The sequence below is a fragment of the Camelus bactrianus genome, chromosome 18, assembly GCF_048773025.1.
Source record: "Camelus bactrianus isolate YW-2024 breed Bactrian camel chromosome 18, ASM4877302v1, whole genome shotgun sequence".
In the NCBI taxonomy this organism is placed as follows: domain Eukaryota; kingdom Metazoa; phylum Chordata; class Mammalia; order Artiodactyla; family Camelidae; genus Camelus; species Camelus bactrianus.
In genome coordinates, this window is record NC_133556.1 from 41,098,955 (window position 1) to 41,171,043 (window position 72,089).

At 43.9% G+C, this 72,089-nt stretch overlaps 1 long non-coding RNA gene across 1 annotated transcript; it reads right to left on the minus strand.

Annotated features, from left to right (window-relative positions):
- Positions 1-15,620: 15,620 nt before the first annotated feature.
- Positions 15,621-23,611, minus strand: LOC141573857 (uncharacterized). The gene is made up of 3 exons (XR_012500185.1): positions 23,335-23,611; positions 20,663-20,777; positions 15,621-15,721 (listed from the first exon to the last, which is right to left on the minus strand). It is a non-coding gene; the product is annotated as an uncharacterized LOC141573857 (long non-coding RNA).
- Positions 23,612-72,089: the final 48,478 nt, after the last annotated feature.

Genomic DNA, 72,089 nt, shown 5'->3' on the forward strand with positions numbered 1-72,089 from the left:
ACCTATAAGCCAACTGTCCTCGGGCCGCCTAAGAAGCAACACAGTATACACAGTGAGCCACCCACTCACTACAGTATCCAAGGCTCACAGTTCCCTCATGTGACACCATGTACCCCCAGCAAAAAGAAGACCGTTACTTTGTAATTGACTTGAGAATTCTACTGCCAACACTGCCTTCCACCTTCCACTTATGAAGTTCTTTCCGCTGTGTCCCCTGCTCTGCAATTGTGCAATCAGTCCAGAGTTCCCTCATGAGAAAGGAAGGAAGGGGCCGGGCAAATCCAATAAAGGAATGGCACAGCCTTTAGCACCAAGATGGTGGAAAAGTCAACTCCCAGTAGATCTTGAGCTTCAATACACACTCACCGAAATACAGCAGGATGTTAAATGGCACTCCCACAGGTCCCAGGACAGGTTCAAGGCTGACCATAAAATGTCAAAGGGTGAGTGGTGGCCCAATTTCTGGGAATTCCAACACCTTTCCCAAAGCAGTTGGAATATTCCTCCCACTTATTAGCATATGAAGATACTGAGTGCATAAAATCTAACAATCCCACACCTCGTGGTTGCTCTCTCTGCTGAGATAGACAGCCCACACACTGTCTGTGGAGTGTGTATCTACTTTTACTTTAAACTGGAGCACCCAACCCCCATGCCTCATGGCCTTTCTGTTGCCTTCTGAAACAGCCCACTCTGTCTATGATGTATATATCTCTCTGAATAAATCTACTTTTACTGAACTGTGGCTCTCGAATTCGTTGCTGGGCAAACCAAGGACCCACACTTGGTGAGGTGCATCCCAGGGACCCAAATATGACCTGGGATATGGCCATCCTCTCCCCCACATTTTTGTGTATCATACATTCCCTCCCAAAGGATCTCACCTTGTGCACTCCAAAATAGACAGCACTCATGTGTCCTGACCAGGATCTGCTCCTGTGTGTATCATTTCTTATTTCCACTAGAACATCAACTTCAGGAGGACAGGGATTTGGTTCTGTTCACAAAGGAAGCACCAGCACATCACAGGTGCTGGAGAAGTATAAGCTGCATGAATGAGCTGTGGGAAGTCCTGGGATTTCCACCTGGAACTCCTAGCCTCTTGGGTCCCAGCTGACTACAGGTGCTCCCTGCTACTCATGGCTGACCTCTTGCCACCACTCTCTGCTCTGCCATCACCTGAGCCAGGATGAGCTGAGATGGGCACACACCCCGGAGAGCATGGCACATGGTTCATGCCGTTGCATCACACTCGCCCCTTGACTGTTAGAGGTTACTTAGGATGGTCAAACTGAAGGCAGCACCATGTGCACCGCCCTACCCCACAACTCACTTGAAGCACCAGGACTGCACACAGGGGAAACGCTGGCCCTTTGCAACCTAAGGAGAGGGACTATGGGTGAGAAGAGGGTCTCTGTCAACTAACAGTCTCTTTACAAGCCCAGTCTTAGGAAAGCTCTTTAAAGATACTTTTTGTATCTTCCTTGTGTTTCTGTAATCCCTCTAGATTTTGTCATTTTAATCTACACATCAGAAATACAGATATTCTTGAAATCTCTATTGATTTTCAATGAAGAAAATCCTCAATTTCCTACACTGCTAAGAAAATTACTGCACTTTATTTAAAAAAAGCAGCTTCCTTTCATGACTTCCTATCTTCAAACACCTAATTTCACAAGAATCAGTGAAGCAGGACATGAAAATCATGCTGTGCTTTATCACCTACAGGTGGGCAGGGATGAAATGAATGAGTACTGATCTCATGAGACAGGAAGGCTGGGGCTGTATTATTCCAGCTACAGATGGAAGGGTCCATATCTGTGAGGGTGAGGAAGGACCAAGGATGAGAAACCAACATTTTCTAACCCATTTCTCTTTTTCAGAGTCCCAGACAAAACAGTGTGATTGTATCAACTAAAACAAGAATATCTGCACCCTTCTAAATGCACGCTACAACTTTACTACTACACACCGCACTCTGTCACTGACCTAAAGGCTGATGACAGCCAAGAAATTTGCAGGGATCTTATTCTGTGCTCATCCCTTTTTGTCTTTGGAACCTCAGGATATTTGCCTCCTCTCCCTGAGTGTCATTTTCCTCATCCTTCAAATGGGAGTGTAACAGTCATTCATTTGCTCAGGGTCTATTCGACAACTGGAGACGGCTTATGAAAACAACAACAACAAAAAAAGCAAAACAGCAATTCTGATCTGTGCTGTCTTCCTCCTCCTCCCTGAACATGAATGGCATCTTTCACTGAATCCCAAACTTAAGGAGTAGTTCTGATGAGGAAGTCACAGGACTGCCGTGTAACCGAGAAATGACCTGGTGAAAAAGAATGAGTTGCCAGCAAATCCTCAAAACCCATAAGGGTGGAAACCCTGGGAGCTACAGGCATGGGTGGGAGTTCCTTAGTACCCCATTTCACAAATGGGGAGAACTTTGCAGGGTCCATGAAAGACACAGATAGCCCAGTAAAACCACACCATGTTTTGGAGTACACCAGAGCCACATTGATGCTGACCTGTACTTCTTAGTGTCCCAGAGCAAGAGCCCTGGGCAGGGGTGACTGTGCTTGAGGCTGGACAAGAACTTTCTGTTCTGTCTCTTTTGCTCTCTCTCTTCCTGCAATAAAACAACTGGTAGGACTCTGGTGGGGAGCAATATACCCACATTCTCTGGCAAGCCACACACCAGGCAGCTCTAGCTGATCTGAGAGAGGACTCTTCAATGAACATATATACACCAAAGTCAGGCAGAAGGCTGCCTGTGACCTTGGGAATCCAAACCAGCTTGTCCTCTTAATCAGGATATTAGACATCTAAAGAAAGTGTGCACCAGACGAAGTCGATGCATTAGACAGCGTTGGTGGCTATGGCCAGCAGTATCTAAGGACAAGTCATACTCTGGCAGATGGGAGCATTTTGGTTGCTTTAAGAATTTGCTACTGAAGGGCTGGGACATTTCATTGGGCCTTGAATCTCCAGACCTCTTTACTCACAAAGGCAGACTAGTTAGGTGAGCCAGCTCAGCCTTTATTCCAACTTCCTAACCAAAATGCTATGAGGTTGAAAATATATTTCTCAGACTCTTCTGCAACAAGGGTTCCAGATGTGGCTTTAAAAATGCCCATCAGAGATTGAGATTTGCAAATATTAACTACTATATATAAAAATAGCTAAAAAAATAAATTTCTTCTGTATAGCACAGGGAACTATATTTAATATCTTGTAATAACTTTTAATGAAAAATAATATGGAAAGGAATTCATACATATATATGTGTATATGAATGACTGGAACATCGTGCTGTACATCGGAAATTGACACATTGTAACTGACTATACTTCAAATAAAAAAAGTATATATATATATATAATGCCCATCAACAGCTTCTGAGTGTCACTTAAAGCAGAAACCCAGATGAATGGAGGCAAAGGTGGGTGGAGGAGCTACGTTATATTGCTGGGGTGGATGCAGCGGGCATGGCAGAGATCTAGAAGGAATGCTCACAACAGCCACTTACTGATCTGCAAGTGAGTTAGGGTAATAGATTCCTGAAATCCTCCCCACCCCTCCTGATGAGCCAGGTGTCTCGCGTTTCTCTGGAAATCACTAGGCACAGCCTGGGACTCAAAGGTAAAAATTATAAACTGCAGTAAGGTAGCGAAGAGGCTGGCAGGACGTGTTGGACAAAAGTAGGTCAGAATCAACAAAGAATGGGGAGGGGATACAACGTGGGCTGAGGACCCTGACTACAGTTGTGGATTGTCTGTGTTAAGGATTCTGAGTCAGCATCAGTAGATGGATTGGTGTGGACTAAAATGGTGGCCATTGTTCAGATAAATATGTGATTTGGACTTTATTTATTAGAGGAGGGATTTTTTTCCCCCTTCAACATTGATCATTTCTAGGGAGCAGAAAAATACTCTGCCACACAACATCTAAGTGCAAAAGAGATGCTACGGGATGGTGGTGGTGTGAAAAATTTCAGTCCCGCAGTTCCAAGGTTTCCTTAATGAGGTTCACAGCAGTTGGTACTTAAAATAAAATAAGGTACTTATAATAAAGACATCATCATATGTACATATCCTTAAAGATACACATATGGTGCTATAAGTGGTCCTGAAATGTGTTCTACATTCTAAAATCCAATGAAATAAAATCAGTAGCTCAATATGCCTCTCGGCTCTATAAACATGTTGCAGCTAATGATCACAGAAAACAAGATCAGCTAGTAAATTTGAAATTTGTCTTTTCCAGTGTCAAAGATAATATTTTTTGCTTTACTTAAAAAGCATTTTTTTAATTAGGACTGTCAGTGTCCATTGGTATATGGGGTTCAGTAGATATGTTCAGATGTTCTAGACAGTGAATCAGAGCAAAGACTGAGGTTTAGACAGTAGTTAAATGCCTCACCCGTGTAATCAGCATCCACATATTGCTATAATGAAAATCCTTAAAACTGAGAACTTCATTAAAACAACTAAAAGAAAGGGAAAAAAATAGCCACAGACTAGTGGAAGATTTGTAAGTGTAAAAATGACAAAGGGCTATTCATGAGCATATTCTTAAAAACCCCTACACTTTAATAAGTAAAACAACAAACGGACAACAGGTTGCACACTTCTCCCTGTAGGAGAAGCCATGCAGATGGACTCTTATGTGAATGGGGCTGGAGCTGTATAATTAGTTACTCTTGCAAGTAACTCAGTTAAAAACAAATGCAAATGGGATACACTTCTACAATATCTGAGTAAAAATCTTGGAAAACTTACTCCTCTGTTAAGCAATGACAATGGCAAAATTTGTCAAAATTAACCTCTGCAGAACTCTGGAAATTTAACCAAGGCTTCCAGCAATACGGGGAATGTTTATTTGAGAAAAAATAACAGCTAAATCTCCATAAAGATAGTCAGTTTTGTCATATCGTAACTTGATCTACCCCCATCCCCGTATCCTCACCTAAATGGTGGCCTTTAAAAGCAACAGTCTCACAATCAAGGAAGGGGCAGAAGTGATTTGAAGTTACCCAAAAAATCCGCCCCCAGAGAGCTGTCACTAATTCACCTATCTCAAACTCATGCTGTGCAAACAGCCTGTCCCCAGAGTGTTTGTGGAAAACAATCAGCAGTGAGTAACTTTACAACTGCCTGACGCAGTGGTACCAGTACAGGCTAATTAGATGCTGACTAGGAAACTTAGAAGGCAAAATTGAGTTTTGAGACTTTCTGGGGGTGGAGGTAGGGTTAAATAGCTCCAGAAAATTCTGAGAATTGTAGAAGGCCGTACACATGTGTGGCACATGGCAAGGAAAGATCTGAGAAAATCTTAAGCCTTCAACTCTGGCTGAACTTGAGGTTCTGCATAAGCAAGAACTAAAGGCTACAGAATAGCTGCAGACTGCCTGCCGGTGCTGAGGGCATCCCTCAGCACACAGGCACACAGCCACCTGGCAACAGCTCAAACGATTGGCTCCAGGCATTGAAAGAATTCACTGTCCAATCATTATTACAGTGATGACAACTAGGCTTTCTGCACACATACAGATCTCATGGCCATGCATGATAAAGAATACAGACTTTACAGAATTTGTTCAGGAAAGTAACTAAATAAATAGCTGCAGCAGCAATGACAATGGAAACAACGATAAACCCTGGAGACGAGGAAAATCTGGCTTTCAGATCTGCCATATTGTAATATTTTAAGTGTCCACTTTTCAACAGAAAATTACAAGATGTACAAAGAAACAGAAAAGTTTGGCCATAACACAGGGGAGAAAGTAGTCAATAGAAACTCCCTGAGGAAACCCAGACACTGGACTTACTAGACAAAGACATAAATAAGGAATTACACATATGATCAAAGAGCTAACCAAAACCATGCCTAAAGAATTTAAGTATGTGAACATCTCATTGTACAGAAAATATCAATAGATAAAATTTACATTAAAAACCAACTGGACATTCTAGACATACAAATATAATGACTAAAATGAAAAATTCAATAAGAGATTTCTCTGTAGATATGAACTTGTTGAAGAAAAAGTCAGTTAATTTAAAACTACTGAGATTATCCAGTCTGTGGAACAGAAAGAAAAAGGAATGAAAAAAAATGAACACTGTGTCAGAGATAGGTTGGACACCATCAACAATACCAATACACATATAATGTGAGCGCCAGAAGGAAGGAGAGAAAAAAAGGGGTAGAAAAAGTATATAAAGAAATAATGGCTGAAAACTTCCCAAATTTGATGAAAACATTAATTTGTACATCCCAGCAGCTCAACAAACTCCACGTGGTATAAACATAGAGACATCGAAAATAGGCATATCAGACTAAGAGTGTCAAAAGAGAAGAAGAAAGAATCTTGACAGCAGAAAGAGAAAAGAGGCTCAACATATTCAAAGGCTCCTCAGTAAGACAGTTGATTTCTCATCAAAAACCATGGAGACCAGAAGGCAGTGGGATGGTATCGTCAAAGTGATAAAAGGAAAATACTGTCACCAAGTATTTTATAGCCAGCAAAATGATTCTTCAAAAAAAAAAAGAAGAAATTAACACACTCCTACAAAATCTGAAAGGATCCATTGCTAGCAGGCCTGCCCTACAAGAAATACTAAGGATAGTCCAGCAGGTGTAAATGAAAAGACACTCACCTGAAAAATAAAGAGCACTACTACATGAGTAAGAAAATAAAACAGTATAAATACAGTATTACATGTACGTGTTTTCTTCTATTTGATGTAAAAGACAACTACATAAAACAATACTTATGAAACAGTGTAAATGCACTTATAAATGCATAAAGGTGTAACTTGTATGACAGTGACAGCATGAGGAGGGGGAGGGAAAAGATTGATACCAAAGCAAAGTTTTTGTGTACTATTGAAATTAAGTTGGCATTCATGTGAACTAGATTGCTTTAAAACAAGATGTTAATAATAATTTCCAGGGCAATGGAGGAGAAGGAGGTGGAGGAAGAGGAGGAGGAGAAGGAGAAGAAATAGATAAAATAAACAACAAATTAAAATGGCACACTTGAAAATGCCTACTTTGTACAAAAAAGTGTAGTAATAGAGCATTGGGGAAATAAAAAGACATATAGAAAGCAGATAGCAGATGTAACTTCAACCTGATTAGAAATTACATTAATGTAAATGAATTAAATATTCTAATCAAAATAGTAAAGGCAGAAATAAATGGAATAGAGAATAGATGAAGAACAGATAATAATCAACAAAAAGAAAAGTTGGTTCTTTGAAAAGATCAAGAAAATTGACAAATTTTTAGCTAGTACTGAACAAAAAAGAGAGAAGGTTCAAATTACTAAGATGAGAAATGAAAGGAAGGATGTCACTACTGCCCTTACAAAAATAACAAGGAATAAAAGGGAATACCATGAATACTTGTATAGCCAATAAATGAGATAATCTAGATGAAATGGATAAATTCCTAGAAGGATATGTGACTAAATCTAATTCAAGGAGAGATAGAAAACTCAAATAATCCTACAATAAGTAGTGACTGAAATAGTAATCCAAAACATTCCCACAAGGAAATGCTAGGCCCGTATGGCTTTGCTGGTGAATTCCATCAACTACTTAAAGAAAAAACAAAAACAAAAAACAAACAAACAAAAAAATGCTTCACAAACTCGTCTAAAAATAAAGAGGTGGGCACACTTCCCAATTAATTCAATGACACGAGTATCACACTGATACCAAAACCAGACAAAGGCATCACAAGAAATCTAAAGACTATCTCTTATGGATATAAATGCAAAAGTCCTCAACAGAATACAAGCAAGTCCAATCCAGTAACATATAAAATAGACCACAATTCAGTGGGATGTATCCAGGTATGCAAAGGCACTTCAACATACAAAAGTCAATTCATGTAATATGTCATATTAATAGAATAATAGATAAAAACTAGGAATAGAAGAGAAGTTCCTCAACTTGACAGAGAACATCTATGAAAAACCTGGAGCAAAGATCATACATAATGGTGAAAGACTGAATTATTTCCTCCCCAAATCAACATTGCACTAGAGGTTCTAGTCAAAGCAAATAGACAAAGAAAATAAAGCCTCTAGATTAGAAAGAAAGAAATAAAACTATTTCAATTCCAGATGACATGATATTATACATTGAAATCACAAGGAATCCACAAAGAAAAAAGAGAGAGAGAGAAAAAATAACTATTAGAATTAACAACATAGTTTGACCAAAATTGTAAGACACAAATCAATATATAAAAAAGTAATTATATTTCTATACAACAGCAGTGAATAATCTAAAAATAAAATGTAGGAAACATTTTCATTTACAATAACATCAAAAAGAATAAAATACTTAGGAATATTAAGAAAAATATGTGGAAAACTGAGGAAAATGTCTGAAACTTGTATATTGAAAACTAAAATACTAGTGATGGAAGTTAAAAATGACCTAAAATAAATGGAAAGCTCTTCTGTGTTCATGGATCAGAAGCCTTATTATTGTTAAGATGGCATTTGTCCTCAAAATGACCTATAGATTCAATGCAAATCTGGCTTTTTGGGAGAAATGAGCAAACTGTTCCTAAAACTATGGAAATGCAAGATACCCAGAATAGTCAAAACAATCTTGAAAAAGAACAAAGTTTTGAAGTTTCCAAATTCAAAACTCAGTAACAAAATGGTAATCTAATCCATACAGTGTGGTACTTGCATAAAGGACACACAAACAGATTGAGAGAAAATAACTGAGAGTCCATAAACAAACTCTTACATGTAGCCAGTTAATTTTTCATAAAGGTTCCATGACAATCCAATGGGGAAAAAGTAATTTTTACAAAAATGATGCTGGGACACCTGAACATACACCTGGAAAGAAAGAAAACTGAACTTTTATCTTAACACCATTTATGAAAATTAACTCAAAATAAATCACAGACCTGAAATTATAAAACTTTTAGAAAATGAACAATGAGAAAATCTTCAGGACATTGGATTACAAATACTTCTAAGATATGACACCAAAAGCACAAACAACAAAAGAAAAAAAATCAAGTAAACTGGACTTCCATAAAATTAAACACTTCTGTGCTTCAAAGGACTTCATCAAGAAAGTAAGAAGACAATCCACAGAATGGGTGAAAATATTTCCAATATGATAAGGGACATTTATCCAGAATAGACAAAGAAGACTTAAAACGTGACAATACAAAGACAAATACAATTAAAATGGGCAAAGAGTTTGAATAGATGTTTCTCCAAAGAACACATACGAATGGGAAATAAGCACATAAAAAGATTTTCAACATCAGTAGGCATTAGGGAAACAGAAATCAAAAGCACAATTACATGCCACTTCATACCAAATAGGATGACAAATATATATGATATATGATATATAAATATGTATCTATAAACCCGGTAATAAAAAGTGTTGATGAAGATGTGGAGAAACTGGACTCCTCATACATTACTACTGGAAATATAAAATGGTGCAGTCACTTTAAAAACTACTTTAGCAATTCCTCAAAATGTTAAAAGTAGAATACATCCCAGCAATTCCACTTTTTGATATATCCTGAGAAGAACTGAAAATATGTGTTCACACAAAAACTTGTCCATGAGCATTTACAGCAGAATTATTCATCATCAACTGATGGATGGATAAGCAAAGTGGTGTATTTATAACAATGGCATATTATTTGAACACAAAAAGGACTTTGGGTACTAATATATGCTACACCATGGATGAGCCTTGACAACGTCACACTAAATGAAAGACGACAATCAAAAAAGGCAGCTTACTGTATGGTTCTACTTATATGAAATGCCCAGAACAGGCAAATCCGTAGAGACAGAAAGTAGAGTGGTGGCTGCTGGGGTCTAAGGGAATGGAAGTTTAGGGAGTGACTTACTAAATGGTACTGGTTCCTTTTGGGAGTGATGGCTACAAAACCCTGAAATGTACTTAAAACACTAATGCACAATTTCAAAGGCTGCATTTTATGGTATGTGAATTATATCTCCATAAAGCTGTTACTTTTGAAGCTGAGCCCACATATGGAGCAACTGGCCCAGCACTGACTGCAGCATCTGGAGGGGGAGTGACCCACCCACCCACCACAAAGGAGAGGATCACCTGACCCAGTGTTGGAGGGGCGCAATCTTCTTGCCGACAGACACTGTGAGCAGCACAGACAAGGGGGCAAACAGAGCAAGGTGAGTTTGTGAAACAGGGCGAAGACACAAAGGCCTCTCAATAAAACCATTAAGAGCACACAGTCTCTAGGAGAACACATCTTTGTTTTTAAAATCTTTTTATATCTGTTTTATTCCTATTAAATTTTTAATCTTTATTTTTAAACAGTTCTATATGTTTACAATTCTCATTTCATTTTTAATTCTCTTGGTTTTGATCTGTTATTTATTAGTCACAAGTTTCAAATACTGTATTTTGAATTTTCTCTTCTTTTTATTAAGATTCTTAAAAGATATCTCAACTCGATTCCTATTCTGCTTCAACTTGCTCTTCTATTATTGATCATACACTGTTTTCAAACCTTCTTTTCCTCCATTCTTTTAAAATTCTCTCTCTCTCTCTTTTAAGTTTTATTCCCACATAGGCTTTAGATAAATAAATAAACTCCTTTAAGGACCACAATAGATAACTGATACTCCTTAAGCCACAGGGCCAGAGAGATATGAGCAGAATGAAGAAGCATAGGAAGTCCTGCCAATTAAAATAGCAAGAGAAATCCCCTCAAAGAACGATCAATAAAATAGACATTGATGGCCTACTTGATCAAGATTTCAAAAAAGAAGTGATCAAATTACTGAAGGAACTAAAAGAGATAGTCTTTAGAGACATAAAATATATCAAAAACAAAATAGAAGCTATAAAGAAGAGCCAAGTAGAATTGGTAAATTCATTGGCTGAAATGAGATCTGACCTAAAGGCTGTACAAAGCAGGCTAGATAATGCAGCAGAATGAATAAGTGACCTAGAAGACAGGACAACAGAAAGCACCCAATCAGAACAGCTGAGAGAAAAACAAATATAAAACAATGAAAACAATATAAGGAACCTATGGGATAATATAAAGCATGCTAATCTATGCATAATAGGGGTTCCAGAAGGGGAAGAAAGAACAAAGGGGATGGAAAAGGTAATTAAAGAAATCATGACTGAAAACTTCCCAAACCTAAAGAAGGAATCAGACACCCAAGCACAGGAGGCTCAGAGGGTCCCAAACAGGAAGAGCCCAAAGAGAAACACGCCAAGATATATCATAAATCAAGATGGCCAGACTGAAGGATAAAGAAATGATCCTAAAGGCAGCAAGAGAAAAACAAAGAGTGAGTTACAAGAGAAGGCTCTCAGCTGATTTCTCTACAGAAACACTACAGGCCAGAAGGGAGTGGCAAGATATATTCAAAGTCCTGAATGAAAAAAAAAGATGCAGCCTAGGATACTTGCTCCAGCAAGGCTATCCTTTAGAATAGAAGGAGAGAGAAAGAATTTCACAGAGAAGCAAATACTAAAAGAATTTAGCAACACTAAACCCATGCTAAAAGAAATATTGAAAGGTCTACTCTAAATAGAAAAGAAGCAGGATGCTACAGAAATGAGAATTCATGACTGTGAGAGTATTTTTCCTTTCTTCTTTTTTTTTTAAATCTTGTTCTCAGTAGGATGGGTTTGAGATTACATTAATATCTGTTTAGTACACACAGTTACAGTAATTGGTTAACAGACTTACAAAAAAGTGTAATCACAAGCCAAAATCTTACAAGTGAGTCACAAAAACTAAATACAATACAAAGGAAAATTACCATACCACAAAAGGAAGAAGAAAGGAACCAATAAGAAATACCAAATCAACTGCAAAAATAAGTTCAAAATAGCAATAAACTCTCATCTATCATTAATTACTGTAAATGTTAATGGTCTAAATGCTCCAGTCAAAAGGCAGAGTAACAGACTGGATAATAAAACAAGAAACTTCAATAAACTGCATACAAGAGACACACTTTAGGGAGAAGGACACATATAGATTGAGAGTGAATGGACGGAAAAGTATATTCCATGTAAATGGAAATGCCATAAAAGCAGGTGTAGCAGTATTGATTTCAGACAAAATAGACTTTAAAACAAGGGCCATAAAGAAAGATAAATAAAGACATTTTGTAATGATTAAAGGATCAATACAAGATGAAGATATTACAATCATTAATATATATGCACCCAACATGAGCACCTAAGTACATTAAACAACTACTAACAGAGATAAAGGGGGAAATTGATGGGAATACAAACATTGTCAGAAATTTTAACACCACATTAACATCACTAGACAGATTTTCCAGACGGAAAATAAATAAGGCAACAGAGAAATTAAATGATACAAGAGAATAATTGGATTTAGTGGATATTTTCAGAGCATTACAATCCCCCATAACAGAATAAACAATCTCTTAAAATGTGTGTGGAACATTTTCTAGGATTGATCATGTACTTAGTCACAAAAGAAGCCTCAACAATTTTAAGAAGATAGAAATTATCTCAAGCATCTTTACTGACCACAATGCCATGGAAACTACAAATCAACTTCAGAGAAACAAAGGAGAAAGAAAGGAAAGCATTGAGATTAAACAACATGCTATTAGAAAACCAATGGGTCAATGATGTAATCAAAGTTGAAATTAAAGAATACCTTGAGACAAATGAAAATGAAAACACAACCACACAAAACATATGGGACACAGCAAAAGCAGTGCTAAGAGGAAAGTTTAGGGTAATGCAGTCCTTCCTCAAAAAAGAAGAACAATACCAAATAAACAATCTAACCCACCAGCTGAAAGAACTAGAAACAGAAGAGCAAAAACACACAAAATTCAGCAGAAGGAAGGAAATAATAAAGATCATGGAGGAAATAAATAAAATAAAGATTAAAAAAATAGAGAAAATAATCAATCAAACCAAAAGCTAGTTTTTTGAAAGAATAAATAAAATCGACAATCCTCTGGCCAAACTCACATAGAAGAACAAAGAGAGAGCACAAATTTGCAAAATAAGAAAGGAAAATGGAGAAATTACAACAAATAACATAGAAATACAGAATATCATATGAGAATATCATGACGAACTACATGGAAAAAAATGGATAACCTTGTGGAGATGGACAAGTTTCTGGAAACATACAGTCCACTAAGACTGAATCAAGAAGAAACTATCCACTTGAACAAATGGATCACTAGGAATGAAATTGAATTAACAATAAAAAACCTCCCTACAAATAAAAGTCCAGGACTGGACAGCTTCACCGGGGAGTTCTACCACACATACAAAGAAGAACTCATACCAGTCCTTCTCAAACTCTTCCAGAAGATTGAAAAGAAGGAATATTCCCAAACTCATTCTATGAAGCCACTATTACCCTGATACCAAAACCAGGCAAAGACACCACCAAAAAAGAGAATTACAGACCAATATCACTGATGAACACAGATGAAAAAAGTCCTTACCAAAATACTAGTAAATAAAATCCAACAGCACATAAAAAAGATAATATATCATGCTCAAGTGGGGTTCATCTCAGGGACACAAGGGTGGTTCAACATATGAAAATCAATCAATGTAATACTTCACATCAACAAGAGAAAGGACAAAAACCACATGATCATCTCAATAGATGCAGAAAACTTTTGATAAAATTCAACACCCATTTATATAAAAATTCTCACCAAAGTGGGTATTGAGGGAACGTATCTCAACATCATAAAAGCTATATATGACAAACCTACAGCCAGCATAGCACTCAACGGTGAAAACCTCAAAAGATTCCCACTAAAATCTGGGACAAGTCAAGGATGACCACTATCACCACTCCTATTCAACATAGTCTTGGAAGTCCTGGCCACAGCAATCAGGAAAGTAACAGAAGTAAAAGGGGTCTAAATTGGAAAAGAAGAGGTAAAAGTGTCACTATATGCAGATGACACGACAATATATATAGAAAACCCTAAAAGGTCCACACAAAAACTACTAGAGCTGATCGAAGAATTTAGCAAAGTAGCAGGTTACAAGATTAATGTTCAAAAATCAGTTGCATTTCTTTACACAAATGATGAGTCAACAGAAAAAGAAAGTAAAGAAACAATCCCCTTTAAAATAGCACCCAAAGTAATAAAATATCTAGGAATAAATCTAACCACAGACGTGAGAGAATTATACACAGAAAACTATAAACCATTGGTGAAGGAAATTAAAGAAGACTTTAAAAAATGGAAAGGTATCCCATGCTCTTGGATTGCAAGAATCAATATTGTTAAAATGGTCACACTGCCCAAGGCAATCTACAGATTTAATGCAATCCCTACCAAATTATCCTGGACATATTCCATAGAACTAGAACAAATCACAATAAAATTTATATGGAACCATCAAAGACATAGAATTTCCAGGGCATTACTGAAGAAAAAAAGAAAGAGGCTGGAAAAATAACTGTCCCAGACTTGAGACAATACTACAGAGTTACAGTCGTCAAGACAGCATGGTATTAGTACAAAAACAGACATACAGCCAAATGGAACAGAATAGAGAGCCCAGAAATGAGCCCAAATACTTTTGGTCAACTAATATTCAACAAAGGAGGCAAGAATATACAATGGAATTAAGATAGTCTCTTCAGCAAGATAAACATAAGACAAGATACAATAAACCTCCTAGGAGAAAATACAGGCAAAATATCTGACATACATCTCAGAAATCTTCCCCTAGGGCAGTCTACCCAAGCAATAGAAATAAAAGCAAGAATAAACAAATGGGACCTAATGAAACTTACAAGCTTCTGCACAGCAAAGGACACCTTAAGTAAAACAAAAAGACAACCTACAGAATGGGAGAATATTTTTGCAAATGAAACTAACAAAGGCTTGATCTCCAGAATATATAAGCAGCTCATATGACTTACTAAGAAACAACCAAATAACCCAATCCAAACATGGGCAGAAGACCAAAACAAGCAATTCTCCAAGGAAGACATACAAATGATCAATGGGCACATGAAAAAATGCTCAATATCACTAATTATCAGAGAAATGCAAATCAAAAGTACAATGAGGTATCACCTCAAACCAGTCAGAATGGCCATCATTCAAAAATCCACAAATGACATATGCTAGAGAGGCTGTGGACAAAGGGAAACCTCCGACACTTCTGGTGGGAATGCAGTTTGGTGCAGCCACTGTGGAAACAGTATTGAGTTTCCTCAAAAGACTAGGAATAAAATTGCCATATGACACAGGAATCCCACTCCTGTGCATATATCCTGAAGGAACCCTACTTCAGGATGACAGCTGCACCCCAATATACATAGCAGCACTATTTACATTAGCCAAGACATGGAGATAGCCTAAATGTCCATCAACGGATGACTGGCTAAAGAAGTGGTATATTTATACAATGGAAAACTACTCGGCTATAAAAACTGACAATATAGGGCCATTTGCAGCAACGTGGATGCTCCTGGAGAATGTCATTCTAAGTTAAGTAAGCACCGTAACAAGGAATAAAGAGAAGTTACCTCTAAGTACAGTTATTTTGATTAAAATATACATACAGAAAGCAAGTCACCCTCACGACTGCTGCCAGGAGGAGCATCTGAATGTAATAGCCCAGCCCAAGCAAAGTAGATTCCGACCTTCTCTCCGTAGAATTTCCTGCAGAAAGACAGAAGGTAGTTTCAGAAGACACACATATTCAGTCTGTAGCTTCATCCTCATGTTAATTTCTTTTTTCTTTGTTTTTTGGTGGGGCATAATTAGGTTTATTTATTTGTTTTTTAAATGGAGGCATTGGGGATTGAACCCAGTACCTCATGCATGCTAGGCATTCACTCTACCACTGAGTTATACCCTCCTTCCATCATACTAATTTCTGATTCTAAATCAAGGGGGCTTTAAGTTTAAACCTCTGACTCAATTCACACTTAAAACATATGCGTTTTCACAGCAGCCCCCAAATTCTACCGTCAAATAAGAAGTATTTTACGTATCATAGAAATACAGATCACTGGTTCACCTGCTGAAGAGAGATAAATGAGAACAGAGCAAAGGAGGGGACGAGGCCGACTCCGGAGCAGATGCAGGGGATCATCACCACTCACTGGACAGTCTGGCACATTCAACAAATCCCACCAAAGATCATTCTTAACAGGCTTGACACAAGTGGACTTCAACTACTGGCTCAGTCATCTGCGTCTGCCTTATCTCGGGAACTTCCCTGGAGCAAATGCATCGTAAACCACAGATAATAAGGAAATGGCTGATAATGATAACAACTGGGACTGCAATGTCTCTCTGACAAAATATTTATAAAACTCATGTGGGAACGGAAGAGGGCAGGAGGGATGTGGCTGAGTAAGGAACTGCCCTGTATTCTTTGTATCTAGCACGTCGGCTGTTCCTAGGTTTCAAAAACCCTTCAATGTTACTCAGTTAATCTGGAGTAGACGGAACAGGCCAGGGAGGCAAGATTAGAAGAAAGGAGGCAGGGCACGAAGCGGTGCCAGGCTGGTCCTGAAAGGGAGACAGACACAGACAGGCAGACACAGAGGGCTTAGGGATGAGGCGGAACAATGAGGCGGCGGCTCAGGTGTGTTTGCTGCTGCTGATACTTCCCTCAGCTGGAGCACTGCTGACGCGGCAGTGCTGGGTAAAACCTGTGACTTTCCTCAGCTCTGAGTTCTCTCGGAAGCTTCCGGCTCAGTCTGGAGCTGAGATGAGCTCTGAGGGCTTAGCCTAGGGGGGACTCAGCTCTGAGAACAGCCTGGAGTCCTGAGAAACTTCACGCAGGAACCCCTAGGGCTGGACCAGCGCTCACAGGGCTGCTGTGAGACCAGCTCCATCGTCAGAGACCTGGGCGTGGACCATTCCATGGGGAAAATGGCTGAGCCCGATGCCAAATCAGATAGGAGGGACAAAGTGTGTTCATTCTCATGTGACTGGTCTTTGTGGCCTGGCTCACAGATGGCAGGCTCAGGATGGTGTCTGGCAGAGAAAACCCTGGCAATGGGTTTGAGATGTCTTGGACTCTTTCTTGTTAAGCTTTTTGTAATACATTCTTATCAACTATCCATCCTGAAAATGCCACATTCAAAACTGAAAGAATGTTAGAAGTTACTTGCTCCAACTGGCCAATGGTAAACACACCCTGCTACAGTTAGAGAGCTGGTCAGGCAGCCTCTGCCTGCATATTTACAATGACGGAGAGTTCATTACTTCCAAAGGTTACATGTCGGCAAGAATGTCAGAAAGAACTTTTGAACCTTAAACAGATGTCTGCCCCCTAGTCCTTCCTGAAAGGCTAGAAATAATGAGGATCCCTTCAAATGTAGTTTTGTCTGATTGTTATCTCTCTCTGTCAAAAACACCCCAATTCTTAACATCAATTTTTCAAAATTCAGCTTTGATTTCTTTTTATCAAACTTATACCATACATTCATTAAAGAGTCAAACAGTTCTCGAACACGGATTGTAAAAAGGAGCAGTTCCCAACAACCGCCCCATTTCCTGGTCAGAAGCAACAATGTTCAGCTCCTACTGCTGACTCTTGGAATAAAAACTCCCTATCTCTGACTAATATCCTTGTAACACAGCCTACTGACTTTTTCAGCTTTATGTATCACCTATTTAACTTTCTATTTTGGAAAATGAATATTAAGCTCTCTTTCAAACCACATCTCCTCTACACACCCAAACCTTCATTCTTCCAACCTTTTGATACAAATACATTATAATTTTGATCAGCTCAGTATCCTTGCTTTACATTATTAGGACTCTGTACAGACTGTTCACAGCTGTAGCAAGTTGTCTGCTAGGCTTACTTTTTTATTCCCTACTTTGTTTTTCCTGGAGTTAATAATTGTCTTGGTGGTTCATAGCTTAGATTTCTCTGCGCTTAACAATTCAACCCCATACCTTCTCCTAATGAATAACTTTCTCAATACTTTCCAATTCATTGTCTACAAATTTCATCTCCTTGAATAAATCTCTTCAGATCTCCTTCAACCTGGATTAACGACATGCTAGTCTTGTCACAGAGCTCAAGGGGCCACTAGTGGGAAGAAACAAGGGAATACATGGACCAGGAGAAGGGAACAGATCAACATAATTTCCTTTACAAAACATACTTAAAATAGTGGGAAAATTGTTTTCTTTACAAACACAAACACACACACCAACCCCAAAAGCCCATAAAGAATGATTAAATAGCCATCAAACCCATTGCCCTGCCATCAAATTCTGTATAACATAAAACAAAAATAACAGAAGGAATATATCATATAAATATGAATCTCAAGGGGGATGGGGTACACTCAGTGGCAGAGTGTGTGCTCAGCAAGCATAAGGTCCTAGATTCAATCTTCAGTACCTCCATTAGAAAAAAACATTAGAAACAATAGAAAAATGTATCAACTTTAAATATTTACAAATATATAAACTTCCTCTTTTAAAACTGTTCTACAGGATAATCCGGGTTAATGAGAAAGTGCCTCTTCATGACTGTGATCCTGCTGATAATTGTGGGAGGAAATTAGAGTATGACCACATGAAATAAAATCCCTTATGAAATAATGATCCCGGGTGACAATCATTATTGGCTGCTGTCATCACAAAAAAGAGAGTCAACTGGACATTATGTACCTTATGACAGGAGTACAAAACTTCATATAACAAATATTCTTGCACAGAGTTGAACCTCAATCAGATCAAGCTTTTAGGGGAGGATCAAATCACTTAGCTAAAGCCAATACATAGGATGGAGAAATAAGTCTAACCACAGGGGAAAATGAAATCAACCAAACAGGAAATAGAGAAATCCCTCAGCAATTTCAAGGAAAATGAGAAACAGGAAAATTATAGATTAGAACCCACTTGAGAGATATGCTAGCTGCAATGTGTGAACTTAGTCTGGATCCTGATTTCAACCCCAAAACTGCTTAAAAGTGTATTTTTGTGACAATCAGGGAATTATTTTGTAACCCTAAAAAAAAATGAATATTCCAATTGTATTTGAAAGAGACCTTGTCATTTCACTAATGAAAGGTTAAGCTATGTAGGATTGCCTTCAAAATGATCACGAAGTGGAGGAGGGGAGGAGGTGGAGATGAAAGATGCAACAACAGTGACTCTGAGTTGATAATTCTGGAGCTGGGTGACTGATACAGACAGGCTGGCTGTGCTGTTCTCTCTACTTCTGTACGTGTTTGAATCTTTCCATAAAATGTGAAACAAACAAAAAGACTTCAATGATTTAAAACCCTCACTTGGAAGGTTAAGAGGTTTGCCCAAGTAGGTGGGCATCTGAATGGGGCACTGAGATTAGGAAGATCAGGCACCTGGCTCCAGGCCGACCTGGGGCTACCTTGACCCTTCTCTTCTCCTCACCATCCACAGCCAGCCCATAACTGCATCCTGTCAGCTCCACTCCCCAAACGCATTCTCCCTGGCTCCCACCATCTCTCATCTGGCCCACTCCAAGAGCCTCCTACCAGGCCTCCCTGCTTCCTGGGTCCCTGCAATTCATTCTCCACATTATCTTTGCAAAATATGAGAGAAAATTACCTTAGTGCTTAAACTATCATGACTGCTTCTCACTGCACTTAGAGTCTACACTACTTTCTGTGCTCCTGATGCCCTTCTAAACCTCGCGTCTCATCACTCTCACCAGCGCTGGCTCCAGTATCTCCTCAAACCTGCTGAGCACATTTGTGCCTCGGGGCAATGGACAAGCTGCCTCTATTCCTGGGGTGACTTATCCCAGATCCTCAAAGTCCAGCCTCCTTATCACCATCTCAGCTCACATGTAACCTACTCAAAGATCGCTTTCTTGACTCACTTCCCCCCAAGTCTCCCATCTCAATACTGTATTATTTCCTTCATTTCAATCTGAAATTGTTTCCTTATTAGCCCGATTATTTTTGTTTGCTCAGTTTTCCTTGGCCTCCCTCCTCCCAGCAGCCTTGCACAAACAGCATAAGCTCCCGGGGAGCAGCCGGCGCTGATGCTCTGAGAATACACATGCTGAGAGCGACATTACAGTCACGTGGTGTAGTGAAACGGTGTCGAACAGCAGATACAGCTAAGCAGTGAGAATACTTCTCTTATTTTATAATTTAAGTGAAACCTAACATTTACTCCTGTTTAATGAAGAATTTGGTAGGTCTTTGTTCCCAGTTCCTGGACGGCAACCCCTAAAGCCTTGAAATTTCCCAAGATAGGAGTGTCTTTACTATTCATGGTGGACCCTTGGATGGCTTGTGTTCATGAGATGACTCAGGATGGGGACTGGCCAGCCAGAGACACCAACCATGTGATTAGAGGAGTGGGGCTTTGAGCTTTGTGACAAGTGACTGACCATCAGGAGAGACCATCAAATGTTAGGGCTTTGACTTACAGTTAGTGTTTGGGGTAGCCATGTCAGTAGTGACCCAATAAATCATGTCTTTGTAATAAAGCCTCCAGTAAACCTTGGGGCAACAAAGCTCAGAGCTCCTGTGAGCTTCCTGGTTGGTAACACTCTTGGAGGACTGTCACACTCAGAAGCCATGAGGGCAACCCTGAGCCCTTCCCACTGGAGTGCTCTCCACAACAGCTCACCTGATGAGATCTAAGGGCTGCTTCTTGTCTATGCTTCGAGGAGGAGCACATTCCCTGTACAGAAGGCCCTGTTCGCTGGAGCAGCTGAGGTCCTCTGATGGAGGCTGAAGTTGCACTGGGAAGCAGAAGCAAACAGGTGAGCGTCACTGTCACCACGTGTTCACATGTTCTGCTAATAAAATGCGGTGCTAACACTTTGTGGTCATTTGTAAATAAGGGGCCCTCCTTTGCCAGAAGGGATGGAGGTACCATATAATTTTTCATAATTCTCACCGAGGATTAATACTAACCCCTTGAGGGTCATTTGCATACGTGGCTGGAAAGGAACACTTGGATGTTACAGTCCTGGGACCACCGTGGGTACCTGGTGAGGGCCTTGCAGATGCTTAATGTCCTACAACCGGGCCAGTCTTCCACAGCAAAAAAAACTAGGCCACCCAAGTGCCCAAACTGCTTCAGTGGAGGCAGCAGCCCCCTCCTTGGACACCCAGAGGAACCTGGACTCTGGCTGTTTAGGGGCAGGGTCAATTCTAAAACCCAGGCTTTTTTGTCCCCACAATTCAGTAGATATTCGGTGACAGCACATGGAATATAAACAATAAAGAAACTTGACATGATGTTATATATTTAGCTTACTCAAGAAAAAAAATTTAAATCCAGTCATTCTCCTTCCCACCTGACCTATTTTCCTTTCTCCTGTACTAGAACTAGATTATTACCCACCCAGCCTTAGCATGGGTCCTGACTCCACTTACCTCCCTCCCAAACACCACATGAGATGATTCCTCAGCCTGGATGTGGAACCAGCAATTACAACAGGCTTTAGTGGAAAAGAAATGGTTGTGTGCAGATGCCAACTAAACACTGTAGAATCCTGGTGTCCCACATTAGTAATCATGACAGCTGTTTGCAAGTGTCCCTCAAGTTCATTTCAGAGTCTCACTGCTAATTTTGCTGGGATATAAATATAAAACATGTGGACTGCTGGGCTGGACTGCTATGCTGAGTCTCTGATCCAGGAAGCTCAGTGTCTGCTCCCTGCAACCAGCTCCCTGTTCTGTTCATGCATGTGCATCAAGCAGCTATTTAGTGTCCATTTTAATATCTTAGACAGTGCATTTCAGTATGGTCTTCATCCACAAATACGTGTACCACACAGTAGTAATGATCAATCTCAGTCTTTGCTTTCTTTTGTCTTAGAGAGTCAGATAAACGGATAGCAAGGTAACAAAGTCATAGAGCGCTATAATATAGTATTTCCTTTATTTCAATGACAGGATTTATTTAAAGAGCTTAGATATAACATCTTTGCATTTATGGCATCATTTAGCGTCTGAAGCTCTTACATTTTACAAACTTCATTTCATGCGAGATGTTGTCAGTTAGAGAAGTGCTTCTGAATTTGAAGGGTTGCTGTCATCTCAGATGGAGTCCCTAAAAAATGTCAAAACTCTGCAGTATTGTCATCATGACAAGAACTCAGACAGATGAAATTTGGAAAGCCCTGTGATTTACTAGTGCACAGACAGAAAATGGTATTTCAGAGGGAAAAAGCCTGAATTACAGAAAATGATAAATGAAATGGTCTAACATGCATTTCCCTTACAAAGAACTAATACTTCTTTGGTTGATAATAACATCTGTCAGTAATTATGAAAAGAGCTGGCAGATGCATAGTACTTACTATTAGCCAGGGCTGTTCTAAAATTCAAGCAGATTCAATAATCCCCATAGCATCTCTACGAGGTGGGTACTATTATTATCCTCATTTTATTGATGAGGAACTTGATAAACACAGAGGCTAAATGACTTTTACAAGGTAGACAGCGAGAAACCAGCACAAGTGTTCCAGCCTGAGTCTACGCTCTTGGCCACTTCTACCTTTTTTTTTTTTTTTTTTTTGGTGGCAGGGAGATAATAAGGTAATTCTGGTGGGGGGTGGGGAGGTAATTAGGGTTATTTGTCTACTTTAGAGGAGGTGTTGGGGGCTGAACCCAGGACTTTATGCGTGCTAAGCATGCGCCCCATCACTTGAGCTTTACCCTCACCTCTCGAGTCTATGCTCTTAGCTGCTAATCCACACTGCCCCACATGGTAACTCTGGGGGAACTACAGTTCATTCATTCACTCACTTGTTAAACTCAGCCTTCCTGGTGCCTGGGATTCAGCAGTGAACAAGACAACATGGTTCCTGCCCTAAATTGGCTTGTCGACTCCTGACATATTATCTTCATTTTACCCAGGAAGAAACAAGGTCAAGAAGACTCACCTTTTCCTGTTAACACCGGAGGGTACATGAAGTGCTTTATTTCATTTCTGCCATTTGACTTACACCATGGGAAGGGAAAGCTGCCTTGCAGATCCCGAAGCTCACAAGCCTGTTAATCCTGAATTTTTTTTAAAACTGTCCCTTACTTGATACTTGATCTGAGAAAGGATGAAGTAAACCTAAATAGATTCTAAGAGAGCATGTGGTTTATACAGGGTAAATAACCAGCCACTGTTTACTATCCTAACAGGAATCTGTAGGCATATTTCTTTTCTTTCTCTTTTTTCCTTTTTATGGGCAGCTTTTAAAAACCAAACCAAACCAACAAAACCAAATCACTTATAATTCAACAGCAGGTTCTAAATCACCCCCAAGACAGCAGCTAAACTCGGTTTAGACTTACAGTGCGGCTCCTGGTGTTTGGATTGATGAATGTATCTCTATCCTGAATATAAAAGTCGTTCACGCAGCTCTTCTCAAAAAGGGTAATGAAAAACTCTTGTTCCGGTTGTTGACACTTTCATCCACTTGGAGGACTTTCATAAAACAGCTGAAGGTATCAAAGGCTGAGGACAGGGTTTTCAGATGATTGGGATTCAGAGGCAATTTTATGTACAGTATCTCAGCTTATGTACAGAGCACCTCCCACAGGGTGTGTACTTTTGCAAATACAAGCTTGTCATCCAAAACCTATATTGGGAGAATGAAAACACAAACCAGGAAACTATTTTCACATTTTTAGTACACAGATTTTTCTTACATTGCTGGTAGTTAAAGCACTTGTGCAAACACACACAGATATGACACTGGTAAAAGTGAAGATATAATAAAAATAGATTTGCAAACCATCATACATTTTTGCCTTAAAGTTAATTTCTTTTTTGAAATTACTGAAAAGTTATTTAAAATCCTTACAATTCATTCATAAAATAACCAATGTTTTAGATGAAGAAAAGTAAACTTGTTAACTTTTAGTCCAAATTAGTAACTAAAAATAGAAACACAAAAAAATTCTTTGCAGGGGCATTGTAATGACAAATTTTTAAATTTCTTAAACCTAGGACTATTTACATATCTGTTCAATATAATGTTAAACAGCCATTAAAAGGGATTTAAAAGAATTATATTTATTGATATGGAATATATAATAAAAGGAAAAAGAAAAAAATGTGAAATAATAATTTTCATTTTTGGAAGGGAAAAATATCTACATTTGAACAAAAAAATGTTTAGAAGGATTTTAAGGTTCTTTATGTATAACTAAGGTACAGATGATTTTTAATTCCACTGCTTTTAATTCCATTGGATTTTAATTCCAATGTTCTTTCATTTTCAATTTTGGGGGAAATTTTTATAATAAAAAAACTTTAAAATTGTTCTTGCATAAATACATTAATAGATATATTTATGACTACATTCTCTGGCTATTAAAAAAGATCTCCTAGCTTTGGATCTGAAACATACATTCCATAATGCAGATTCTGACTGACTCGCCTCCCAGTCCAGAGCGAAGGCACGGCTAGGGTGATATGTATCAAATATCATTCCAGGGAACATGCAGGCTCCCAGCCAACGGCTGCAAAGGGACTGACACTGATCTGCTTGCTCCCAGCTGCAGACCATCACAAATGAGTTTAGATTCATAGGCTGAAGTTTTCTCTGTCAAAAGAAATCAGAAAATGTTAGGCTTTTACTTTCACCAAGGGAACAAGAAGTTGTTTGATTTTCTTTTATAAAAAAAAAAAAACAACAAACCAATTTGAACCTGAAGAAAAGACATTTGCTCAAAATACCACAGTAGCAATGAAGGTGCTCTGGCTGGCAGGGACTTGTTGGATTCCTGTGAGTGCTGGACTCCTCACATGGAATTCCCTTGGCACTCCAGAAGGCCTGTGGTTGTCCCCATGGGTTTGTGGCCATATGTGGTGCACAAAAGTCTCTGGCTTTGCCACAATTTCAAAGCCTTTTTTGGCTTATGAAAGGCTTTGCACTCAAATGGAGTTTTCTTGAGTCCACCCACTGATGTCATTCACCAGAGTTATAGTCCAGATCTGACATTCTAGACTCTTAAAATCTTGCAGACATTCAAATGGTTCAGGTTTGGATGTGTATTCACCTCTGCAGGCCTGGACCAAATTCGATAAAGCCACCCGGACAAGTTCAGCAAAATGCAAAGACATTTTTCTTTCTGCAAGACTGAAATGTCTGTGAAGCTATAAAAACTTCTGCATCTACAAAAATAGGGAACCAACTCATCAATAACATATCTATCCATAATGCATGGACATTTGAAAAAATACTGTATTTACTCCTATTAAATTCTATCTGGCTTTTGCCAAATTGTGTCCTAAACTGTAAGGAAAGTATATAAATGTAGGAATTTTTGACCTTTTAAGAGAAAAAGGAACCCTCCTACTTGGTAGGTGGGAATGTTAATGTTGCAGCCACTATGGAGGACAGTATAGAGTTTCCTTAAAAAACTGAAAATATACTTCCGTGTGATCCATCAATCCCATTCATGGGTATATGTCTGGAGAAAAATATAATTCAAAAAGACACATGCACCCCAGTGTTCACAGCAGCACTATTTACAATAGCTAACACACTGAAACAACCCAAATGTTCACTGGCAGATGACTGGATAAAGAAGATGTGGTATATTATATATATATATATATATATATATATATATATATATATATATATATATATATATATATATATATATGTATATTTACTTATATACACACATATACACACACATATATACACATGAACACACACACACAATGGAATACTGCTCAGCCATTAAAAAATTAAATAATGTCTTTTGCAATAACATGGATGGACCTACAGGGTATTATGCTAAGTTAAATTTGTCAGAGAAAGAAAAACAAATATTCTATTTATTAACTTATATGTATATCTAAAAAATAAAACAAATTAATTACTATAATAAAACAGAAATAGACTCACAGGTACACAGAACAGACTGGTGGTTACCAATGGGGAGAAGGAGGAGAGGGAGGCAGGAAGGGGGTAAGGGATTGAGAGGTAAAAAGTACTATGTATAAAATGGACAGGTTACAGGGCTGTATCATACAGCACAGGGAAATATAGCCATTATTTTATGGTGACATTAAATGGAATATAATATATAAAGATGTTGAGCCTCTGTGTTGTACACCTGAAAATAATATGATGGAAATCAACTACTCAATTATAAAATATTTAATCAAAGTTTTTTTCATATTATTTGCAATAAGTTAGAAGCCAGCACTGTCAATAGAAACATAGTGCAAGTCACAATTTTCCAGTAATCCCATTTAGAAAATAAAAAGAAACAAGTGAAATAATTCCAGTAATAATTATATTTATCCCAAAATATCCAATAAACTATCATTTCAAAAGTGTGATTAACACTTTGAACTTTTAATAAATATTTTAGATTATTATTGTTGTACGAAGTCTTGAAAATCTATTATGTATTTTCCACTTATAGAACATCTCATTTCACTATAGCCACATGTGGCTGGTGGCTACCATACTAGACAGAGCAGATTACACCATTCACACTTCTGATAAATTACCTGCTCTTATTTATTTAAAAAACTTCCAGAAAAGGCTTTAGATATTCCCTATATCTAACAAAGCAACCTTGACGGGTGAGGAATATCTTCATTATAAAGTGAAAATAAGGTAAGAGAGCCATGGTTACATGTAAGATAATGTAACAATTCCTTCTTAATTCATTCAGGACTTTACAATCTTTCTTCATATTCCAAGGATTCACTGTCACTGTGCAATGTTTTTCACTATAATCATCTTTGGAATTGAGAGGCTTCTGATGACCCTGCTTTGTGCATCTGTACATAAAAGAAAATAACAAAACAGAGAAAAAGACCTTATTAAAGATAATTTAGGGGGGTATAGCTCAAGTGAAAGATCATATTCTTAGCATGCACAAGGGCCTGGGTTCAATCCCCAGAACTTCTTATAAAAATAAAATAAATAAAAACCTAATTACCACCCCCTGCAAAAAATTAATTAATTACTTTAATTAAAATAAAAAAAGATAATTTAGTGAAGCCTTATCAGGCTACAAGAGCTACAATGAATGCCCCTCCCCCATTAATTTAGAAGAAGTTTCACAATATTTCCCAACATAAAGGCTAAAATATAATTCAGAACACTTACTGATGGTCAGCATCATTTTAACAAAAATGTAGATAATTACCTCCCTGGTGTCAAAGCTCTGTCAGAGATGGGCACAGAAAATTTAGTAAAAATTATTTTGCAACTACCTTTGAAAGAAATGCTGAGAAATGATCTTTTCTGTTGGAAATTAGCCTGCTTTTATATTCTGCAGTAGGCATACGTGTTTACAAACCAGGCAGGAACTGGATCATATTTTACACATACTTTAGAAACTGATTTGAATTTTGCTCTCTACCTGCAAGGCTATTTCTTAGGTAATAACATAAGCTGGCCAGTACACTAAATTTTGTTTCCCTGTTTGCTTAATCCTCACAACTCTGTAAGCTGCTATTATTACACCTATATAACAGATATAGAGCTTGAGACAGAAAATAATTTGGGTAACTTGGTAAATGGTGGAGCTGGGTAAGACTGCAGCCAGTCTGACACTGAAGTCCATTCTTCTCACCGATGTCTGATACTGCTGCCTACATTCAGCAATGACCGCTGATTTCATATTTAAGTGTGTCATTTCTAAAAGTGCAAAGCTATATTAGTACTGCTGTGTAAATTATTCTTTTGAGATGTGATTGCCAAAAAACAAAAACAAATAAAATCAGGGTGCCAATGAGGGGAGGGCAAACTGCATATGGACGGACACAAGGGGACTTTTTGAGGACACAGTTGCACAACTCTAGAAATAGCTAAAATGGCTGACTTGTACAATTATAATATGTTAATTGTATGGCCTGTAAATTACACCTTAATACAGCTATTAAATTAAGAAACTGAGATACCAAATTAAGACTAAAACACATATATATATCACACATAGTACAACAGGCAAATATCATTATTTACTGCACCATTTTCCTTCATGCAGCTTCCTTTCATCACCTGTTCCTGAAAGGATGATTCATTTTTAAAATAGCCTTTTAATTTATTCAGCAAATAATTTTTGACGGCCTACTATGTACCCAGGACTACTCTAGGCACTTAGAATAGATCAATAAACAAAACAAAAGTCCTGTCCTCACGGAGCTTGGTTGGAGTCTAGCTGGGGTGGGGGGTGGAGATGACAATTCACACAACAGAGCAGCAGATGAGGTGGCATGTTAGGAAAGAGGAACCATGGAAAGAAGTAAAAAGGGCAAAGTAAAGAGAGTTGAGGGTATAGGATGAGGGTGATGTTGTATTAAATACGAGAGCAGGGCAAACTGTGAACTGAGGTTAGAACTAAGACTAGGAGGTGAGAAGTCCCAGGTGGACGGAATAACAATCACCAAGGCCAGCGTGACCTCGCATGTTCCAGAATGGGGGCACGGCTGGAGCTGCGGAGAAGGGTCAGTGCAGATCCTGTATGGCCTTGGAGGACATTGTAAGGACTGTGGCTTTTACCCGGAGTGAAATGGGGAGGCACAGCAGAAGGACGACACAATCTAACTTAGGTTTTCAAGGCTCACTTGACTGCCGGGTGAGAATAGTGCAAACGGTCAGAGATGAAAGGTGGGAAGCTACTGAGAAGGGCTATGCAGGAGGAGAAGACAGTGGCTCAGGGAAGGGAAGCAGCAGTGGAAGCAGGAGCCATGGTGAGAAGTGGCTGGGCTCTGGATATGTTTTAAAGGCAGTGTCAAACCAGATCTATTGACAGAATTCATGTGGTATGTCAGTGAAAGTCAGAATAACTCCAAGATTTTTGACCCAAGCAGCTGGAAGGATTAAGTTTCCACTAACTGAATGGGGGAAGCTGCATAAAGAACCAGTTTGGGGGGTAGGAGGACCAAGAGCTCAGTTTTTACACATGTTGGTTTTAAGATATCAGAGTTCCAAGTGAAGATGCCAAATCAGCAGAATATTATAAGAGTCCAGAGTTGGAGAGAAAAAGTCTAACGGGTGACAGAACTGTGGGAATCATGGGTCACACAGGTGGTACAGGAAAACATGAAACCCAGGTACTCAAACATTAAGATACCCTGGCATTAACCATAGAAGTTATCCTTGAGGGCCTGCCTACTAGGTGAGGATATCAGTCCTATTTCCCGACTTCTCGAGTTTTAAAAAGGAACTTACAAATGAATTCGTGCAAGACACTGCCTCCAGTGGGTGGGATCAGAGCTGGAGTCGGAGAATGGGATGGTGCACGCTACTCCCTACGGCAGATTGTGTGTGTGTGTTTGTGTTTGTGTGTGTGTGTGTGTGTGTGTGTGTGTGTGTACGCATGTTTGTGTGAGCAGGGGGATGAGTTACACCTGTCTTAAGAAAAAGAGCTAGAAATTCTAGAAGCCGAAAGATGAAAGAACATCCAGATCTGGTAGAGGGAACAGGTGAAACACTGTGTACTGTAAGACATATCCCCATAATGCCATTTCCCACCATTCTTTTATCAGGAACACAGTTGGAAAGGGGGGAATTATGTAGATAAGTGTGATGTACACCAACTTTCTGACTATGTAACACTAAATATTTACATATGTAGCAAGTTAATGATATTTATATCTGCTTCAAGTTTAATAACAATTTCACAACAGAGGGAAAATAAAATATTGAGGACTGATAGAAGTATCCTAGAAGGCCTTTCAATGCTCAGAATGGAAGCAAAAGCGGCTTCACCCCACAAAGAATGTCATTAAGAGTCAAAAATGTTTATATTTGCTTAAGAAATTGAGAGTTACAACTTCCTGCTTTAAAGAGTTAACTTTAAGACAGATACCATACTATAAGCAACATCTATACTGGTGTTTTCTTAAAGCTATTTTTAGTTCCTGCTTGTTCTGATGTACTCCAGAAACTCTGCAAAGAAAACCTTCTATTCAAAGGCTTAAAGGAATAAAAAAAAGAAATAACACCGCATTCTTTTAAGTGTTCTCTGTACTGAAAGTCATTTGCAAATGCAGCACCCTGCCACATATCTACATTTTTGACAATAAAGACTTTTGTGCAATTTTTCAATTGCTATGTGACTTTGCGTCAGTCTCTCACTCAGAAGCAGAATGGAGTACCAGAAAATGGCACATCATGTCTAAAACAACAGATGTGGAATATGAACTTACACCAGGAAACAGCTAAGTGGGAGGGTAAGGTTTACCTTTTAAGTTACCGTAAGTGCAGTTACACCTTCTCCCTGCTTCCCCTGTGAAGTGAAGAACTAGTCTTTTCCAGAAAAGCTCTCATTCTGAGTACTGTCTTCTTTAAAATATTTGGAGATTCTTTTTTAAGGTTCTTTCACTCTTAAGTCTTTCCCCAACTCTACATCCCATAACAAGTGTTAAAATTATCCAATAGCCTATTGTTACAGAACATACTCTACAAAAGCTGAGGTTTCCCAGGGCTTGGATCCCACAACTCTGCTACCAGATTATCCTAAAGCCTTCCTTCCATAACTGGCTCTTCTGCCAATTCCCAGCTGCGGGCAAATTCGGCTTCTCAGCCCAGTTAACTTTCTAACTCTGCCTACGAACACTCTACTGCCAGTAAGGGAACTCTAAGGGAGCCAACAAAGCCCCTAGTGAGGGTTGCCTCCTTCAAACAATCAAGAGGCCATCACCAAGCATATATTTAAACCTACTGCAAAACTTCTGAAGACATCTTACAAACAATATAGTTTATATAGATTCATACTATTTGCTCTGAAATAGTGATTTCCAATGGAGGGAACAAAGGACCACATGACCCAAGCAATTATTTAAAACTGCACATAACTATCCCTGTTCACGTGAGGATTCAGGTAAGCCTGTCTTATAGGTCTAGGTGTAACAGAATGGCAGCACCTCTAGCAGTAGGGTGAAAAGCAGCGAGGTAGACTTTTAGTGAAAGGGAGTGATGTAATAGGACCCACCGCCCACTTACCTCCCACCACAGGACAATCATCTCAGATCGAGAACAAACACTTTGGGAAACAGAGGTTGTTTATGTTTTTATGGTTTTCTGGTGGAAATAATGCCCTGAGTCACGTGAAGTTGTGGCTGCAAAATTGAACAGGAGACCAGACATTTTCACATTCAGGACACAAATAATCAGCCCCCGAGTGGTCACCATATCTGCTCTCCCCTTTGCCTGTTCACCCCAAAACTGCAGGACTCTCCTGCTTGCAGTGACACCCACCATTTCTCACAAATTCCTGCCAAGTTCACGTCAGCAGCTGGTGGTGTCAAAGTCAACATTTGTACTGCTCTGAAGTCTCTCCATTACTTTATATCCTTCTATTTTCTCTGTTGTCTTCCTAGCTACACTTGCATTCAGAAGCTGGTTAACGCACTAACATTGACTCTGTAATCAGTCCAGGATATAGGAAGAGAGATTCAACTGTAACCAGTCCCAGAATAATTGTCATGCCACTCTAGTGTCCCAATAAAATACTCTGGCATCCCTCATCTCACCCAAAGAACCACCGCATTACTTAGAGGTTGTAAAAGTAGAGGGTTTCTCTACTGGGAAACACTGGCTTGTGGTAGAGTCTTGATTTCAGTTTTTGCAACTAGTTACAGGCAAAAAGACATGGTCTGCAAATTTTCTTCAAGAGTTTGGAATTTAAACTTTTATTAGATACAGAGCCGGCCGACTAACCGTAATCTATGAACATATGGTCATATTATAAAATAATGTCCATGTCTGCCTTACAGCCATGTAAGAACTTGAATTACACCTGCATCCTGTAGGCCTTTAGAATTGGATGTGAAGCATCCTGTGTTAAAAACCTCCTATCCAGTCACAGAACACCTTAAAGACAACATCACATTAATGCCACTGAATACATTAGTATAGAACTTGTATGGTTAAGTTACATCTCCAATTTCCCAGAGCTGGAAAGCAGATGCCTAGAAAGGCTGGAAAAGCCCAACTACCAAAACAGCTCAAAAGTTGAAGCAGACTCCTGCACCTCCCAGGGCAGAAGGCGGAGGGTGGAGGGGGCATTGCCAACCACACTGTCCTCCCCCAGGATGTGGCATGTGGGGAAGCAGGCAGGAGAGGGTGGCTGGGACTCAGAGGTGGAGAGGTGATGAAAGCAGGAGTGGAACTGCTCTGGTTCTAGAACAACAGATCTGTAAAAAGCTCGGCTTCAGTTCAACCCGCTTCCTCTCCCACTTCCCCTCCCACCTACGTGACAAACAGAGCACAATCAGGCACTTTCTGCCCATGACGGTGACTACTAGCAGGAAAGGGACCAGGATAAAAGCATGTCCTACAAAAGATCAGTCTGATTTTAAAGACTGTGTTATAATCAATGAACAGCAGTGTCAGAGTGGGACACTTGTGAGGCGCTCAAATAGGGAGGAAGAGGCTGAGGATCCATTTCCAGCACTTCCATGTCTTTCATCACTCCTATTTCTGACCTTTCCTTTGCCACGTTTTGTAGCACTGCCATCACTGGCAGGTAAAGGGGCAGCAATGAGACTTGGCGGTTTGGCTGATGGGGCTACATTTCCCAGCACTGGAATGAAAAGGCACTGGAAGAGGAGCAGCTGGAAGATGTGAACCGCGGTCCTGGCCTGTGCCAAACACTAACCAGGTGACCCTGGGTTAGGCTGTTAGTCTCTCTGGGCTTCCGGCTGTTTACTTATAAAAGAAGGTTTTGTCATTGCACAAATATATCCAATATGAAATGTAACGTGAAATTCAAACATAATGACAACTCACCTGCTTGCCTCAGGGAACTGTACAAGCACTGAACACTATGTGAATGTAAACACAGAGTTAAGAAAACTGTTGAGGTAAAGCGCTAAACTGAACATGGAGATAAAGTTTTACGGATTTTCTTGGCTTTCTTTTTTAATTGCAACACTGAATTAATAGTTATTAGCTATACTCCACACCACCACCCCTGCGAATAAATAAAGTAGGTTAGCACTGCCTGGATGCCTGCTATTGCCCGATGCTAAGCAGGGTGAGGGTATAAAGGTGGCTGAACAAGGGAGTCTTCTCCAGTTACCAGCTAAGTGAGGAGACACATTGGAAACCAACTGGCAATGGTACCAAGTCAGTACTCAAAGCCTAGATTACAGGCTACCGATCATGAACAGTGCAGAAATACAAAGAGGAGCTAGAAGTATTTGGAGTAACTAGGGAAGACTCAATGAAGGGGATGGGGCTCCAACTAGTTCTCAGGGCAATTCTAAGCTGTTTTAACTGAGGACTGGATAGGAAAACGCTGGTGACTCCTGGTTTTTAATAAGGCACAGGTTACCCTAGGAGGCTAAGTCACATAATGATTGGAACACATATGGTAAGGCCAAAGTGATGAAGGTTCGAGCCTACCTGTCTGAGATCTGGTTGTGGTAAGTCTTTGACTTGACTCTAGATGTTGGAGGGTCAAAACTGAAGGTTGACTGAAAGGGGGGGAGAGAATATCCAAGAATTCAGCAGAAGGAAAAATTCTTGTATCAGGGATGAACGCTCTTCATCAGAGTATCAGCAATCAGAATAGACATTTGAAACCAAAAACATACAGTTCCAGAAGCCAAGAATATGTGGAGGGTGGTGAGAGAAATATAAATCAAAGACCATTCCAAGCCTTTGGGTATTCAAGACTAGAAGAATGATTATGCCACTGAATAAATGGATATGCTGCAAGAAAAATGATTATGAAATCAGCTTTAGACATGTTGAATCTGACATATGAGCTAAAAGTAGGTGTTCTCTAAGAAGCTCAAAATTCAAAACTGAAGCACAGATCTAGAGTACAGGCTTAAGATGCAGATGGACAAGACATGATAAATCTCCTAAAAGTAAACATACGCAAAACATTATCTGACATAAATCTTAGAAACGTTCTCCTAGGGCAATCTACCCAGGCAATGGAAATAAGAGAAAAAAAAACAAAAGGGACGTAATTAAACTCATAAATTTCTTCACAGTATAGGCAACCATAAGTAAAACAAAAGGAAACAACAACCTACGAATGGGAGAAAATATTTGCAAATGATACGACTAACAAAAAAGCCTTAATTTTCAGAATATATAAACAGCTCATACAACTTAAAAACAAAAAAACAAACAACTCAATCCAAACATAGGCAGAAGACCTAAACAAGCATTTCTCCAATGAAGACACAAATGGCCAATAGGCACATGAAAAAATGCTCGATATCACTAACAAACAGAGAGATTCATATCAAAACTACAATGAGGTATCAGCTCACACCAGTCAGAATGGCCATCGCTCAGAAGTTCATGAATGATAAATGCTAGAGAGGCTGTAGAGGGAAGGGTACCCTCTTACACTGCTGGTGGGAATCCAGTTTGGTGTAGTCATTATGGAAAGCATGGAAATCCCTCAAAAAACTAAAAGTATACTTACCCTATGACCCAGAAATCCCACATCTGGGTATATAACTGGAAAGAACTCCAATGTGAAAAGATACCTTCACCCCAGTATTCATAGCATCACTGTATACAATAGCCGAGACATGGAGGCAAGCTAAATGTAGCAACAGATGACTGGATAAAGAAGTTGTGGCATATTTATAGAGTGGAATATTACTCTACCATGATTAGGACAAAATAAAACCATTTGCAGCAACATGGGTGGAGCTAGAGATCGTCATTCTAAGTGAAAGCAGCCAGAAACAGAAAAATACCAAATGATATCACTCATATGTGCAATCTAAAAAAAGAGAGAGAAAGACACTGTGAACTCATCTACAAAACAGAAACAGACTTGCAGACTTAGTAAACAATCTTAAGGTTACCAGGGAAAGGGGATGGCAAGGGATATATTTGGGAGTTTGAGATTTACAAATGTTAGCCACTATATATAAAAATAGATTTGAAATAAAGTTTCTTCTGTATAGCAGAGAAACCTATGTTCATTATCCAGCAATAACCTATAATGAAAAAGCCTATACAGCCACCAACTGAGGAAGCAAGAGAAGAAAGGAGAGTTAGTTATGCTGGGCTAGAGCCCACTTCCAAAATCATTGTCAGCCACTGAGGCTGCCCCGAGGGCACTGAGCACTCCTCCCAGGGACAGACTGACATGACATGCGTCCTGTGAACCTGGGGCAGCAGAGGCCGTCCACAGATCTGGCCCTGGGGGAGATGGGAGCAATTCCACCTGATCCCCTTGGGGAAGCACCCCTCCCCGCAGACCCCGCCTCCTGACTGCACCGCTCCTGCCTCTCAGGAACCCACTGACTTGAAAACAAGTGATCCACGAACCTGGGGCAGCGGCAGGGAGATGGGCAGCGACCTGGCAGGCTGGTCGACTTGCCCCCTTCTCTCCCACGGCCTGTCCAGGGCTCAGCTTCTGCTGCTCCAGGCACGGTCCGCAGGTCAGCCTGCTTCTGGAAGGAGGGCGCGGTGTGGTCGAAGGCAGTGGCGGGTTATGGGGTCTGCCCATGGGAGCCCGTGGATTGGCTTCAAACTCCCCAGCGCATGGCCTGAGTTTGGCCTCTGCTGCCCCGGATTCGTGGAACTCAGGTTACAGGCCAGCCTGCTCCTGGAAGGCAGGTGCTGTGCTGTCAGGGAATGGTGGCGGCTCCGATGGCGGGACTGGGGCTGCCCTGTGAAAGCGTGGGGTTTGCGACCATTTCCCGCTGTTGCTGCAGCCATCCCAGCACACTGATCACACTGCGCCCACCTCCCAGGGGCAGCCTGACCTGTAACCTGAGTCACAAGAACCTGGGGATTTAGAGGCCGCCCCCAAGGTCAGGCCGCGGGGAAGATGGGAGCAAACCCAGGGGCTCTCATGGGGCAGCCCCCATTGCATCCGAGGCCCCGCGACCGCACCGCACCCTCCTCCCGGGAGCAGGTCATGGACTGAGGGCCAGTCAGAGATGCTCCGGAGCCGTCCGGTGCCCTCCCACCTCCCGGGGCAGTACCTGCTCTCCTAAACCCGGGTATAAGCGGCGGCAACTACTAATAGCGAACTACTAATAGCGGGGTTACCACTAACCACAGCGGCGGCTGGGACCCGCCTCAGGGTCCTAACGGGACGCGCGGCCGTGACCTCACCTCCGCAACCCTCCCTGTGGGCCTCCTCAGTCGCACAGCCCTGGCGTCACCCGCCGGCTTCGAGCAGCACGCCCCCACCAGCGCCCCCTTAACTGCCCGGCAGCGGCAGCCAAACCAAGGGCAAGCGGCGGCCCAGACCCCAGGCCGTGTTCCTCTTCCAGGAGCTGGTGCAGGAGCAACCGGCTGCAGCCAGCTTCCACGCGTTCTGGGCGGGTTCCGGCGTCCACGCATCTGTCCGTCAGCGCGTGCGCGCCCCTCCTCCTCCTCCCTTCTGCAGCGCAAACTGCTCGGGTGGGTCTCCTGCTTTACCAGACCTGGCCACTGGGGCCGGGAGGAGCCAGGTGGTGCCCCTCCTGCTCGTCCCGCCGGGTCTCCATCCCCAGAGCCTTCACCCCGCCACCGACTGGGTCCTGGCACTGAAATAGAACCACGACTGCCCTGGACCAGGCCACACCCCACCAGCCCCACTTCCCCTGCTCACCTTCCCCTCCCTGTTACTACCCTCCCACCCCTGGCCAGGCCCAGTCTCCCACCAGACCTTAAAGACAGGGCTTCTTCTCCTCACACCGAGGTCTGTGCCCTGACACTCCGTCCTGCTTGGTCCTAACCTATGGCCCCTACACCCTCATGCCTCACCACAGGACCCCCAACATCCTGAAACTATCCCCCTCACCTCTCAGCCATGTCAGTTCCAATCTGAGAGGCCCCACACTCCTCAACCTATAACCCCTCACCATGGGATCCCCTTCACTCTGAGTGCACCCCTACCCTAAGCTCACTCCCTCACCCCTCACCCTGTGGTTGGGGTGGGGAAATCTGAGCTCCAGTAATGATGACTACTGCCACCAGCGGGGGATCCAGCCTAGTGTGCACCTTCATAGTTAATGTCTGAGGCTACAGGGCGAGGCAGGCTGGGCTGAAAGCGGTTCCAATTCCCGCCCTGGCACCCTGATCCCCGCACCCTGTGTCTCATCTGACCCGATGGGTCAGGGTGATCCCAGGCTGCCAGCCAATGGCCTGTGGGCCTCGGGTGGTTGATGGTCCTGATGGTGATCTGGACTCCTAGGGCGGAGGCACTGGGCACGTGGACTTTTGGGGTGGGGGAGTTCAGAGGGTGCACTTGAGCCCAGGGGTAGACAGCAGATGGTGGGCTGTGTGCATGGGGCTGTGTGCGTGGCCTGGCCTCAGCCCAGGTGGGTGCATGTATCTTGTTCATTCACACCAGGCCAGAGGGAAGAGGGACGGGAGCTTTCAAAGCATCAATTTTAGGAAACCAAGGCTGGAGAGAAAAGTAGGAATGTGCACTGTCCAGGCCACCATGGATCCCGCCGTGACGCTGGTCCCTTGCATCAGGGGAGACTGGCAGTTAACTGGCCAATGAGACATCCCCTGCTGTGGTATAGTTTATAGGCAATTGAAGGGATTTTGACAGGTAATTTTAATCCAATAATTGTCACTTTCTCTGCGGGAGATCAGGTCCAAAGTCATGGTGAATCTGGCAGGGACCCTGCCTGAACTGCAGCCTGGGACAGTAGAGGACCCACCCAGGAATCATCCTCTTAGCTCTCACCCAAAGGCACTGTAATAGAGAAGAACAAATCTGACTTCATATTGGATCTTTTCCTTTTCCTTTAACCCTCTGCCGTGTTTTCTAGGCTTAGTCTTGCTAGCTCTGCAACTTTTGTAAAACAGTGTTGCCTTTAGGCTGAAATAAACAGAAGAGCCTATTCTCAAAACTCTGAGCTTTAAAGATATTAAAACTTTTGCACTCCTATAAAGATAACAAGTTGCAGAATAGAAAAAGTTTGTTTTGTTGCAGGTGTTACAGGAACACGGTGATCTGATTCACGTGGACAGCTGCAAAGGATTCAAAGGACAAAGAAATCCGACACCAAGAAGTTTGCAACAACCAACCACAGCCCCTCCCCTATTTACTAGAAAAGGAGCCTGAAGTCTGACTTGGGGAAGATGGTTCTCCAAGATATTAGTCTGCCATTATCTTGGTCTGCAGCTGTCAATGTAGACCAGGTCATAGGGCCTCTGTAAAACCTCTAACAAAGCAAAAGTTATTTTCTATTCTGCAACTTGCTGTCTTTATTTAAGTGCAAAAGTGTTAATATCCTTAAAGACCAAAGACTTGAAAATAGGCTTTCCTGTATATTTCAGGCTAAAGGCAACACTGTTTTACAAAAGGTGCAGAGCTAGTAAGATTAAGCCTACAAAATAGGGCACAGGGTTAAAGCCAAAAGGACAGATCTTCTATGGAGTCAGATATTTTTCTTTTCTATTATAGTATATTCTATTTTTGTTTTAAGTTTACAAGAATAAAGTTTAGCCTTTTCCCATTTTAACTTGTGCAATTTTAAGGAGCATTAAGTGCATTAAAAATTTTGTGAGACCAACACCACTGGTTTAGACAATTGCCTTCCTCAAACTAAAAGCTTGTATACAAAGCGCACCCCACATCCTACCTCCCCCAGCCAATGAGAAGCACTAATCCCCTTTCTCTCTCTGTCTTAACCTATCCTGGATGTTCTCTATCAATGAAATCATATAAAAGGTGGCTTTTTTTTCTCGCTGCCCTCATATCTTAAGTAGGGACGGGTGAATTTTTTGTTTGTTTGTTTTCACGTGAATTAGCATTTTTGTATTTTGAGAGGGAAATCCAGATGGATTAAAAATGAGACGTACCAAATGAAGCCCTTTTGGTAACTCTGTGCATAATCTCGTGGTAGGCACTGCTGTTCTAAGTGTGAAACCAGAGTCAGAAGGGAGATGCTTAGCTCTTCTTGTGGCAAAATAAAACCAAACTAAAGCAGAAAACAAAGGCCAAGAAAGACAGCTGGAAAGAAAAACTACAGCCTGGAAAAAGCTTTCCTCATGACCCAAGGTCGGAGAAAAGCTTCACATCGCTGTGGTGCAAAAACCTCTTGAAGCCCAGTGTTCTGAAAAGAAACAAAACACACACAGGCAGTTCCAACGAGAGGCAGTGCAGGTGGCCAGTGTGTGCTAGAGATGCTCGACCTGTAAGGTGAGCACATAGGCAGATGGACAGACTGCAGAGATAGCATTGGCCACCATCACACTGGCAGGTCTTTAGCCCGGTGACAACCAGCCCTGGTGACAACGTGAGCAGGCAGAGGCCCCAGGAGGTCCCCTGGAGGGAAGAGCAAATGGACGCTCCTCTCCGGCAGAACAAGGTACAGGATACATCAAAGTGCCACAGGAACATCCCTTCCCTAGCAGTGCTGGTCCTTAGAGAAGATTCCACCAAAGTGCTTGCACAATTTTCAAAGATAATTTTTCTTTAGTAACATGAATTCAAAATAATCAATATGTCATCAAGGGATTTTCAGAAGTGACCTGCCCTGGGCCCGAACAATACACACACATAAATACACACATATACACATAAATATATACACACATACATACAGGAAAAGAGACAGACAGACTGAAACACAGAGAAGCAGGGGAGACAGAGAAACAGAGAGACAAGACAGAGAGAGAGGCACTGAGAGACAGAGACAGAGAGAAGGAAAACTGGAGCTGGGAAGGAGTGGAACTCACACACATTTTCACAAGTCAGTCTGCATGTCAGAACCTGGTCTCAAAGTCCATCCACCCTCCAGGGGAGGGTGTGGGGATCACACAAGGGCGTGGGAACTGAAGGCAAAAAGTATGAAACCATTGTGGGGCAGTCCACCACAGAGGCCGAGATCAGACACTGGGCCTGTATGTCAACATGACAGAAAGACATAGGAGGTTGTTTGCCAGAGCTGACGACGTCAGAGTTGTATTTAAATTTAGTCGCACGACTGGGAGCTGGGAAGCAAGCAATAAGGAAAGTGACTTTCTCCAGACCTCAGGGCAGACCCAGGCCTGTGTGGCATCTGCTCTGCGCTCCGCCAGACCTCTGTGGGGTCATTCCTTTGCTAAGTCTGTGCACGAGCTCCCTGTGATGCCAGCCCATGGGGGTGACAGATGCAGTAGGTGTTTCTAGGTCTAGAGACAGGATGGCTTCTCTAGGAAGCAGGGGCCAGAATGATCCCCACTGTGCTGACGGGAGATTGGGGAGACCCTGAGAGGCACGTGGCTTTTCCATGGTGATAGCACTGCTGAGTGGGGGGAGCCAAGTCTGAACCCAGCTTTATCTTCAGAGCTGCAGCACTGGCTGCATCCAGGCCTCCCCAGGGCTATGAGGGGGGCTGAGTTGGTGTCAATGTGTGTGGACATGGCATGGAGTGAGAAATGAGAGATCGGCAGCCCAGAAAGTTCCCTGGGGAGCTACGTGTCAGAAGGAAGCTTGGGTAAGTGGACCCCAGGAAGTGATCTCACTTCCCCTGCAATAGAGCCCAACAGAACTTGGAACTAAAGTCACCAGGCACCCACTCTGTAGAGAAGTCCCTACTCAGCTCACTTGATTGGAGACAGAGTCACGTTCTGCTGCATCCCAATATCCCGAGGCCACAGACCCCGGAAAGCCCACAGCGAGGGGCTTTACCAACGCTGCCAGCGCTGGGTCATGTCTCACCCAAGGCGCCTCTGGACTTTTGGCCAGAGAGACCCAAAGGTAACACACGGAGGCCCAGGGCAGGCCCGCCCAGGCCAGGCCACCACTCAGATCCCACCCAGGTATCCCCACGGCCCCGTCCTGGCTGATGGAGGTGGAGCAGTCACGGTGGGGATGGGTTTCTGCCTCAAGCAAGTGCAGTTCAGAGGCCTGGGGGGCCGGTCACATCCACAGCCCAGGTCAAAGCTGGCTGGCTGGGATGTGGAGAGCCAGGGAAGTGTCCTGTTGCCCAAGGTGGAGCCCATGCATTCTGGGTATGACTTTTCCCTCCTGGGTGTCTGAGCTGAACAAGGTCTCGGTCTGATCTGGCAGCAGAGGGTTGAGTGGACAGAAGCAGGAGTGTTCCTGGCCGGGCAGGGCTCTGAGACTTCCAGGCCGGGTCAGCTGCTGGTCACTGTCATTGCAGAGCCAGATACCACATATTGAACAGCAGCTGATGAATAAGAAAACCAACGCCCCCTCCCCCAAGTGAAGGGCTGATATGCCACTCTTCTGAGGGCCAGCGCAGGATCCAGGTGGGTCTGGATATGGCAGGGTCCCCTACACCGTGGCCCACAAATCAGTGGGGCACGCCTCCGACCCAGAGATCACCCAGGGCTCTCCCCAGGTACCTGCCCGGGCATGACGGGTTGCCCAGCACACCCTGCTCTGACATGGAGCACAGTGCCCACCTCGCTGCAAGTCAGGTGGAGGACCAGGAGCCCCCGAAACAGAGCCCGAAGTTCAGGAAGGCAGAGCTGATGCGTGTGTGTAGGTGAGGGAGGGGCGAGGGCTGGGCCACACAAGGAGGTGTACCCAGAAGCTACTGTTGGGACCAGAGCAAAGAATGGCCTCAGACCACCTGTCTGGAAAAATTCAGTCACAGAACACATCCTGTGGGCACTTTCTGGGTGGGAGCTGTCTGGAAAGCTCTGGGAAGTTTTCTGTCCTTGAAGAGGCACATGGAAAGGGAGGCAGGTGGGTAAATTTTTCCTCTCACACAGCATGAGCTCTTCCACAATACTTAAATCTCTCTCCACATCCAATAGTTACAGAGGAGGCAGGGGCAGGGGAAGATATCAGAGACCAAAAAAAGGATGATCTGGATCCAGCAGGAGACCGCGAGTTCCCTCCTGCAGCTCCTGCAACTCCTCCTGAACCTGCATCTGCAGCTGGACTGCTGGGCAACGGAGAACCAGTTCAGGCATCACCACCAACTGGGGCAGAGCCCCCTCTGCACCCACCCACACCTTCTTCTGCAAAATGTTCTCCAAATTCCCACTATCAGTCCCCTCCCCTTCCCCCTCCCAAACTTGACTTCCCTTCCTCTGGAGATGTTTTTGTTTGGTTTTCTTTAGTTTCTTTTGTTTGTTTCACGTCATTTATGGCAAGCTTTATTTTTCTTTTTAGAGTTTCATTAATAAAATATAGACTTTTCCCCTTTTAAATTGTGCAACTGAGGAGCATTAGAGGCATTCACAATGTTGTGCGACCATCACTACCATCTAGTTTCATACTATTTCTTTCCTCAAAGTGAAACCTTGGATCCAGAGCACGCACTCCCCTCCCTCCTCACCCAGCTCCTGACAACACCAAGTCCTCTTTCTCTGTGAGTGTCTTTACCTCTCCTTGGTGTTCCCTGTCAATGAAACTTTAAAAAAGGTTTCTTTTGTCCCTGCCCACTTGTTTTTAGCTGGGGCTGGGGATTTTTTTTGTTTTCACTTGAAACACCATTTTTATCATTTTAAGGGGATATCCAGGGGGATTAAAGATGTGATGTACAAAATGAAGCCCTTTTAGTAACTCTGTGCATAATCTCAGGGTAGACACTGCTGTTCACCCTGTGACACCACAGCCAGAAGACATAAGGGAGATGATTAGCTCTTCCTGTGGCAAAAACAAAACCAAACAAATCAAAAAAATTAGCAAAAGCCCAGAAAAACTGCTTGAAAGTGAGACCACAACCTGGAAAAAGCATTCCTCATAACCCAAGGTTGGAGAAAGGATTCCCATCCCTGTAGTCCAAAATCCTTTCGAAACGCAGTGTTCTAAACAGAAACAGAACAGACATGGGCAGTTCCAATGAGAGGCAATGCAGGTGGCCAGTGTGTGTTAGAGATGCTTGACCTCTCAGGTGAGAACACAGGCAGAAGGAAACACTGCAGAGAGAGCACCGGTCACCATCACACTGGCGGGTCTTTAGTCAGGTGACAACCAGCCCTGGTGACAATGTAAGCAGGCAGAGGCTCCAGCCGATCCCCTGGAGGGAAGAGAGAAGGGACGCTCCTCTTCAGGAGAACAGGGTGCAGGACGCATCAAAGGGCCACAGATGCAGCTCTTCCCCAGAAGTTCTGATCCTTACAGTTCATCCCACTAAAATCCTTACACACCTATTCAAAGATGCCTTTTCAAGGGTGATCATCACAGCACTGGTTGAAACAGTCTGAATTAAATCAATACTAATGTTGATGAAGAGTGTATGGGGTCCATTTGTTCTGGTTCATGTGGATGAATGAATGCTGTGCAGTTTGAAAAGTGGGTGTCTGGTCTCAACCCAATGTCAAGGGAGGCCTCAGGGTGGAAGTATGCAGACCCACTGTCTGCACCCAGGGTCCCATCTGCATGACCACATATGTGTGAAATCAGTATAGATGTAAACTGATCTGATTGTGAGTGTGCGAGAGACAGAGATGGAGAAAGACATACTGAGAGACACAGAGACTGAGATATAAGAACCAAATCATTCATGACAGTCACCTCTGTGGGTGGGAGTTACAAATCTCTTCTCTTTTAGGCAATATTTCAATTTTTTGTACTGTGTCTATATTACTCTACTAATTCTAAAAGGATTAAAATCCTATCTTAATGTGACCCATTCATTACTCATCTATGGAGTAATTAAAGTACATTAATCCTATTTTTAAAAGAATTTAAAGTCTTCTCAGGACGCAGTTCCATGTCAGCTCCGTGGCAGCAGAGGTTCTCCAGGAGGTCGTGTCTCTTCTGTATCAGCATCCAAAGAGGTGAGGAAGAAGTACCAGACTTGGACACTTAAGACTACAATAGATTAGAGATTCTGTTGAGAGAAACTAAGACCTACATTCACAGAGAATAATCCCATATTCATGGAGCAGAAGGCTTCATTCTACTAAGATGACAATAGTCCACGAATAGATCTAAGGATTCAAAGAATGCCTACCCAAATCCCAGGTGTTGTTTTGCAGGAATTGACAATCAATCTAAAATTCACGTGGTAAATCCAGGGGCTCAGAATACATGAGTGAATCTTGAAAAAGAAAACAAAGTTCTAGGAATGGAAAGTCAGATGGAACCCATGGTTAATACAAAAGCACTTTAAGCTGAAGACACCTGATATTCAATAGATGTAGAAGAAAACTTGTCATGGAAGCCAATTCTCTCCTCTCCCTTTGCCCAATTAAGTTAGGTTGATAAAAAAGCCTTTAACTTTCACCATTTAACATGGTACTTACTTTTCTGGTTGGCTCCTGCTTGTGTAAAAATAAACTGTTTCTCTCGTTCATCTCCTCCTTACTTCTGTGGGCACTTTGGGAGGGACTCTGGATGATGGGGACCTGCTCTTTTCTCACCTTCTTTAGTGACATCTTTTGTCCATGGTGAAGTGCTTAAAACAAAAAGGCTCATTGGTTTTGGGTCAGATTTGGAACATGTATACCTTTGGAGAACCCCTGGAGGTACAAGGGGGTTCAATACTGCTGGGAGAATTTACTTGTCCAAATACCTAACAAGATACTATTTGCATAGTTGTTTTTTTTTTTTTTTAAAGATTCTTACCCTAAAACAAATACCCTATCTAAACCTCTTGGATGATCAAATAGAAAGAAAAAAGAGAATCATGTCTGGCCTAAGAACTCTTCCTTAATAAAATGGAAGGACAGAATCAGATTCAGAGCAAAAAGTAAAATCCATTTATACCATCAACCCTCCCACTCTTTTGTACACTGTCTTCATGTAATCTGCCAGATGGCGCCCTGGAGAAGGCCCTTTGCCCGGAACTCGTGCTCATTTTCAGAGCTCTGCCAAGCATGAGGTTGGTCCCCAGGGCCTGAGAGGGGCTACTTGTGAAATCTTCTCTGCTGAGACCCACCGGACTGAAGGGAACTGTGTGCTCTGAGGGAGAGAGAGCACACCAAGCCTCTGTGGAGGCATCTCTGAGATCATTCCAAAGGCACACAGCTCTAACTCTGGGCATGGAAATTTTTGAGTGGCATCTTAGTTGGAAATCTCCTCCTGGATAGAAAGAAGCAGATTCAAGATGTTGCAATTGGATGGGCAGGTCGGCCTCTCGAATTTGTTGAAGAGAAGGACACGCAATTCACTGCAGAATTAGGAACACCCATCCCTGCTCTGCTGACTTCATCTACAGAGAAACAGAGACGCGGCCCTAGGGGGAATTAAACACCCACCAACCCTTCTTAATGATGTCAACGTCCCCACTTTATTCTCCTTTCAGGTCTCTGCACAAAAACTGTGGCTCAGCCCCAAATATCACATAACCATCACTCTGAACCACTCTGTCTGTGTCCAACTCGAGCATTAAGGCCTGTTACCATTACTGTCAAATCGTGTCCCCCTTTCAGCCCGTCTCTCGCCATCATCCCAGCCCAACCTCGGTGTCTCTCTCCAGGTCAGCAGCACTCTTCCCATTGGCTTCCCATCAGCTTACCTTGCCCTGCTTCCATTGCTTATTCCCCATATATTACCCACAACGGTCTTATTAAATTATGAATCGGATCAAGCTGTTCCACTTTGCAAAATAATCTCGTAATTTTCCATTGTATTCAGAAGGATATCCAGAGTCCCTACCAAGGCCCTGTGTGATCCGGTCCCTCACCCGTCTCTGCAGCCTCAGTTCTCACCGTTCTGCTCCAGCCCATCTTCACCGCCCAGATGGTCCCCACCAGGACAGCTGTGTTTGTAACTCCAAGTCTCGTACTTACACTTCTCCCGGCCTGGGAGGCTTTTCTTGTCTGTTACCTATGTGGCTTATTCTTTTGCTTCATTCAGGACTTTGTTCAAATTATTTTACCCTCAGAGAGGACTTACCTGACCACATTATTTAAAATAGCACGCACATATTTCCTATTCAATCATTTTCTCTCCTAATATGCTTTATGTTTCTTTCTGGCAATTATTAGAACCTGGCAGTACGTCATATATTTATTTGCTTACTGGTTTATTGTCTGTCATTCTTACTAGACCTATATTCATGGAACCACAAATAACTTTTAACCAGTAACTTTCAAAATGCCTTTAAATGAATTCTTTTATAAGATGAGAATTTCAGATGCTTCCACGGGTTGCTTAGGGGAAAAAAGAGAAAGGATTCAGGTTGAACTAGGTTATTAAGGACCTGGGAGTTGGTTATTTATTTTATACATAGTAGTGTGTATCTGTTAATCCCAAACTCCTAATCTAGCAAAAGACCGAGCTGACTACTATTTTTAAAAGACATTTTTTTCTTTTTAAACTTGGGTTCTTTGAGATCTCTTTTCTTATTTGTTATTTTTCTTTTATTGTAAAGACTTTTTCTTATTATATTTTTACATTGAGGTACTGCGAATTGAATCCAGCATGTACTCTACCCCTTCAACTATACCATCCCCTCCAAAGACAATTATTTTTATACTTTGACAATACCATATTGAATTAAGATTTTTTGTTCCATTTTCCCTTCATAGAGTTTATAACTGAGGGAGAGAGTCAGAGGAAGCCCTGGGCCATCCTTTCCTTCTCAGCGGGTCACTACACAGCAGAGGAGCTTGGCTGTTTCCAGGCCCAGCTCACCTTTCTGCTCTGAGGGCCTACTCAGGCCACTTCTCTAAACAGCGGCATGTTAGAAGCAGCAGAAAGCCAACTAGCGAGCAACAATGACAAAACTGACCCACCTGCAGTTGGACATCATCTGATCTGAAATGACCCTCTTAAAGCTCTTCTTCCTATTAGTGGATGGTTTTCAAAAATATTCCCAAGGAAATGAATCTCACTCTATTTTTCTGGATTTCTTGGGACTTCTATGACTTTAATTGCAGGCTTGATTTTCTGCAGAACATCTGTAGGGAAGCCAGGCAGAACATGTGATCAGACCCTGAAGGTCACGGCTGAGGCCTCCGGTCTAAACATCCTTGTTGTGCAGAGCGTACGTTCATGGGACCATTTTCATTACTGCTGTAATTAGTTCTCATCCAAGTGTCCCACCTAAAATGTTTCTAGATAGAAGGTGGTCTGATGCAGGTGAGCAGTGGGGATGTGGGATGCAGATGGCAGACAGACTGGAAGGAGAGAAGTGAAATGTTTTTCAGGCTTCAGTTTGGAAGATTTCTGATTTTTATATGAACATTAAATTTGGTCAGGCTGAAGCACCGTTTGCTCTAAGACGGGGTGATGTACACGTGTCCCTACAACTTCTAAAAAATATGTTGAAGCTGGACGTGACAGCCTAGGGGACAGACAGGTTAGAGTGGCACCTCCGTTCCAGGCTGCCTATGATCTTGGGCTCACAAAGAGGAAAAGTATACACATATTTTTCCTGTGTAGTTCTATGTGAAATTATTTTGACCCTTGCCGGATGGTGTAAGATCAGACATCATGTAGTCTTTCTTACATCGCAAAGACAATTCTTGATGAGTCAGCAGACTATTTCCGATGGCCCGGGGTCTGTGCCAGACATTAGCTGTCTAGACAAATACCACACAGCCCCCCATCCCTCAAGGAGATCACAGTGTGTCGTGGAAGAGTCAAATTTAAATAGGTTTTCAAAACAATGTGGTAAGAGTCACTTGGCATCATATATACTATATGTTCAGAGGGGCTCTTGCACTGCCTGGGGCAGGGTTCTAGAAGGTAGGGAAGGTGTCAGAGAGGAAATGCTTTCTGCACTGACATCTGAAGGATTCCAGCAAATCTGTAGACCAGGAGAGTGCGTGGTGGGGACGGGATTCTCAGCAGCTTGCGTGTCTCGTGCAGAGGTCTGGTCGTGTCTAACAGCACTTTGCAATTAGGGAAGGAAGGTCAGTGAGGCTAGAGGCTGTGAGGAACTAACGGAAGCTGAGGCTGAAAAAAGCAGCAACTAGGTTATGAGAAGGTGTGACGTTAAATCAGGGAGCGTGGACTTCCTCACATACGCAGCGGGGAATTCTTTGGCTTTTTAAGGAAGAGAGTGACACAAATTTGTCATTAAAAGTGAGCAAAGTGGATTGTTCACTCTAAAGAACAGCACTGGGCAGACTAGCAAGGGGTGGGAATTAATGCAGTGGGGAGCGAGGAGCAGGGACTTAGTTGGGGGACATTAAGGAATAGAATTGTAGTACTGACGGGGGTGAGGGAGAGGAAAAGTAAAGGAAAACTCCCAGATGTATGGCACGGAAAACAGAAGGGATAGTGATGCGGTTGTTTGAAAAAGTAAACCTAGGTCTGAGCGAGTGTAAATCCAAACATACAGAGCTTGAGATTTTTATGGGCTAATAAAATGGGAATGTCTAGTTGTCAATTATACGTATATTTCTGGGACTGAACTGAGATGCCCATGCTGGAAAAGATTTGACAGTTAATCAGTGGACAGAGAGCAGTTGAAGCCACGGGAATAAATGCCACCCACTGACAGTTTAACAAAGGAAAGGGAAGCAGGGCACTTCTGGTTCAGAAAATATGGCAGACCAGAAACTTGAAGACCCACTCACTAAAGACACATAAAAAAGTAGGGCAAAATGCCGCCAATCTTTTCTTGTTTTTTTACAGGCAAGTTTATTGTCGTATGATTCCTGTACAGTAAAATACACATATTTCACATGTTCTATTTGATGAATTTGATAAATGTCTACACCCAGAAAACCATCACCACGATCAAGATAGCTAACATTTCCATCACTTCCCAAGAGGGGCACTTTTTGAATCCCCATATTTATCCCTTCCCATCCCCTTCTCTCCCTGGGAACCGTAAGTTTGTTTCTCTAGGTCTGTGGGTCTGTTTCTCTTTTGTAGTTAAATTCATTTGTGTCTTTTTTTTAGATTCCACATATAAGTGAAATCATATGGCATTTTTCTCTTTTTCTGGCTTACTTCACTTAGAATGACTATCTCTACGTCCATCTATGTTACTGCAAATGACATTGTTTTGTTTTTTTCATGGCTGAGTAGTATTCCATTGTATAAGTATACTACTACTGCTTTATCCAGTCAGCTGCTGATGGACATTTGTGTTGTTGCCATGTCCTGGCTATTATAAATAGTGCTGCTGTGAGCATTGAGGTGCATGTGACTTTTTGAATTAGAGTTTTCTTCTGACATATGTCCAGGAGTGGGAAGGCTGGATCATGAGTTAAGTCCATTTTCAGTTTTTAAAGGAACATCCACACTGTCTTCTCTAGTAACAATGCAGCCCATTTTGTGAAAGCAGAGCCATTCTCAGAAAGTAACAGGTATTTCTAGGGGCTGGACATGAAGTGCAGTGAGTGTGGCCTGTTCAAGAATCAGAGGGCAGTCTGCCAGGGCTGGAGGAGAGTGACAAGGGAAGTGTGGTACAGGTAGGATTCAGACCACATGGGGACCTGACAGGCTGGGATAAGGAGCCTGGGCCTCCAGTCATTCCTTGGTAACCATGGGGCACTGTTTCCAGGACTCCCCCCAGACGTCAACATCCATGGATGCTGACACCTCTTGTATAAAATGACATAGGACTTGCATGGGACTCATGTACATCCTCCCATCTACTTTTTCAATATATATACAAACTTTTTTTATTGAGATATAGTCATTTTACAACATTGTATCAAATTCCAGCATACAGCAGAAGTTTTCAGTTATACATGAATATACACGTATATTTGTTGTCACTTTCTCTTTTGCTGTGTCCTCCTGTGTACTTTAAATTATCTCTAGGTTACTTCTGGTATCTAATACAACATGAATGCTATGTAAGTAGTTGCCAGTGTATGGCAAATTCAAGTGTTGCTTTTTGAAACTTTGTGTTTTTTCCCGAGTATTTTCAATCCACAGTTAGTTGAATCTGCTGGATAGGGAGCCCCTAGATACGGAGAAACCCCAAGCTCCTCCTTCCCACCTCCTAAATTTCCACTGCAAGCACTGAAGGGGTCCAAACATAGAAGAGCGATATCTACCTACTGGAAACCCTGAGGAATTCCGTCAGCGTATGTAGCGCAGGAGAGAAGGCTTAGGGCCAACTAGTGGGAAAGGAGGGCCTGCCTGGAGAGGAAGGAGGAAGGACCGCAGCGGAAGCCATCTCGTACTCTTACTGGAACTAGCTGATAGCAGTGAGGGACGCCGAGGAACTGGGGACACGGGGCATGGGGGCGATCTTGGCCGCCAGGTGCAGGGTTCACATAGCTGGGACCCAGTTTGCAAGATCAAAATAACAAGGAGGGAGAGGGGCTGCCTCAGCCCCGGGATCCTGACAACGGCCACAGTGCCGTGACCCCAGCTAATGCGGCTCCCCTAGTAAGCCAGAAAAAGGAAACTCTGTGCCAAGATATTGCAGATTCCACCGCAGCCACACGGATAACTAGATCTCTAAGCTGACAAAATGTAACCACCAGAAACAGGAATCTTTCCTTTTCTCTTCCTTTGGACCTTTGGACAGGGAGTCACACATCTTTAACAGGAACCACCTTTAAACCGATAGAGAGCTCACTTTTTCAGGAATAAGCATGGAGAAAAAGAGTGGGGTGATGGTTTAAAGCGGAAGTCAAAGTGGAAGCCCATCTGATAAATGGTAAAAACATGCTTCTTAATGAATTCGAGTTATGGCAAAAAGAAGGAGGTAGGTTAAGGAAATCTCTATTAATATCCATTCAGCATACAAGACTATCCAGCCATAAAAAGACAGCACCTTAAATTAAGAATTTTTTTTTTTTTTTTGGTGATGGAAGACAATGCCTTAATTTAAAATAAGGTTTGGGCTATGAACAACACACAGAGTTGTTGATGAGGAGAACATAAATCTGCATATAGATATGTAAGTTTTCCAAGTCAACCGCTTGAAAAAAATTAGTCAATCATGTGTCCAGTTGATTGGGAAATCCCGATAAGTAAATAACTCAAAAGTGGGAAACACATGGAATTAAATAGTGGTAGTGAGCAATGAAATCCAAGATGTTTATACCTATATTTTCTTTGTTAATGTAACAAACTTAAAGCAACTGTCTAAAAAGTAACTGGAGCACACAAACACACACACGCACACACACACACACACACAGTTTGGAACAGCAGAGAGGTAAAATATGCTAAATTTTTCATTATTGAGGAACAGGATCTAATAGATTATTTCATTTTTAAGACTCTTATAGGAATACTGATCCAATTGCATATAAAGTTACGAACTTAGAGATGATTATTAAAAATTTAGAGAGAATTTTCATTAAGAGGTAATATAGCTTCCAAATCACTGAAGAGAAAATTAACAATAAAAAAATTAATTAATCCAGGTAATATGGAGTAACACTGACCATAATTACCACCCTACAATAAACCACAAAATGGATAAAATATATGAAGCAATGATTTTTAAGACACGTGGAAACGATCATCCACTAGGACCTTGTCCTGCCACCTCTATGCCAAGGCTGCTAGGCCTCCTACTGCCATCACCAAGGATGCCCACGAGGAAGCATCATTTCCTTCCTCTGCTCCTACTGCAGAGCCAGTCCTGAGCAGTCCTTTTCCAGGTTTTGGCAGGCAGCTCCCAGAAGTGCTCTCATAGGCCTTGGTCCCTTTTAGCCACCAGCAAAGGGATCAAGGATTATCAGTGAGCGTCCTTCCTCATCCAAGACCTAGGAACCTATCTGACTTCTGAGCAGCCCTTCACTCTTGTCTGCTGTCTGGTACTCTCCGCCCAGCTTCCCGAATCCCCGGCTTGGGCAGCCTGCACGCTGGCCACAGCCCATCAGAATCTGTTCCCCCGCCAAGAGGCCACGCGTGATCGTGAGCAGGGCTCCAGGCCTCTGGAACAGCGCGGCTTGGACTGCGTCCTGGTCCTGGGCTCGCTAGCTCCATGTCCTTGGTTGAGTCAGTTAACATCTCTAAGCTACAGTTTCCTCATCAGTGAAATGAAGACATAATCAATATGAAAAAAAAAATCAGAATCTGAGGGGGACTAAATTTCTGGTGATTGAAGATTATTTTAATTTTGAATTATACAGCAAAGGACATCATACAATTTTTACTACTTCATAATTCTAAAGGACAGCTTCTACTATTAAAACTAATACATGCACGTACACACAAACACACTTGCAGACACACTGGCTCTGCTCCACATACATCCCCACGGGCACACACACATGGAGTCATGTAACACACACACACTCATAACATACACACAACCACACACGTTCTCAGGGGCACACACATACATAACATACAGAACCATATACATCCCCAGGCATGCGCATGCACACACACACATACACAGTCATGTACCACACACGTCCCCAGGTGCGTGCATGCATACACACACGTCTTACACACTTTGGCGTTATTCTAAATCAATTTAAAATTGAGGGTCACAGTGTCCATTGTTTTATCCACTCAGAAGATCCTGACTTTGGAGCGTGAAGCAGGAACCCCTCCTCTCTGGAGATGGTCTTTACCACTTACAGTCTCAGTAGAGCCAACATAACTGCTCTGGACCTTTGGAAGTGCAGGGCCAGAGCATACCTGGGAGCTCACATCCTATACATGTAAACATGTTAAGTGCAGTAGGGTCTAAACTCCTGCCTTTACAAATATACATTCATTATAAGGGGGAAGGCCAGGTTCAAATTTAGAATTCCCAGACACAGGGGAGTCCGGCAAAGAAAGTGAGCGTGTGGGGAGAGCTGATTCCCAGTCTCTGATCACTAGCCTGACCGTTTTCTTCCCAATGCTGGGTCCATCCCTTGCCACAAGGGGCCTTGGATGTGCACAGGGGGACACACAGACCTCATGTCCGGGCTCTGCTCATACCCTCCATGCAAACAGCTATGCTTTGGCCTCTCTGTGAGTCCTAGGAATCTGAACTCCGGGGAGAGCTGATGCAGGCACTAGAAATGGGTCAGGGGCTGCTGAGACAGGGCATTTGGGGTCCTGGGTTTCTAGAGCACGGGGCGGAGCCAATGACCGTGTCCCCTTGGCCCTGCTGACCCCACCCCATGGAGGGCGTGGCCAGAGGAAGTGTCAGGGCCAGAGGGACCCTCTGTAGTGCAGGACCCAGGGCAGAGGGCCCCCTTGCCGGGGTCTAATGGGCAGAAGCCCCAAGGAAAGTTCTGAGGAGGCTGTAAGGTATCTTCATTCCCATTAATTAAAAAAATAAAAGCATACCACAGGCGTGGGTGGAAAGGGTTTTGTTACAAGGGAAGGCACTTGACAAGGTCTGGCCATAGAGGGCTGGTAGGTTTGCCAGGTTGAGGAACCAAGATGCCGTTAGTCTCCACTGGGTCTAAACACCTCCTGAATTCCTCCGGGTGACACTGAAATGCAGTGAGACACGGAAACCTCTTAAGTTATTAAAATCTTCATGGTGAGCCATTCAACTCTCTCCTCATTCTTGGCTATGAAAGCACGATAAACACAGGCCAGAAACGCATCAGCCTGTTGGTTGGTTCACTATCCTCCTGGTTCTCCCTATTGTAGGAGCTTTTATCACATCACCCAGGGCTGACCCGGCTCAGGATTATAGCTGATTTTCAGCACGTGGCATCACTTGCTGGTGACACGAATCAGGCAAGTTAGCCACCTCCAAAACTCTGAGGCTCCTCCTGGGAGGAGCCTGCAGACCCCCAGTCTAGCCTCTGCACCACAATGCTCCTTAGTGCCACTCCCATCTTGCTGCCCTGGCCTCTAGCTCTGACCAGAACCTCGCTGGATTGTTGATAAATGTCACCCATATACCACGTCTAAGCTTGGGGTCCAGAAGTGACCATGGTTCTTATTTACTTCCCATCGATTGATTGATCTTTGTGTAATCGTGTTGGCAGGAAGGCCATTACCACCCTCTTGAGGCCTCCTCGAGCCGCCTCTGTGTATAACTGTCCTAGAACTCCAGGGGATCGGGTCTGAATCCTGGAACTCAGACAAGATGGCACCTGGAGAGACAGGAATCCACTCCTGCCGTGGCTTCTGCTGAGGCTCGGTGTGGCCATAAAAACGGATCCCACAAGCCCTGACGTCACTTGACTCGCTGCAGGGATGCTCCCACACTGCCCCGTTCCCCCCAGAGACTAAGGGTTTTCTGCTTGTTCCCGAAGGCCCCAGCCCCATGGGGGCACCGGGTCCAGTGGAGTATCCTGCCTGGTTCCCCGCCAGCCCTTAGGGCCTTGGTGGGGACTGGAACATCAAGTACCCTCCCCTTAGGGACCCGTTTGTCCTTTCCAGCCAACAGACCTAGGTCTTAAGCACTTTAACTCACCTGAGGGTGTTTTCCTCACTTCAGGGGCAGTGAGGACTGGGTTTCTTCACACTCCAAGAGCCCCCGGTCTGGATGCAGACAGTCTGGCTCTCCCCCCAGTCCTGCAGTTCCCGGCCACACCTGCTGCTGGTCACAGTCTGTGCTGTGTTCTCTTCCAGGACAAGAGATGCACTCTGCCCCCAACCCCGCCCACACCAGCGGTGGCAGAGGCGGCGGACAGGCAGGTGAGCAGGGGCCTGAGACCATCTCCGAAAATCAGTGCCTCAGAGGCCGCTGGTGACTAGAGGGGCCACGGGGCAGAAGGCAGCATGGGATGGGAGGAAGAGGAAGGATCAGGACAAGGAGATGAAAGGGGGAACAGATAGCACTGTGAGGACCTCGGCCATGAAAGGGAAGAAAAAAGATAGTGACAGCTGAAGCGGTGTTGGCGTTAAAAGCTGCGGGCTTTTTCATTTAATTTTATTAATTAAAATTACATACAGTGGCATATTTTTATTTGATTAAAGATTAGGTGCCATGTCATATAACAGGATACAGTATGTTATTATTTATTAAATAATACATAATAGTAGATATACTACCATAATATGTTCTGTTTATTTATTATCAGATAGTATATAATATGTATGTAGGTATTTATATACATAATATATAATTCATGCATCTATATAATATATAATACATAACAATTTAGGATTATGATTAATATATTTTATAACAAGATTACATAACAATAATGATGTAATATTACCCATTGTATGCCTTGGTTCATGACACAATCTCACCTTAGGTGCCTTTGAGAAGTATTTATGTATTAAAATTAATATTATAAGAAACAGTTGTTAACCTATCACCCAGCATCAGAACAGGACTATTGACAGTGACATACTGTGTCCTAACCTGCACTTGGGCTCTTCTCACAGGAAGTAACCAGCATCCTGAATCCTGGCTTACCCTTGCCTTGTGTTACTTTCACACACACAACACTTAAGATCAGTTAAAACAAATGAACTGCAGGTACATGCAGCGAAGTGGATGAATCACACACTCTATGTTAAATTGAAACAATAAGCCCTAGAAGGTAGGCGATAGTGTGCTATGCTTTTAACTGTGTATATATATGTCAACTAAACTCACTGAATTAAGAACTACAGCTAGAGTCCAGGTGGGACAGGGACAGATAAAAGGTGAGGTGAGCAGATTTGCTGCAGGTGAGCGAGTTCCTTTCCAGTAACATGTCATTCTCTCTGAAGCAGGAGGCAAGGCCATCTGCTGGGAGTCAGGGAAGAGACAGAGGGAAGCTTCGAGGTGTGCAGAGAGCAGAGAATGTTGACACCACTGAGTGATAAGTGGGGAAATGTGCTCACTAGAGAAACCCTGGAGGATTGCCTGGCAGTGGCAACATGGTGGGCATTGATTTGTAGTCTTAGAAACCTGTGCTGGGAGAGCCTGCTGCCTGCAGGCTCAGAACAAATAGAGCTGGGTGAACCGAGATGGAAGTCGGCCTGGTGAGGAACTGAAAAGGTCAAGGCTCAAGGGGGTTTTGTTTGTCATAAAGTGAGTGCTGACTGTGGATGCAGAGCTGGAAGGTGGGGAAGTGGAAGTAAGAGGAACGTGGACAGGCAGGAAAGCAGAGGAGTCAGTGCATGATGCCCCAGTGAGGGTGAAGGAGGGCCAGGGAGGCTGGTGGAGAAGAAGCTGGACGGCTAGAGGTGGGCACTTAAAGAAGAGAGGCTGGACCTGGGGTGGAGACACACCCGGGTATGAGCCCGGGGGTAGGGTGAATGGGGGGTGGCTGGCTCAGGCTGAAGGAGAAGAAGACCCTAAAATGACCACACTGGGTGGAGGAGGGAGAATGAAATTTGACGTCTTGATGGTAGGAGGCGAGGCAATACAGAGCTGGTGGTCCAGGTGCTCCTGACTGAGGCAGATGAGCAGAGAGGCCAGGGTGGCAGGCACTGCTAGGAATGGACCTGGGTTTTCCAGGAGCTCCCAGGAGAGTAGGAGCAATCATCTGAAGGGGGAAAGTGAGCACAAGGAGACAAACCCAGGCTCCTTATCAAACGGGGGGTGTGAGGGGGCAAAGTGTCAACTCCAGAGATGGTGGCCCAGAAGCAGGGACCACGGGTGAAGTGAGGGGACACTCAGAGAAGAGAGGCAGAAGAGTCTTCTGGGTGTAGGGGAAAGAGAGGCCCCAGGACAAAGGAGCACAGGGGCACAGTGATGAGGATGGACTGGCTCTATGGTGACACTGCAGGGCTGGCTGGATCTTTGTCCTGAGGGCTTAATTTGGGGGGGGCTGCTGGCCTCACGAGGACACCCCTCTCAGCAGCCTGGACAGACGCTCCCGTTCCTGAGAGCTGTGTGGCCAACACTGTTCTCGGAGGGGCTCTGCCTCCATCTTCTATCAGACTTTCCTGCCCAGCCCCCAACCGCCAGCGAGGGAACCTGGGCCTTGCAGCTGTTTCCCGTGGAGGGAGACAGGCTCCTTGGAGAAGCAGGCTGATCTTACTTTTCTCCGTAACCCAGGTCCTAGCAAAGCGCCAGGGTGGCCCATTCAGAGGCTCAGATACTTAATAAATTAACTTAAAGCAGTAGAATAGCAGAGCTGGAGGAAGTGACCACTGAGCTCACAGAATTCACTGCCCACACCCCCATTCTACAGATGAGGAAACAGAGACCAAGCGGTGAAGCAGCCTTGGCCAAGGTCACGCTGCTCCTTAATGCTGGCCTGTGTCGGGCATGCCAAGTGATGAGCTGCAGTGAAAGGCATGAGAGGGGGCTCTGGGGCCAGACAGCTTGGGTTCAAGTCCCAGGTCTGCCATTTACTAGCTGTGTGATTAATGACTGTCCTTCCTGTAAAGTGCCACCTCATTGGGTTGTCGTGAACACAGAGTTCCTGGAACAGCAGGACAGAGTTCTGTAAGGGTTTGCTGTTGCTTTGTTTACTATTATTATCACCAAGTGAACCCTGAAATGAAGAACAAAGACAGCAAGAATTTTTATTTTAAAGGATTTTAAAATCCGATGATGAATGTTTGATTTAGTCTATTCAAGTCTGCATTTGACCCTTATTAACAACTACACAATGGATGACTTTTGAGGAAATGTTGCTTCATGTCTTTAATTCTCACTAACGACACAGGCTATTCAACAGGAAGCAGCTTTTTTTTCCAGGAAGAGGGACAAAATGTTAACAATATCTCGGTACCTCTCGGTCCCCAGTGAATTGGTTGTGACCTGTCAACCCAACTCTGGGGAACTGCCAGCTCCTCCTGGGCTTGCTGCACTGCCCCGCGGCCTCCAGGGGGCGCTTTACGCCCACACGAATCCAGTCTCTTGGTTCATATCTTTGCTTCAGATCCCTCAAGGACTGCCCATGCCCCAGGGCCCCATCTGCCCCGCCAGCCTCGCCTGCTGGACTCCAGGACACCATCCTGGGTCTCAACCATCCTCTCCTCCTATGCCCGCCCCACTACTCTTCACTTTGTCCTTCAAATGTGGGCTCCTGTGGCTCTCCACCCAGCAGGGGTCTCCCCGTCCTCCACCTCGGGTAACTGCATCGTCCTGCACGGTGCGGTGCGTAGCAAACCCATGTGGAGTCAGGAAGAATACAGAACAACAGGTGCTCAGAGGGGCTGCCTTTCCCACTGCAGGGGCCCTGGAGAGCTTTCTCCCGGCTGGTTATTCACAGGCGCTGAAGCTATAGAATCTTGATCTCACCAATTTAAAGGGCATCATCACTAATTACAAAAGCAATCATTTTTTCAGTAGCAAAAGGACAAAAGACTTTGTGCCCCGCACCTCCAACTTTCTTCCTCCGCCTTCAGAGGTGATTCTCACTCTCTGGGCAAGGGTAGAAAGCAACACACAGAATATTATTTTTCAATGTTTTCTTTCCCACTCTGAAGATTGCTTTCCCAGAACCGATGAAGGCAAGGATGGTTTGGCTTCCCTGCACTGAGGATTCAGAGACGCAGGGGGGGAGGGGGTTGGGGAGATAATTCAGCATTATTGAACCAAACAGAGACATTAAAAGTTTCTATTCTTAACAGAAAGGAAGCAGGATGCTATACAAACGGGAAACCATAGTTGGAAATGCAATAACGAGTTACAAGACAATAAACATGAAGATGGAAAAAAGAAAAAGTACATCAAAATACAAAAAGTTGGAAATGGGAGACGGTAGCATGAAAAGATAGATTTTTTCTCTTTCTTTCTTTTTTTTTCTCATTATTCTTAGGATGTGTTGGAGCCTACGTGATTATCAGTCTAAAGGAAATAGATATAGTAATGGGTTGATATACTTGAAAAAAAGATAACCACAAATCGAAAGCATACAATAGAGTAGCAAAAAAAAAAAAAAAAAAAGAAACAAGCTCAAAATTGCTTAAAGACTTAAACATTAGACAAGACGCTATAAATCTCTCAGAAGAAAACGTAGGCAAAATATTATTTGATATATATCTCAGCAATGTTTTCCTAGGGCAATACACCCAAGCAACAGAAATAAAATACAAAATAAACAAATGGGACCTAATTACACTTATCAGCTTTTTCACAGCAACAGAAACCATAAGCAAAACAAAAAGACAACCTATGGAATGGGAGAAAATTTTTGCAAAAGATGAGACTGAACATGGCTTAAATTCTAGACTATATAAATAGTTCATACAACTTAATAAGAAAAATAAATAAACAACCCAATCCAAAAATGGGCAGAACAACTAAACAAGCAATTCTCCAATGAAGATATACAAATGGCCAATAGGAATATGAAAAAAAGTTTCAATATTGCTAATTATCAGAGAAATGCAAATCAAAACTACAATAAGTTATCATCTCACACTAGTCAGAATGGCCACCATTCAAACATCCACAAACCACAAATGCTGGAGAGGCTGTGGAGAAAAGGGAACCCTCCTACATTGTTGGTGGGAATGTAGTTTGGTGCAGCCACTGTGGAAAACAGTATGGTGAGTCCTCAAAAGACTAAAAAAGACTTATCATTTGATCCAGCAATCCCATTCCTGGGCATATATCCAGAGGGAGCCTTAATTCCAAAAGATACCTGCACCCCAATGTTCACAGCAGCATTGCTTACAATGGCCAAGACATAGAAGCAAACTAAACACCTACAGACAGATGACTGGATAAAGATGTAGAATTTAGATATAGAAGAATATTACTCAGTCATAACAAAGAAGGAAATAATGCCATTTACATCAACATGGATGGACCTGGAGATTATCACACTAAAGTGAAATAACTCAGACAGAGAAAGACAAGTATCATATGATATCACTTGTATGTGGAATTTTTAAAAATGATACAAATGAACTTATTTACAAAACAAAAACACACTCACAGACTTAGAAAACTAACTTAGGACTTTGGGATAAACAATTACAAACTACTATATGTAAAATAGACAAACAACAAAGATTCACTGCAGAACACAGGGGAAAATATTCAGTATCTTGCAACCTTTAATGGAAAAGAACCTGAAAAAGAATATACTATGTATATGTACAACTGAATCACTATGCTGTATACCTGAAACTAACAAAACAGCTGTATATCTGAAACTAACAAAACATTGTAAATCAACCACATTTCAATTAAATAAAAAGATAAGCTCTAAATACCTTTATTCAAAGAAAATCTTCAACTCTTACCTCTTACGGAAAGTAAAATGGGAAGCTTGAGCAGGACCAAATTATACTGAATGAGAGGTTACATACCTTCTCCAGCACGTGGCCCATGCTACACACACATCTTGTTTTCCTTCAGGTAAGAATGGCCCTTACTGCCCAGGGAGCGAGTCCTCCTTAGACAAGGCCTGTGTGGCAGTGGCCTTCTTGTCACCGCTCCATCTCACCAGGAGGCCAGGATTTTCAGAGCAGAGGGAACACAGATCTCATACACTTCAGATCTATTTCCTGAGAAAAACTATGGAAAGACCAAATTCACCTGCAGTGCGGGAAACATGAGCAGGACCCCTTAGCAGACCGACAAGCCCGAAGCAAAATGGCCCGATGTTCACATCGGAACCAGAACAACAACCGTCTGGCCCCAGTTAAACGATCACCATCTCACCTGCAATGAACGGTTCGTACTCAGTGTCAGGGATGTTTCTGTTGAGACTTGAGAGATCAAAAAAGTCAGACCAGGGAATCCGGACCTGGTGGATGTCCAGGCTCTGCCAATGGTAGAGGCGGCCCCAAGGGGGTATCACCAGCACCGATTCCTCCATTTTCAGCAGGGTCTTCAGGAGGAAGGCGATGTGGATACAGACGCTTCTACGGAGGCTGAAGCCCTCTGGAGGGTTGACGTCACACAGAATGTACCTGGCAGGGAGCAAAGGAGAGCGGGTCTTCAGGGCCAAGCCTCTGCACAGGAATCCCGGCTTAGATAGAACAGATACAATGGGAATCCCTGCACAGCACATGGCCTAGACTCAAGACACGTTCACCAGCTTCTGGTTTGTACAGTGGAGGCACTGCCCACCCGTCTCCATGTGGCCAATTACTTCGAGTCCGGGAGCACATGCAGAAGACATCTTGGCATCTGTCTAACAACTCTAAGTACCTGACTAGTACCTGAGCACACGTTCTCCAGGGGCTCTCAAGCTTCTTGGCCTACAGACCCCTGTACACTCTTAATTACTGAGGACTCCAAAAGGCTGCTGTTTATGTGGGTTAAATCTATCAATAATTCCTGTGTTAGAACTTAAATAAGAACTTTAAAAAATGCTTATGATTTCACTTAAAAATAATAACAACCTACTACATGTTACCATTAATACTCAAGCAAAAAATAAGTATATTTTTCTAAACAAAAATCATTAATGAGAAGAAGAGCAGTGATTTTAATTTCTGCAAAACTCTTTTGGACTGGTGAGTTCTGAATTCTATCTGCCTCTAAATTCCCTGTTTTGTGATATCACAGACCAGGTTTTCCCTGGAAATCCCCACAGGAAACTCGGGAGTGCAAGAGTGTGCAAAAGGCAGGTGACATACCGGCGTTTCTACGAAAATAGTCTTGCATCTCAGGGGCCTCAGACACACTTTGATAACTGCTGCCCTACCCTAGGCGAGACTCTCCTACACAAGAGCCAGGCAAGGGTCCTGGCTTCTTTAATGAGTTACCGCAGCCACACTCCTCCCTTCTCTGTGTTAATGTTCCCACAACCTCCATTACCGCAGATGAGGATGTAATCCTCAACTGGGGCCTCTAATCCCAGAAAACTGCCAACTTTGAGAGGGAAGGCCCATCTACCATCCCTACACCCCGCACAGTCTATTTTGAGTCAAGCCCTAGATAACTGCTAATCGGCAATGACCCTTGTCTTATTCCTGAGGTTTACCGAAGGAGCCAACATCTGGATGGAACTGAAATTTCCCTGCAGATAAACAAGGCTGATAAACCACCCCATTCCAACATCTGATTCTGGGGCTCTTCAAAACCCGGATAAGGCCCCGCTTCATAAAAGACAGGTCCTCCGCCTGCCCTTCCCGGGGGTTCTGGGAGGCCGCGGCCAAGCAGGGCTACCCGGACTCGCGGTCCCAGCCCCAGTGCCCGAGGGGGAGGAAAGCCCGAGGCTGTGCCCAAGCCCTGCCCCGCCCCGCCCCAACACGCTCCCCGGCAACACAGCCCTCCCCGGCCACCGCCCCAACCCCGATCCCAACCCGGTTCATGTCCGCAGGCCCCGCCAACGGCGCGGCCGTACGTTTACCGTCTGTGGAACGCCTCCCCAGACAGGATGTCGGCCGCCGACTGACCAGGCCAGAACTAGTCGCCCAGGCGAGCAAGCCTCCAGCCCCAGCAGCAAGCACCGCCATGGTCCCGGGTAGCTGCACACTTCCGGAGCCCGCTGCCCGCCCCAGAAGCTCACACCGGCCCGCGCAGAGCGCGGCGCATGTAGCCATGGCAACGCCGCGGGGCCCTCCTCTAGCGCTTGCGTCTGTGTCCTCCCGAGGCTAGACGTGAGAGGGCAGAAATTGCGGAGCCAATGGGAGCCAGGGCTCGGCCAGGACGGGGGTGGGGGGAGGCTTATGGGGCAGCTGGGCGGGGCCGGGGCGGGCGGTGCCGAGCAGACGTCCTCACCTGCAGATGGCGCCGGCCGGATGCTGGGGCGGTGCTGCCACCAGTGGGCGGGGCTGCGGGGCGGTGGGGCAGCGGGGCGGGGGCACCCTCACCTGTCCGTGTGTGTGGCTCAGCCTGGGCTCCGCGGCCTCCCCTTGCACCGGACGTGGACCCAGGCTGCCGTTGGGCAAGATAGAGGACTGAGCCAAGGCACAAACGGCTGGCCAGTTAGGGCACCTGAAGTGCAGATCCGCCAGGCCCGCTGCCGTCCTGGAATACGCGCTGCTGGGCAGTTTCCAAGGAGACGGGATCTGTCCTAAGAGGGGAGATAGGGCAGGGGTGCCAGATGCCGGGTTAGGTGCGGTCTTACAGGCGAGCCACGGTGAGAGGGTTTAGAGAAGCCCCTGTGTTGGCGGGGCTAGGAATTTGGGGTATGGGGTGGGGATGGTGTGTGCCATGCTCTGTGGTCTCCCCAAGAACTCTCACCCCCAAGCAAGGGACCCTGCTCCCTCCACCATTCACTGCACCCCTGCCTTCCCCAGCACCACTGCCCCTGCCCCCGGAGTGTCCCATGACCTCTCCCCACACCGGGCACCATCCCTGTTACAGGTACTGAGGTACTGGTGGTTCCAGTCCGAGGGTGGGGGCTGTATCTGACCAGTTAGGATGCCTGGAGCCTTGTATGAAACCTCAGAGCATAATGCAGACGTGCACAGAGGCCCCTCAAACAGGATTCCCTGCATGGCCCTCCCACCACGGACCCACAGAGCAGCTGCCACACCAGGCCAAGCCTGCTGGAAGACCGCTGGTCCCTCTCATCCTGTTCCTGATCAAGAGTGCACCGGCCACACTGCTGGGTATTTAGGGGGCCTTAGAAGAGCAGCTGGTATTTTCATGGGCAAATATTTGCTCTTTTGGGAAGATTTCAGTGCAAAGGGATGTAGGATATGCTTTTTCTGTTGCCCTGAAACTGGTGACTAGGATGCAAACTTAAGTCAAAACAGGTTTTAGAGATAGCTGCAAAATATCTAACCCAAAGATCACTGTTCCCCAGCAAATGCAACACCACCTGGCCGGTGGGGTCCTGGTCCCTCATTCTGGAGGTTGCGGTTTGCACCCTCCAGGTGGGACAGAGCCCGAAACAGCTCTGAACACGCTCCAACAGGCTTTCCCAGCAAAAACGGCCTTTATTTTGTATCTGGGTGAAGGAACCAGCTGAGATATCTGAGTAAATCTTCCTGGGTGTAACCAGGCCTTTTATGCTGAATGAAAGAGCGGCTCTCCACATGCTAACTTCTTAGAACTGAATGTGTGTCAAAACCTTCATGCATGTAGCATGTTGGGAACAGCGTTTCATGGTGAGGGGAACTATATAACTTACATGTGTATGGGGAAGCCCTCACTCCAACCGGCTTTTCCTGCGCACACTGCCTTTATTTCGAAATTGGCTGTTGCTGAGAAATCTTGGTAAGCTTTCCTAGGTGTAACCATGCCCATTATGCTGGATGAAAGAGCGGCTCTACACTTGATCACATCTCAGAAATGAATGTGTGTTGAAGCCGTCATTCATGTAGCATGTTGGGAACACAGTTTCGTGGTGAGAAGAACTATGTAAATTACATGTCTATGATGAAGCAATTGCTCGAAATGGGTATTCCAGCGCATACTGCCTTTATTTCGAAACTGGCTTCTCAGAAGACCTGTGGCCTCCACTACAGGTCTGTCTCCAAGCCCTGGGCCAGCATGGTGACTCTGCTCCCCCTGTCTATTCTGGGAGGTCTAGGTGACCTCCATGGCCCTTCCACCATTGTTTCTTTTGGAAACACCCCACAGATGAAATGGGCCTGAGAACAGGAGAGCTGGATGCCAGCAGCCACTGCCCAGTTTGTGGCTCCTGGGAGGGGCATCTCCTCTCTGTGGGCTCTGATCTCCCCTCCCCTCTCCCCTACCCCCACCCCTCTCCTCCTGCATTTCCCCGATTGATCCCTGGATAATGGTCCATACGGAATGACCTGGGAGAGGTTTTATGAGTCTTTAAGGGAAAAAAAAAAGAAATCTTTAAACAAATTACTGAAAGTAACTTCCAGCTTTCCCGGGAAAGCCCTCTTTCCAATGTTTAAGGCTAGTTGACAGGGTGTCAAATTGCCTAACCACTCACATCTGAACAACTGCTAACTCTCTTTCCAGTTCCCCGCAGCATCCACCTCTGGTAGCTTGGCCACAAGAGGGCAAGAAAGCTCTTTCCCCATGCCAGCTCCAGCGCGGCTTTGGAGGCAGTGGAGGCTGAGAGAAAGGGCCCCGCCCTGAAGTTTGGGGGGCCTCCAGCCACAGCCAGAGGAGCAGGGGTTTTCAGAGTGCCCCAGGAGGGAAACCAGGCAAGGCTGCCTGGCCCAAGTCTTCCCTGCCCAGAGAGCCCCATGAACTGCTTTGGGCCCCACTCCCCATTTGGGCCCCCTGCAAAAAGGTACCACGGGATCCACACCTGAGAAGGCAGAAGTATGACCCTTTGGCCTGGGGTCCCAGCAGGTGTGTCTTGTGATACCTGTGGCCACATATCTTCCTTGTCTCTCCAGGTCAGTGAAGGGTCTGTGCTGGGCACCTTGGTGCTCAGGAACATGGGAACAACTCTAAACTCAGAAGGACAGAGAGACTCTGCCTGGAAGCAAGGATTCCAGGGAGACGCCTTGCCCAGAACTGGGGGACTGTGTGCTGAGTAGACCCCTGGAGGCAATGTGGGGCTGTGGGGTCCTCATCAGAGAAGGGAGCAGGTGTGCTTTCCGGGGGTGGAGCCCTGCTTTGTCCAGTCATGTCCTTGTGTAAGACTCATTTACAAACACCTTCCAGTCCACCTAGGGGTGGCCTCAGAGTTGGGGGTAGAGGAGGAGAGTGAAGGGTGCAGACTTAGGGCCCCCTGACCCACCCAGGGAGCCAAGGGTCAGTGGGAACATCGTGGGAGTCTAGTGCAGGGGTGGAGGACGAGAACTAAGAACATGCCAAGTCATGCAATAAAGTGACCTGTGATCACGAGACACAGGTGGCTGTACACCAAAGGAGGGAGATAGAAATTTAGACCCAAGCTCTGAGAAACTTGAAAGGGGCTGGAGGGTCCCAGGAGCCCTGAGGAACAGCTCTTCTAGGGGCACAGATATCCCAATAAACACATTTCTCATGGATGCTTTTTGGGGTGCAGAGTGAGTTACCAGGATCCTAAAATTAGTATGGAATCCCACCCCCTTGTTCATCACGATTCCTGGCAATAAATTGCTGCCATTTGTTCCTGGACATGCACAGGGGAAGTGACTGCTGTGGTGGTCACTGCAGGACTAGAATCTTCTGGTGCGGGCTCTGTGACCATAGAAACCCAGGGGGATTTCTTAACGGGAGCACCTGGAGACCATGCCTGCAAGGACCACCCTCATGGGACGGCCAATGAGCCCGTGGTACCCAGGTCACCAAGTGATGAATTTGTGAGGTTGCCTGGGGTAACCTGGGGACATGTAGGTTTCTGTGGTCAGCACGTGGGCCCAGCACTGCGGGATGGTCTGCACAAAGAGGGGCCTGCCCTCCTGATGATGGCTTCTAACACCTGCAGGGAAACTGCTCCCTGGACTCCTGGAGGTCCATATTGAGAGCGTCCTGCCAGCCATGAGGGATCACCTTCCCCTGATGCAGAGGCAGGCCTCTCCCCCTTGAGGCCCAGGGGACACCTGGCTCAGGTCCCAACTGTGTGCCCTGGACACACAGAGCCCCAGATCTCTGGCACAGACTGGGGTGTGGTTGTGTCAGGGCAGGAAAGGCCCAGGGAAGGGGCTCATTCAGGGACAGAGGCCACTCTGCAGGGATACTGGACCTGGCAGCGATACACTGCTTCAGAACTTACCTGGGCTGGGTTTCCAAGCTGTGGGTTGGAAGGGCCTCTCCTTCCTGCGGTGCAGAGGGGGGAACTAGATCCATCGTCAATGTCAGCCCTGAAAATGGAGGCTGCGCTACATCCAATCCTGGAAAGAAAAATCAGGCCCCTCCAGTCCAGGTGACTCAGAAAGTCATTCAGCAATGTTCGGGGCCCCCAGTTTAGGCTTTGAATTAGAGCTGAGTAGCTAAGGAGTCCAGATCCCTGTCCGTGGCTCCAGGAGTAGGCTTTCTGCTGGAGGCAGGATCCTCACAAACACCTGTGTCTTTTTGGGACATTCCCCTCTGACCAGCTGGGAGGCAGGGTGCAGTTGTGGGAAATGGTGTTTCCATGAGCAGAGGGCCACCAAGTGGTGGGGGCACAGGAGACTGTGAGAATGAGTCCCTCAAAATTTCTGGAATCAAAAAACTGGCAAATGTGAAAAAGTGCATAATTTGTTTTATCGAACAGGCTGCTTATGTACGTTTGGAGGGCCAGGTTCAAAGACTCTGCATCCATCCAGGACAATAGCATCAAGAGAAGAACAGACAGAGCAGAAGGAGATCTGGGGTTTCCCCCAGGAATGAGGTGGAACAGGGATTTCTGCAGATTTGCAAGGCGTCCCCTACCACTGAGCATGGGGTTACAACCCCACGTGACCACCGTCGTGTTTGGCTTGGGCTCTGGATCTGGCCTGCTCATTTATTCTTCCAGCTGAGTTCCAGAAACTCAGAGGGTGGACTTTGAGGGGCTGCGTTTGGAAGCTAGTGAGGAGCTGGATGGTCCTTTATATTGAGTCCCTTCAGCCTAATTACCATAGCTGAATCCCAACACCCCCCAGGCACCCAGGGTGGCTGTGGAGGGAGAGAAATCCTGGCAGGCGACCTAGGGGTCCCACTGCTCTGTCCCTCCCTTGTCTTCATTCCCTTTCACCCCAGAAGGTGTGATTGTCTCGTGTCATGGTGGCCACCGTAGTGTCCCTCCCAGCAATCTCTCTTCTCCATCAGGTGGGGTTCCCAACCCCGCTCAGCCTTCTCTCTGCATGGATGCTGAAGGACCAGGACCACCTGAATTTCTGAGCTTGAGCAGTAAGGTGGAAACAAAGAAACCAATGGAAACAAAGAAGCAAGTCATTGTGGCAAAACTGCCCACCACAGAGAAGCTGCCCTGAGTGGAAGGGAGGGTGTGGGCATGCCCATTTGTTTCCTGTCTCCCAGTGCTCTTAGCTTTCTTATTGTAGACCTGCATGGTTACAACAAAATGATCTGCAAAACTGAAAATATTTACTCTCTCGCTTTTGCAGAAAAGGCTGGCCAGCCTGTGGTCCGGTACCAGGCAAGTGATTGGAGTCCCTTTCCAGTTTGGAAACATCCTGGCAGGCCCAGGTTTGCAAAAGTCTTTAAGAGTAGTTACGGAGTTTTGCTTCTAAAATTCTTTACGGCTGTATATACTTCTGAGATGCGGTTGTGCTGTGTAATTCTGAGCCGGGATTTTCTCAAACTGTTTCTCACTTCTTATACCAGACATTCCTAAATTCCAAGGGGAACTGTATATTAAGGAAGCCATGGAATTTAGGAAAAGGATACAGATCTCATTTCCTTTTAAGCATCAGTGTACCTCCATCATGGCAGTATTGGTTATGAGTTATTGATAGGGGAATTAAATAGTAACCAGATTAATAGAAAATAGGGGATTTTAGGTACACAAGTTCATCTTTTCAACATTTTTTGTAATATTTGCAATTTAAGATGGCCATTCCTGAGAAACAGGTAGCCTCTTAGAATGAAATAGCATTTCCTCTGAACCATACTTAATTTTTATTTCGTAGACAGCAGGAAGGGTAATCACACATCACACATTTGGGGACGTCAAAGAGAAAATGTAACTTTCTGGGAGTGCACTCCCCCATCTCCCCCTGCTCTTTTCACTGTCCCATTCTCCCTGGAAGGCTCTTTCTTATCTTCTTCTCATGGCTCCAGTAACTCTTTCTTCCTCCTCGTCCCTCAGCTGGTAAGGTTACTTTTCTACTTTGAACAAGCAAACAAGCCAACAGAAGAGAAGTTTCACAAGCAACTCCCAGCACATCCGCTCACCTAGTGTTGTCTGTGACCTCACTCTCGGTGCCCCACCTCTTATTACAGGTGACATCGAAAGCCAATTCTTCGAAAAGTCCCCAGGGCCCCATCCCTCCCATCTTCTCTGGGTTGTCACTCCCAAAACCATCCTCTCTTTCACTACCTCATCTATTTTGTTCTCCTGCTAGTTGGCTCCCATCAGTATATAAACGTCCATCTTCTTAAAAGAAACAAACAGCACTCCTTGACCCTAATTCACCCCCACAAATTGCCACCCTGTGTCTTTGCAGCAAATCTTTAAGGAGTTGTTTAAACTCACTGTCTGCATCTTCTCTTGAGCCATCCCCTTTTACACCCACTCTGGCTCTTCCCCTGATCCCTCGCTCTATGGAAACTGCCCTGTCAAGGCCATCAGTGACCACACGTTGCTAAATATAGCGGTCAATTTTCAGTCCTCATCATGCGTAGACCTTCGGCAGCATTTGACCCAGCTCTTCCATCCCTCCTCCCCCGTGTTCCTGCTTCACTTAAACTCCAGCCCATCGCTCTGTCTGCTTTCTGCTTTTGGTCTACTGGCTGGTCCTTGGCCAATGTCTCCTCTTTTTCCCAAACATACACTGTGGGTGTGCCCCAGGTTTGGCTCCTGGGCCTCTCATCTCTCTCTCTGCTATTCCTTTGGTGGAAGCAACCCAGCCTTGGAAATTGGCATGCCATCAATTTCTCGATTTCTCCAAAACTCCCTGATTTGCCCTTTCCATCTGGACCTTTATCCCTGAGACTCACATTCTTTTTCTTTCATTAATCTTGCTTTCACATTCATACATATGTTCTACTATGTAATTACTTTTCCAAATTTTGTATCAATAAATATATATATCATGTAAAATGCTCAAATTTGTATTATTTCCACTAAGATGCTTATTCTACCTTAGAACCTTTCTGCATTTCTGTATTTATGTGAAAAAAGTGAATAGCATTTCTGCAAGCCTCATAGTTAAACAGTGTGTTTGTTTGGGGCTATTATGTAACATGAAATAATGATACATTAACATAGTCCTTTTTCATTTATTTTTATGTAACACCAAGATGAGGTTTTTGCACTGAAAACTGGTTTTATTGAAATTTTACCTACGTTATGGACAGTCAGTTTATGTGAAAGCCCTCATTTCTCCCCTTTCTGATATATTTTCCATTTGGCTATATATAACATATACCTTGGCATGAAACCAACTTCCCAAATCATTCACATAATACAATTAATACATTTAAATTATATTTTTTAAATGTTAAAAAGAAAAAGAAAACAGACTCCTCTACCTATTAGGCATTTCTGTGGCAATATGTAATACACCCCTTAACCATGACATTGAAGAACTGAGCTGATACCAGCCCCTTTCAACCTGCTCAGCCCCACCTTGTCCCATCCCTTGTGGATGGAGAGGACATCCCTCCCATTGTCCAGGTCCAGATGTTGGAACAATGTTCTTTCTGTCTTTCTCTTACACACACAGACAGCAAGTCCAGCTTGTTAGAAAATTCTAGGTATTCTGTCTTCATTAACCACCTGCTCCCTGCTCCCCGCCCTCCTAAGAGCCACCTTCAGCCCTTCCTGGACACCAATAGCCTCCTGTTTCCATCTTTGCTTTCCTACAATCTCTCATCCACACAGAGTCAGAGGGAGCCTGCAAAAGCATACATTGATGGGGTGGGTTTAGTTCAGTGGTAGGGCGCATGCTTAGCATGCAAGAGATCCTGGGTTCAAAAATGATTATAAATCAATAAAAAATGTTAAAAAAAAAAAGAGATCCTGGGTTCAATCCCCAGCACCTTCATTAAAATAAATAAATTACCTCCCACAAAAAAACACAAACACAAAAGCTTAAGTTGGACTGTATCACCCCTCCCCTCAAAACTCACTAAACGGGTCATCATTTCATTAGGAGCCAAAGTCGTCACAAAGGCCTCAGGACCCGGCGTGCTCTGCCTCTCTGCCCACACTCTCCCCCTCACTCAGGGGGCCTCTGGCTCCGGCTCTTCCTTCTTCCTCCGGATCCATTCTGCTTCAAGTTCATTACTCCGTGAGATCTGCCAGGATTGCCTTATTCCCTCCTGCCTGCCTCCCACCCCACCGCCATCACCGGAGTTTGCTCATATCACTCTTTTTTTTTTTTTTAATTTTTCCAAACTCTTACTACCCCCAACATGCTGCCTGTTTCCTCTACTAAAACTCTGAGCCCCCAGTGATGGGGAGTCATGTCTATTTTGTTGACTGATAAAGCCCGAGAACCTTGTGAATTGGTCTAGTTAGGAGATTCCCGTACGTAGTAGGAGCTTATACACATTTGCTGAATGACTGTAGATGCCCTGGTCCAATCCGATGGAGCACTTCTGTGTCCTGCTCAAAGAATAAATGTCCTGTCCACCTGAGAGGGGGTGACAACTTCCTTGGTGATCAAAGGCAAGATTTTTGCTTTATGCTGTTAACCTTAGGCGGGGAGACTGGGGGATCTTCATATATATTTTTAAATTTGTTTCACTCTGCAGTTTGTCTTTGGTCTCTGTATAATTTTGAGAAACTCTTTATGAGTGATCATTCTTCCATCAGATTGAACAGGATCCAGGGGGAAGGACCAAGCCTGTCCCATCGGCCATCCTATGTGTCATGTCCTGGGACCCAGTGGATGCTCAGCACGTAAGTGAACAGACTGGAGTGAGTGAAGAGATGGGAGCATCTCCTTATTGTGGTGGCTGCTCTCTGTCAGATGCCTTGAGATTTGAGGAAGGGTTTACAAGTGCGGAGAGGGGAGATCAGGTCCTCTGTGCTCTTCCTGAGTGCCCTGGCTTTACCCATTCCCCCAGCCCACTCTGGGCAGCCAAGTTGAGGAGCTGGGCCACCGGAGGTTGTGCTGATAAATAATCCACCTTCACCCCAAGTCCGGGGGTTAGGGACCCCTGGTTGTAGTCTCTGGAGTCAGGTCCTTGGAGGAATTCCTCACTGAACTATGTTTTGGACCTTTTATTTTTCTCTATAACCTCCAGCTGAAGAAGATTGTCTTAGACACATGGAAGCTGAGGACGCCTACTGTCCCCTCGGAACCCAGGTGGGGCTGGGAGTCTGCTGTTTGTATAGCCGGTGGGCTCGTGTTGCTTTGGGCATCCCTGTGTCTGAATTCCTGCAGTACACTCGGTGGTAAGGAAGGGGTGCCTGGCAGGGAGGGAAATGGTTCGGGAGACTGCACAGCTGGGGAGATGTTAACCTGGGGTGTGCACGAGCCTGCTGATGCATGGCATCTCGGTTCAGGGAACTCTTCACGCTCAGAGGGGTTCCCACTCCCGCAGGGGCCATTTGATCAGGATGCTGGGCTGTCAGGGGACCGCAGGGGTCCCAGTGAGGATTACAGTGCCTTCAGGCAATGGGAAATGAGGGGTCCAGCGGCACTTGAATTAACTGTGCACCCAAACCCAGCCCCCACCTCTTTCAGCCTTTATCCTTATCTGCAAAACTGGAATTTTTTTAACCATCCCGCGGGGTCGTTGATGGGCTAGGACAGACTAGACAGTCAGGAGCTGGAATTCCTCTGTCCCCTGATTGTTTTCCTTCTTTCTGACTATTTGCTTTCACAAGCTCAGTCTCTCTGTCTCTCTCTCTTTCACTTCTAACTTTCTCTCATGCTCTGGTTTCATTTGACTTCCAACCACCGCCCCTCACCCTCGCCAATCCCCAGATGAGTGAACTTGATTTCTGTGTGTCAGTTCCAAATTCCCAGGAAAGATGCTCTGTCTCCATCTGGATCTGTTGTCCAACCCATCAGTTGTGGCCAGATGAGGGAGTCCCTCTGGGACCAGTGGGGGGTCTCCGCCCAGCCCCCCAGCCACCACTTTGGGAGCACATATCTCTCCAAGGAGGAGGTACTGGCTGTGACCTTGTGTCAGTCAGTATGAATTTATGTCTCCTCTTGCCCCTTCT